Raw genomic sequence first — 72,089 nt, forward strand, 5'->3', positions numbered from 1 at the left:
CTGCCTTGATTGGCTTCTGTGCCGGTGGCACGTAAAAAGCACCCACTACACTCACGGAGTGGTTGGCGTTAGGAAGGGCATCCAGCCGTAGAAACACTGCCAGATCAGACTGGAGCCTGGTGCAGCCTTCTGGCTTCCCAGATCCCAGTCGAACCATCCAACCCATGCTAGCATGGAGAACGGACGTTAAACGATGATGATGATGATGATGATTATCATCCCTGCTCACACTGTTTCCACCAACTACCTCCTTGCTAAGTCTCCGTCCACTGATCTCTTTCCTTTTCCATAACACCATTCTCAACACTTAACTGCCCTTGCTCTCTCATCTACCACCTCTCATTACCACTTACCACAGCCCTCACCCCCAAACCACTCCTATATCTCTCACTACCACTCATTACATGCACTTCTGCCTCCAACTCCCTCCCTATCCCCCCCCATCATGTCTTAAGATGTTCCAGCATCCCACCTCTCCTGCTGCCTCTTTCTCATCTTTCCAACTCTTCAGCCTCATATCTCTATTACAAGCCATCATCTGAGCTTGGCTTCTTTCCATCACACCCTAGCATCTCACTGTCCCTTCCCCCTCTCCACCCCTTTTAGAGAAGGAGGCTTTATCCTTCTCTCCCTCTTTCTTTTTTTTCTTTCTTCTGTCCTCTTGTTCTTTTCTTTCCTTGCAAGGTACTTGGCACCCCTACTGGTGTTGGTGCCACATAAAAAGCACCCTTTGTACACTGTGTAAAGTGGTTGGCATTAGGAAGGGTGTCCAGCCATAGAAACCACACCAAAGCTGATACTGGAGCCTGATGCAGCCTTAGGGCTTGCCACTATTCTGTCAAACTGTCCAATCCATGCCAGCATGGAAAAGCAAACGTTAAATGAGGGCAAGGATTTTGATATATTTGTATAATGAATGCAGGTGTAGTTGTGTGATTTTGAGCTTGCTTCCCAACCACATGGTTCTGGGTTCAGTCCCACTGCATGACATCTTAGATAAGTGGGATCTTTTCCTTTTGAGTGGCAGACAATTTCTAGTTAACTAAACACTTTAAAACTTCGTATACTGGTAGAATGTGTCAAAATAAAACATTTTTTTCTCTTGGCTTTCTTGAGAAAATTGTAATTTGTTTGTTTAACGTAGTTTAATTTTTCGAATTTTAACCAATCCTATGCTCTCTTTTGAGCTAAAATCATAAAACTGAGACAACATCCTGTAACTAACCCTAAACCTCCGCCCTAACCTTAACCCTAAATTTTTTTTTCTTAATTGTTAAATTCATTTAATTGTTATGCATGTAAAAAAACTAAAGCAATGGAATTAAATTAATTTAACAATTAAGAAAAAAAATTTAGGGTTAGGGTTAGGGGAAAGGTTTAGGGTTAATTACAGGATGTTGTCTCAGTTTTAGACGCAGCAAATGATTTTAGTTGAATGGAGGTAATCGATTGGTTAAAATTGTCGAACAGCTCGGATTTTCAGACGAAATATCTTACAAACTATAGAATTTTCTCAATAAAACCAAGAGAAAATGATGTTTTATAAACATATTCTACCAGTTTACGAAGTTTAAAAGTGTTTAGTTAAAAGTGTTTAGTTAAAAGTGTTTAGTTAAAAGTGTTTAGTTAACTAGAAATTGTGTTGACATCTGCCGTTCAAAAGGAAAATATCCGACAAGTGTTTTCTACTATAAACCCAGGCTGACCAAAACCTTGTGAGTGGATCATGTAGATGTACTGAAAGAAACTGAAAGAAGCCTGTCATATGTACCAGTGCTGGTTTGTGTCTGTTCTCATAACTTAGTAGTTTAGCAAAAGAGACAGGCTTAAAGAAAAAAAGTAGAAAGGTCAATTTCTTTAACTAAGAACCCTTGCAGGTGGTGCCCCAGCATGGGCACAGTCCAGTGACTGAAACTAGTAAAAGAACAATAGATACACATTGCTCTTCCTACCAGTGTGTCTGCCATAATGCTTGTATCCTTCATTTCCAATTTGCTTCAGTGAATCCCGTCTGATCCATGCAGACCTGGAAAAACAGCTCTATTGGGGACAGCTAGGATTTTGAGTGCTTGGGTGCTGAGTATCTCCCACAATATCTAACATCCAAGTACCAAGTCTTATGAGTTGTGGGAAGAGACCCTGTGAGACAGGTGGCTCGCCTATCTCACAGAGTCAACTAGAGCAGGTACACTCACCTCCCTATGAGAGCTCAAAATCTCTCGTGGAAGCGTCATCCAACCAAAGTACAAATATATGGGAAACTACCACCTGTGTCATCTCTTGTGAAAGGTAGGAGAGTCCAGTTTGCTGGACATTGTTGTAGAGCTTAAAAAGAGGTAATTTCTACTCTTCTCCTCTGGAAGCCATCTATAGCAATACCAGAGGGCGCACACTCTCCTACCCTGATGTAATCTCCAGGGATACAGGCATCCAGCAATAGGACCTCCGTAATGCCATGATGGACCGTGAAGTCTGGCGTAGCATGGTAAATTCCATTGTCTCGACCACGGTCGAACAATGAGGATGAGAACCAGTAAGACCGAGAGCTCTGAGAAGTAAAATGATAAGAATAATAATAACCCTTTCTATTGTAGGCATAAGGCCTGAAATTTGGGGTTAGGGATTAAGTCAGTTACTTCAATCCCAGTGTATAACTGGTACTTATTTAATTGACCCGAAGAGGATGAAAGGCAAAGTTGTCCTTGGCAGAATTTGAACTCAGAATGTAGAAACAGACGAAATACTGCCAAGCATTTCGCCTAATAGAGAGGCTGGATTCTAACCAGAAACAAAGTTAGGCATAGGTTTATTTCATTCCCTGCATGTCCCCTGCTTTCAGAGCCAGTGTCTCACTATCATGGTGCAGAGCTTTTTGTGGCCAAGCATCAAAAGAGCTGTTCTTCACTCCTGCTCCAGAGCGTAGGCTGCGGGGTCATTGCGAAAAGCTCTATCTGCGATGATTTCATCTCAATCGAAGGAGAGGGGCTTTCTCCGTCCGGGTTGCGGATCCGTGGAATAAGCTTCCGGATGAGATAGTGAAGATGCCGATGACCGCTCGGTTCAAAGTCTCTCTTGATCAGAAATGGCCTGAACTCTTTGCATGAACACCTTCCCTGTACATAACTCCATGTCCCCCTACATGGCCTTGCTTTTTGCTTTTTGAGCCAAAAAATTAACTTAACTAAATTCATCACTATACTCAAGGTCGAATTTTATCCCACTGACACCAACCTTATACCTAACCTGTACAGATCTAAAAAGCCACTCATCTACTCCTAACCTGCTTGGAGACCACCAGGTAACAGAACAAGGGAGATTCTGTCTGAAGCTTCCTCCACGTTGAAGAAAGCCAAGTACAATAGTTTACATTTAGTTAAATATTTCTCCAGCAATTTAATATCTCCGTAATTATTTCTATCTAAACCATCTCCTTTACCTGGAAGCAGATAACTATAATGTTGGTACACCTGTCATTAGGGTTGATGCCTTCCTGGACAACCTCATTAAGCTCTAGAGATGAGTAGGCCGGATATTACTCCACCAGATATTCTAATCATCTCAGCAGTGATTCCTGATTATCCAGGGCCTTTCCCTGTCCTCATACCTATTTCTTTACTACCCACAAGGGGCTAAACACAGAGAGGACAAACAAGGACAGACAAACGGATTAAGTCGATTATATCGACCCCAGTGCGTAACTGGTACTTATTTAATCGACCCTGAAAGGATCAAAGGCAAAGTCAACCTCAGTGGATTTGAACCAAGAACGTAGCGGCAGACAAAATACCTATTTCTTTACTACCCACAAGGGGCTAAACACAGAGAGGACAAACAAGGACAGACAAACGGATTAAGTCGATTATATTGACCTCAGTGCGTAACTGGTACTTATTTAATCGACCCCGAAAGGATGAAAGGCAAAGTCAACCTCAGTGGATTTGAACCAAGAACGTAGCGGCAGACAAAATACCGTAAAGTATTTCACCCGGCGTGCTAACAATTCTGCCAGCTTGGCGTCCTCATATCTTTAATTACATAATCTGTCATATTGCTGTCAACTTTGGTCTCTCAGTTGGGTCCATATTAGAAGGCTCGGATCTTTTCCTTTTGAACGGCAGTTTTCAACACAATTTCTAGTTAACTAAACACTTTTAAACTTCGTATACTGCTAAAATGTGTTTATAAAACATCTTTTTCTCTTGGCTTTATTGAGAAAATTCTATAGTTTCTAAGATATTTCAACTTTAAAATCGAGCATTTCAGCAATTTTAACCAATCGCTCACCTCCATTTGGAGTGAAAAGATTCCGTGCTGTATGAATATGTCCCTCGTTTAAGAAACAGATTGGGTTTATTTACATTTGCGAAGAAAAAAAGATACCCCACTCCTAACCCTAACCCTAACCCCACCCCTAACCCTAACCCTAAAATAGATTGAAATGCAATAGATCGATACTAGGGTTATAATTATGGGTGACAATTTCATACGACACCACTACGGAAAATGGGATTTTTTTCTAGCAGTGTCATATGAAATTGTCACCCATAATTATAACCCTAGTATCGATCTATTGCATTTCAATCTATTTTAGGGTTAGGGTTAGGGGTGGAGGAAGGGTATCTTTTTTTTCTTCGCAAATGTAAATAAACCCAATCTGTTTCTTAAACGAGGGACATATTCATACAGCACGGAATGTTTTCACCCCAAATAGACTCCAGCGATTGCTTAAAATTGCCGAAATGCTTGAAATTTCAGACGAAATATCTTACAAACTATAGAATTTTCTCAATAAAGCCAAGAAAAAAATGATGTTTTATAAACACATTCTACCAGTATACGAAGTTTAAAAGTGTTTAGTTAACTAGAAATTGTGTTGAAAACTGCCGTTCAAATGGAAAAGATCCGAAGGCTCTTCTTCTGCCATGCGTACTTCACACTTTCATAGTGTCACTGTCATCCTTCTTTCTTCTCAGAATCACTAAGCGCAAGCATACCAATATCCATTCACACTCATTTCTCACCCATAACAACTCTATGCCCTCTCATCTACTGCTTTGCAATCTGGAACATGTCATGCTTCTGATAGATCTGTTGAAGAATATTGACAAATTTCCTTTGGATGGCCAGGATTCTGAGACTGGTCCTTGGGTGTTGAGTATCTTCCATGATACCTAACATCCAAGAACCAAGTCATGTAATTTGTGGGAAGAGACCCTGTGAGACAGGTTAACTGCCTACTCTCACAGTGGCACCTTGGGCAAGTAAGATCGAGAGATCTAAGAAGCAATAATAATAATAATAACAAGGAGTGGCTGTGTGGTAAGTAGCTTGCTTACCAACCACATGGTTCCGGGTTCAGTCCCACAGCATGGCACCTTAGGCAAGTGTCTTCTAATATAGCCTCGGGCCGACCAAAGCCCGAGTGGATTTGGTAGATGGAAACTGAATATATATATGTGTGTGTGTATATGTTTGTGTGTCTGTGTTTGCCCCCCTAGCATTGCTTGACAACTGATGCTGGTGTGTTTACGTCCCCGTCACTTAGCGGTTCGGCAAAAGAGACCGATAGAATAAGTACTGGGCTTACAAAGAATAAGTCCCGGGGTCGAGTTGCTTGATTAAAGGCGGTGCTCCAGCATGGCCGCAGTCAAATGACTGAAACAAGTAAAAGACTAATAATAATAATAATATTAATATAATGATAATAATTATTGAGAGGCTGGATTCTAAATTTTCTTTATGCTTTTAATGTTTCAATAAAAAAATTTATTTTTTTAGAAAAAATATCTGTAAACAGGCGTAGGAGTGGCTATGTGGTAAGTAGCTTGCTTACGAACCACGTGGTTCCGGGTTCAGTCCCACTGCATGGCACCTTAGGCAAGTGTCTTGTACTATAGCCTCGGGCCGACCAAAGCCTTGTGAGTGGATTTGGTAGATGGAAACTGAATATATATATGTGTGTGTGTATATGTTTGTGTGTCTGTGTTTGCCCCCCTAGCATTGCTTGACAACTGATGCTGGTGTGTTTACGTCCCCGTCACTTAGCGGTTCGGCAAAAGAGACCGATAGAATAAGTACTGGGCTTACAAAGAATAAGTCCCGGGGTCGAGTTGCTTGATTAAAGGCGGTGCTCCAGCATGGCCGCAGTCAAATGACTGAAACAAGTAAAAGACTAATAATAATAATAATAATATTAATATAATGATAATAATTATTGAGAGGCTGGATTCTAAATTTTCTTTATGCTTTTAATGTTTCAATAAAAAAATTTATTTTTTTAGAAAAAATATCTGTAAACAGGCGTAGGAGTGGCTATGTGGTAAGTAGCTTGCTTACGAACCACGTGGTTCCGGGTTCAGTCCCACTGCATGGCACCTTAGGCAAGTGTCTTGTACTATAGCCTTGGGCCGACCAAAGCCTTGTGAGTGGATTTGGTAGACGGAAACTGAAAGAAGCCCATCGTATATATATATAGATGCAGGAGTGGCTGTGTGGTAAGTAGCTTGCTTACGAACCACGTGGTTCCGGGTTCAGTCCCACTGCGTGGCACCTTGGGCAAGTGTCTTCTGCTATAGCCCCGGGCCGACCAAAGCCTTGTGAGTGGATTTGGTAGACGGAAACTGAAAGAAGCCCGCTGTATATATGTATGTATATGTGTGCATGTGTGTTTGTCCCCCTAGCATTGCTTGACAACCAATGCTGGTATATTTATGTCCCCGAAACTTAGCAGTTCAGCAAAAGAGACCGATAAAATAAGTACTAGGCTTACAAAGAATAAGTCCTGGGGTCGATTTGTTTGACTAAAGGTGGTGCTCCAGCATGGCCACAGTCAAATGACTGAAACAAGTAAATGAGTAAATATTCTCTCTTGTGAAAGGTAGGAGAGTCCAGTTTGCTGGACATTGTTGTAGAGCTGAAAAAGAGGTAATTTCTACTCTTCTCCTCTGGAAGCCATCTGCTCGCAATACCAGAGGGCGCACACTCTCCTACCCTGATGTAATCTCCAGGGATACAGGCATCCAGCAACAGGACCTCCGTAATGTTATGATGGACCGTGAAGTCTGGTGTAGCATGGTAAATTCCATTGTCTCGACCACGGTCGAATAATGACGAATGAGTTGATATTCTCTGAAAATGGTTGCATTCAAGATGTTTCACCGTGCCATACCAAGAATCTGTGTGTTGGTCCTCAGCTGCAGTTGGTCCTCAGTTCCATGTTGTGTGTCTCTAGCAAGAACACCAGGGCAGCTTGTGTGGTCTTTGTCCTTTGTTAAGATGTAGAATCTCCAAAAGGTAACATCAGGTATAGCCTGGTTTTCACCAGAATAGCAGCGGCCAGCAAAAGCCTTCGTTGCATTGAGACGGTGGAATGTGTTTCTGAATCTCTTCTCTGGTGTTGAGCCCTGATGAGAAAATCAAGAGGTCTGTACGATGAGGGCCATTCTCAGGCTCTTTCTCCATAACCCTGGTTTCAGTAAGAATGCTCAGTGCTGCTGCTCTGAAGAAGGCCAACCTTGTTTACTTGTTGTTATTACAGGTAATTATTAAGGAGGACTAATTGACTAATTAAGGAGGACTAATTGACTAATTAAGGAGGACTAATTGACTAATTAAGGAGGACTAATTGTCTAATTAAGGAGGACTAATTGTCTAATTAATGAGGACTAATTGTCTAATTAAGGAGGACTAATTGTCTAATTAAGGAGGACTAATTGTCTAATTAAGGAGGACTAATTGTCTAATTAAGGAGGACTAATTGTCTAATTGAGGAGGACTAATTGTCTAATTAAGGAGGACTAATTGTCTAATTAAGGAGGACTAATTGTCTAATTGAGGAGGACTAATTGTCTAATTAAGGAGGACTAATTGTCTAATTAAGGAGGACTAATTGTCTAATTAAGGAGGACTAATTGTCTAATTAAGGAGGACTAATTGTCTAATTAAGGAGGACTAATTGTCTAATTAAGGAGGACTAATTGTCTAATTGAGGAGGACTAATTGTCTAATTAAGGAGGACTAATTGTCTAATTAAGGAGGACTAATTAAAGAAGACTAATTGACTCAAGCATTATGTCCCGTCATTTATTTCCAAGTACTTTTGTTAATGGGAAAAGCCTTCCACTTTGTACATGGCAATGGTTGAAGTCTATTTCTTTCCTTCATCTTTTCTTCTTCCTTCCACAGATATGACAAGCGTGAAGGAGAGGAAGTATGAGTGCAGCCGTTGTAAAGAGAGGTTCTTCACACAACACTTCATGCAGTCACACATCCAGCGTGTCCATAAAGATATTCGGCAGTATCATTGTGAGGTTTGTGGCCAGCGTTTCAAACTGGTCAGCTCTCTCTCTGTTCACAAAGACATTGCTCACAAGAGCAACAAGAAAAGTAATCCAGGCACGACCACCACCACCACCAACAACAAGGACCATGGGGAATTGAGTGCTGCTTCTGAAGGCAATTCAGCCACATCATCGCAGAGTGACGGAACCAACAGTAATGACAATGGTGATGACGCAGAAAAACGGAAGAAGCTTATAATGGAATCTATATTTTCGAAACATATAGATGGAGTGAAGTACTGGATTTGTAAAGTGTGCAGCATTACGAGAGTGCAGCTGTCCTTACTGATACCCCATGTGGAAAAGCACTTGGGCCTCACTGAACGAAAGCACAAGTGCAGTGAATGCGAGAAGAAATTCCAAACAGTAAGATGTTTAAACTACCACATGTTGGTCCACAATGATACAGTGGAGCCTTTTAAATGTAAATACTGTTCAATGACTTTTCGTTTGCCAACGCAATTCGCGAGGCACATGGACAAACACTTTGGGCATAGTCGATGTTGTTGTCTCCAGTGTGGGTTGTTTATTAGCAACTTGTCACTGCTTAAGGAACACACGATTAGAGCTCATGCATTCTGATAATGATGATGATGATAATAACAACAATCCTTTCTTCAATAGGTTCAAGGCTTGAAACATTTTGGGGTTGAGGGTGAGTTGATTACATTGACCTCAGAGTTCAACTCTTTACTCTTTTACTTGTTTCACTCATTTGACTGCGGCCATGCTGAAGCACCGCCGCTAATCGACCAAATCGACCCCGGGACTTATTCTTTTGTAAGCCCAGTACTTATTCTATCGGTCTCTTTTGCCGAACCGCTAAGTAACGGGGACATAAACACACCAGCATCGGTTGTCAAGCAATGCTAGGGGGACAAACACAGACACACAAACATACACACGCATATATATATATATATACATATATACGACGGGCTTCTTTCAGTTTCCGTCTACCAAATCTACGCACAAGGCTATAGTAGAAGACACTTGCCCTAGGTGCCACACAGTGGGACTGAACCTGGAACCATGTGGTTGGTAAACAAGCTACTTACCACACAGCCACTCCTACGCCTGATACATATTTCATCAAACCCGAAAGGACGAAAAACACAGGGATCTTTTCCTTTTGAACGGATGACAATTTCTAATCAACTAAACACTTTAAAACTTTGTATACTGGTTGAATGTGTCAAAATAAAACATTTTTTTTCTCTTGGCTTTCTTGAGAAAATCGTAATTTGTTTGTTTAACGTAGTTTAATTTTTCGAATTTTAACCAATCCTATGCTCACTTTTGAGCTAAAATCATTTGCTGCGTCTAAAACAGAGACAACATCCTGTAACTAACCCTAAACCTCCCCCCTAACCTTAACCCTAAATTTTTTTTTCTTAATTGTTAAATTCATTTAATTGTTATGCGTGTAAAAAAAACTAAAGCAATGGAATTAAATTAATTTAACAATTAAGAAAAAAAAATTTAGGGTTAGGGTTAGGGGAAAGGTTTAGGGTTAGTTACAGGATGTTGTCTCAGTTTTAGACGCAGCAAATGATTTTAGTTGAATGGAGGTAATCGATTGGTTAAAATTGCAGAAATGCTCGGATTTTCAGACGAAATATCTTAGAAACTATAGAATTTTTTCAATAAAACCAAGAGAAAATGATGTTTTATAAACATATTCTACCAGTTTACGAAGTTTAAAAGTGTTTAGTTAAAAGTGTTTAGTTAACTAGAAATTGTGTTGACATCTGCCGTTCAAACGGAAAAGATCCAAACACAAATTTTGACTCAGAATGTAAAGCCAGCATACTAACAATTCTGCCATCTCGCTGTGTATCTAGGGTATTCGGGTATCCCTATGCATATAAAAGTTTGGCTGACTGAATTTTCGGAAGCATCCATGTGTAAACATTTCACTTTTAAAAAGTTTCAATTGTCTTGAACTTCTGTCAATAATTGGGCAACCCCAACTCCTTTCCTCCAACTCATTTGTCATCAACATTTCTTCTTTTACCTTTGAGGGGAGGGGGTGTACCAGTGGTTGAAATAGTTGTTCAGGAAGGTCACCTTGGGTGCTAAATATAATTCTTTCCCCAATGCCATCCAATTTAATGTGGATCTATTACAAGAGTGCTGTAAAACTGCCATATTCATTCCAAGAAAGCTCCTTGTATAGAAAGCATTGCAATATCAGTAGCAGATAAGACGTATCCAGCACCCATAATAGAATTACTGTATCCCCTGATTTCAGCATGTTTTGCCCCTCATCAGTAACAGGCCTCTGCTAACATCACCTGCTTGTCAAATTTTTCTTCCACCAATATAGAGAAAACCAGTGACTATTCGGGTATCTGTGTCAGGTGGAGGAAAAAGCAGATATCAATAATGGAGGCAGTGTGAATCTTAAATGAAACTTTTATTATGTGATTGATTATATTTAACTTAATGAACTACAGTGTTTAATGATGAGACAGTTTGGGTCTTTACACCAGAACTGCTAAATTTTTCCTAAATAAAACCCTTTTACAGATTTTTAACATTTTTTTTTATATAAGGATTTTTTGTGCTTTTCTTTTTTAAAAGGGAATCTTTCTTTTACAGAAGTGTCTTTTTTCTGTAAGTTTTTCCCAACTGACCAGTCAAGTTTAACCCTTTAGCATTTAAATTGGCCATATCGGACCCAAACATTCTACCTTTTAGGTTTAAACCAGCCTGATCCAACTGCTCATACCTGTCCTACAATGTTGTTCTAAAAATAAACAATCACTTCATTAAAACCTCCAAACTATGAGATAATCTAGGATTAATTCAAAATTGGCACTGCGTTGGTCACAACAATGAGGGTTCCAGTTAATCCAACCAATGAAACAGCCTGCTCGTGAAGTTAACATGCAAGTGGCTGAGTACTCCACAGACACACATTCTCTTAATGTAGTTCTCAGGGAGATTCAGTGTGAGAGAGAGAAAGGAAAAAAGCTAGCCCCTTTTGAATTACTGGTACAACTCCTTTTGGCCAGCTGATTGAACTGGAGCAACACAAAATAAAAGATGACATAGTGCACTGCCAGGAATTGAACTCCTGTCCCTACAACTGTTAGCCAAATACCCTAACCATTAAGCCATATGTCAGCATGGCTAATTCAAAACAATGTGAATAAGTATTACATTTGACAGAATAATTTGACAGAAATAATTTGACAGAATAAGCATTACATTTGACAAAACAATGTGAATAAATAAGCATTACATTTGAAAAAATAATTTGACAGAAATAATTTGACAATAATTTGACAATAATTTGACAATAATTTGACAATAATTTGACAAAACAATGTGAATAAATAAGCATTCCATTTGACAGAGTAATCTGAATGGTGACGGGTTAAAACAAGTGGATTTTACCTTGTGCAATAGAGGTGGATCCAGGATATCCAGAAAATGGCCAGAAGAGTAGTTCTCATTGGTCTAGTGAATATATGCATACTCTCTTTTACTCTCTTTCAGTCATTTGACTGCGGCCATCCTGGAGCACCGCCTTCTAGTCGAGTAAATCGACCTCAGGACTTATTCTTTGTAAGCCTAGTACTTATTCTATCAGTCCCTTTTGCTGAATCGCTAAGTTACGGGGACGTAAACACACCAGCATCGGTTGTCAAGCAATGATGGCGGGACAAACACAGACACACAAACATACACACACATACATATATATACATATATGCGACGGACTTCTTTCAGTTTCCGTCTACCAAATCCACTCACAAGGCTTTGGTCGGCCCGAGGCTATAGTAGAAGACACTTGCCCAAGGTGCCACGCAATGGGAATGAACCCAGAACCATGTGGTTCGTAAGCAAGCTACTCACCACACAGCCACTCCTGCACTTATGTATGTGATATGGGTCTGAAGTGTATGTACCTATCAATCAGAGTTAATGATGTAACTGAAAGTGAATTATGAAATTGCTGTACTTCTTACTGTATTTTTAATGATTGTATATATATATATTGTTGTATTTAGGAATGGTCATTTTGCCAGTTTAGCCAATAAAAACACGCGCACTATATATTTGGTGTTACTTTGCTTCAATGTTATTTATTTTTTAAATTAATCTTAATCTTATTTCGGCCAGAGTTTTTTCGTCACACTCCTGTGACCTCATCAGTGGTCCTTTGTTTTCTTCTTTCTTATTTGTGTGTCTCTCCTTACTAACCGTCAGCCACAGTACTTAACTGGTACTTATTTGCCGCAGGAGTGATGGATGAGGAAACATTACAAGAATTTACAGAGACGGCTGGGTTTATACAGAGAAACACAGCCATGGAAAATAGCAGAATGCAATGAGATGTCTCAACAGCAGTTCTGGTCGAAGTGAGGTCCAAGATCTGAGCACGTGGTACCCACTGAATCTAAATGTTCCACTGCCCTCTCAAGCAGCATTAATCCAAACAGTCCATTGCTGTATAACAACAAATATTTTGTTGTATTTAGGAATGGTCATTTTGCCAGTTTAGCCAATAAAAACACACACATTATATATTTGGTGTTACTTTGCTTCAGCATTATTTATTTTTTACATTAATCTTAATCTTATTTCGGCCAGAGTTCTTTCTTCACACTCCTGTGACCGCATCAGTGGTCCTTTGCTTTCTTCTTTCTTGTTTGTGTGTCTCTCCTTACTAACCATCAGCCGTTTTGTATTTCTATTGTATGTGTCTTCATTTGCGCATGCTTATACCTCTATGTGTGTCTATGTTTAGTTAGTGTGTGTGTGTGGGGGGGAAGTGCCTGTAATATTTGTATCTCCTGTTTATATACATTCGTGTAATTTGTTTTTGTTTATTGGCTAAACTGGCAAAATGACCATTCCTAAATACAACAATATCTGTTTCAACATACGATTTCACATCAAAAATCTTGCAAAACAAATATATAAGCATATATATGTATATATATATAAATGTTTGTTTTTATATTCAATTGTAAGAAAAACAATTTTACATTAAAAGATACAGATAAGGAAATTATTCTCAAACGCAGAATAATGCTAACAGAATAGCAGGAACAGGATAAACTAATCCTATTTTGTGAAAAACTTGCCAGCAGCCAGCCATGAGGGCTTATTCTATACTTTTGTAGAATATAAATTTGTTATTCTTAACCCTTTCGTTACTGTATTTCTGCTGAGAAGCTCTGTGTTTCTTTCAATTACTTTAAATATAAAAAAGAATTTAGTAAAATAACTTAGTTATCATTCAGCTAGTGTTAGGAACATAAATTGTGACTAAGGCTTGGTGGAATATTTTTATTCAAAACTTATGAAAACAAGACATTTTACCGCAGAGCCAGAGCCGGTTTTGGCCGGGTTAGTAACAAAAGGGTTAAACACTAATACTGTGTCGAGTCAACAGTTTTGCACCATTTTGCTACCTTGTTTGCTTTATTCCTCAGCTTACAACAAAAGCAGTCGAGCACTTCAGGCAGAAGGCATCGTGTTGCATTGTCAGAAGTTGCCATTCTGCCAGTTCTTTGATCCCACAATGGTACCAGTTCTAATTCTTCCAGGCAAAGAACTTCTTCAGTAAAGCTTTCACCTCCTCTTGCTCGATGGAGCATTCCAAGCACAGGAAGTAAGCCATGGGCCAGAACAATTAAGAATCTGCTTCCAGAACCAGTTGGTAAATATGGGATTTCCAACAGAAGGTGGAACTATGAGGAGATAATGGATCTTTTCCTTTTGAACGGCAGACAGTTTCTAGTTAACTAAACACTTTTAAACTTTGTATACTGATAGAATGTGTCAAAATAAAACATTTTTTTCTCTTGGCTTTCTTGAGAAAATTGTAATTTGTTTGTTAACGTAGTTTAATTTTTCGAATGTTAACCAATCCTATGTTCTCTTTTGAGCTAAAATCATTTGCTGCGTCTAAAACTGAGACAACATCCTGTAACTAACCCTAAACCTCCCCCCTAACCCTAAATTTTTTTTTCTTAATTGTTAAATTAATTTAATTGTTACGTGTGTAAAAAAAACTAAAGCAATGGAATTAAATTAATTTAACAATTAAGAAAAAAAAATTTAGGGTTAGGGTCAGGGGGGAGGTTTAGGGTTAGTTACAGGATGTTGTCTCAGTTTTAGACGCAGCAAATGATTTTAGTTGAATGGAGGTAATCGATTGGTTAAAATTGCCGAAATGCTCGGATTTTCAGACGAAATATCTTACAAACTATAGAATTTTCTCAATAAAGCCAAGAGAAAATGATGTTTTATAAACACATTCTACCAGTATACGAAGTTTAAAAGTGTTTAGTTAACTAGAAATTATGTTGACATCTGCCATTCAAATGGAAAAGATCCGAGATAACTGACTTTGAACCATTGATGCCAATCAGCCCTCGGAACAATTGGAGCAGATGTGTGTCATTCTACAACACAGATACCTGGTCTTAGTTAGCAAGACAATGCAAGACTTCATATTACTTGAATGATGTGGAATAAATTCTAGGATCTTGCTATGCCTAACATATAATCCAGATGTAGCTGCCTCAAATTATTACTTGTTCTGCTCCATGGCTCACTTGCTGCACTTGGGACATTTCATCAAACAGGGGTGGGGTGCAAGCTTCAGTTAAGGAGTTCTTTGCCGTGAAGGACAAGAACTGGCAGAAAGATGGCTTCAGACAGTGCAACACTATGAATGCCAGGCTACTTTTAGCTTGACAATGGCTTAGCTGGCCTATAATATTATTATTTCAGAATAATAGAATAATATGGATGTGGAGTCCCTTGCGAGGGATGTAGCCAGCCCACTTATGCATGCCTTTCTTTCCTTGCACACACAAAGACCTGTTGAGGCAAGCGAAGTCGAAATCGAATTCGAAATTGAACCAATCCTGACTGGCACCCGGCGGTTGCCAGGGCTGCTGGACTGTCTCCTGTGCAGGGGGCAAGTGAAGAAACTCTGTTTTGACCCTGTGCTTGAGGAGATCCATTGAGTCAAGTACACCAACAACAAAGATCAATGGAAACGCACGTTAAACAATGATGATGATATATAGATACATGCATGCACACACACATATCGAAGAAGGGGAAAAGAGAGAATGGAAAGTTTCGGACAATGTTGAAAGATTAATAAAACCTTTATATTTCAGGCACAAAGGCCCATCTCCAGAAGAGGAAAAAAAAGGTCTGAGGAAAGTTCAGTTATGTAGGTTCTGTTAACTCATTTAAATTCCATAACATGTTGCAGCAGCAGTCACTCCAAATTCTGGTGTAATCGGCATTAGTCATAGTAGTAGTGGCAGTCACTCTTTAAATGTTGACATCTATCCGAGTTGATGTAAACAAACCTACAGCTGTTGTAGGCCATTTACCATCTGCTGGATGTTGTCACAGGAGCCATCGGCTCAATTTAGATCAACTGTTAATTTTCAGGTTGAGGTGGTGGATCTCATATAAGTAAATTGCTGGTGTTCCTCTCCGAGGCTAATATGGAGCGTCTATCTCCTTGGTGGTGTTATCACATCTGGTCGGGTATTTGTGGAAGAAAGACACACTGGTGGTGAGATGCTGCTTGATTCAGATGTAGAGTAACTAGGGGTCGTGCTACCAATGTAGGGGTCGTGCTACCAATATAGAGGTCGTGCTACCAATGTAGGGGTCTTGCAACCAATGTAGAGGTCGTGCTACCAATGTAGGGGTCGTGCTACCAATGTAGAGGTCGTGCTACCAATGTAGGGGTCGTGCTACCAATATAGGGGTCATGCTACCAATGTAGGGGTCTTGCTACCAATGTTGGGGTTGTTGCATTTGGAGCGTCATATTTGCTATACCATGACATACATAAGCGCATGTTAGTGATGTGAATGGGGCAGTTTGTTAGTGTGCAGGGCTGTTGTACTGCAGGTGACCACCTCGTTGATTAGTGTTTGCATAGAGATGGTACCTGTACAAACATCTTATCAATGAACTGCACTCTCTTATCAAGAATGGAGTACACAAAATCAAGACATCAGACTATATTTGGATGAAAACGAGTTAACAAATAAGTGGAAATTTTACCGGTGAGTGTGTTAAATTATAAGGCACTAAAAGAGAATGACTCTCCCCAGACACAACAGAATATGCTTCAAGACACAAACTCACATAAAGAATCTTGCAAACCAAATCCAAAAACGAAATATATGTATATATATATGTAGGATGTATCATCATTTAATGTCCGTGTTTCATGCTAGCAGGGGTGGAATGGTACCACAAGAGCTGGCCAGGCTGAAGCCTGCACCAGACTTCTGTGACTGTTTTGGCAAGGTTTTTACAGCTGGATGCCCTTCCGAAAACCAACCACTTCACAGTGTGAACTGGATGCTTTTAAGTGGCCCCTGCACTGACAGGGTCACCAAATTCTTGCAAGGGATATCTTTAGAAACAACAGTCTCACAGATAGTGAAATAACCAGCAGAAAACGACCTAAATGTAAGACAAAGGAAAAGAAGAATCAAAAAGAGAAACCCTCCACAAGTCTAAATCAGCTTGTTTGCTACGGGGCCACATATTTTGTTCCCACTCACCAACCACATGTAAAAGGCACCATCCGATCGTGGCCATTTGCCAGCCCCGTCTGGCACATAAAAAGCACCCACTACACTCACAGAGTGGTTGGCATTAGGAAGGGCATCCAGTCGTAGAAACACTGCCAGATCAGACTGGGCCTGGTGCAGCCTTCTGGCTTCCCAGACCCCAGTTGAACCGTCCAACCCATGCCAGCATGGAAAGCGGACGTTAAACAATGCTGATTGATTCCACCTTCTTTGCAACCACAGTTGCCACACTTCCATCCTGCTGTTCAACCTGGATATTACGCACGAACTCAAAAGCAAATTTTTTGCTCTCCTTCGTGATAGAATGAAGCTTCTTGAAATTACATGAGAAATTCTGAAAATATCCACTAATTTCAAGTGCCATGAATGCGGTCGGTTGTCAAAGGCCTTTTTATAATCAATCCATGTAGAACTGAGATCTCTGTGTTTGTTATGATAGTTCTGAAGGTTTATACGATTGATTAGATCAATGCTTTTCAAACTTTTTGTTGGAGCGGAACCCCAAGGAAACATTTCACTGGCCAGAGGAACCCCTGTGCAATAATTTAATTGTTCTATGCACACATATCTGCACAGGAGAATTAAAAATTACTGTCGATTTTAGCAGTTTTGTAACTTCTTGCGGAACCCTGGTTGAAAACCACTGGATTAGATGATCTTTGCATCTGTATGAGCCTCGTTGGCACCCTTCTTGTTCAGTGGAGAAATATCAATCTGTTCCATAAATGCCTATATTTTCCGCATGTGGATGGACGTTAACATTTTATATTTGGTAGAGAGACAGGTTATGGGTTGACAGGTTTTTGGAAATTTGGTTTCATTATTGTTTTGAAGACAAGTAATACCTTTTGCTAATCAATCAGGTGTTTTCTTAGGATCTCTCATAATTCCATTGAACAGCTGAACTAACTTTATGTGTGTGCACAGGAGTGACGTGAGCCAGAAATTTGGCACCCTGTCCTTAGACTCATAAACCTTAATGAGTATCATCTTCGGGGTTGCTTTTCTGATGTCTTCTCAAGCTTGTCCTAATAAATTTTGGTAGGGTCCTTCTGTGTGTCTCATCTAATCTGCATTTTCATTGTCTTTTTATCACTTTAAATATTTTTCCAAAAGTCAATAGGTTTTTGGAAATTTGGTTCCATTATTCTTTTGAAGAAGGCCAGTAATATAAGGATGTCATCTTTCATTGGGTTGTGTCCCCTCAGCATCATTGTGGTTGTCATCCTTTAACGTTCGTGTTCCATGTTGTCATGGGTTGGAGGGTTCGACATGGCCTGTTGTGGCAATGTTTCTCCTGCTGAATGCCCTTCCTAACACCAACCACTTTACAAAGTGTGCTGGATGCTTTTCACGTGCCACCTGTACAGGTGTGTTTAGGCAGCACCAACTAGGGGGAATTTTATGTGGCACCGGTACCTGCAAAGGACAGGACTGTATGTACAAAGACAGAGATTTTACTTTGCTTGATGTGTCATTTCAAATCATCATCATCATCATCATCATCATCGTTTAACATCCGCTTTCCATGCTAGCATGGGTTGGACGGTTCGACCGGGGATCTGGGAAGCCAGAAGGCTTTACCAGGCTCCAGTCTGAGCTGGCAATGTTTCTACAGCTGGATGCCCTTCCTAAACGCAAACCACTCCGTGAGTGTAGTGGGTGCTTTTTACGTGCCAGGCGAGGCTGCCAATGGCCACGATTGGATTGGTGCATTTTACGTGCCACTGGCACGGAAGCCAGTCAAGGTGGCGCTGGCATTGGCCATGATCGGATGGTGCTTTTTACGTGCCACCGGCACAGAAGCCAGTCTAGGCACTGGCATCGGCCACGTTCGGATGAAGGCCACGTTCAGATGTCGGCCACAGCTGAACTCATCCATACGCATCACATGACCCAACGAGCACAGTCTCTTCTATTGCACACTGCATCTGATGCTGCATATACCCAGTTTTCCTCTTAAATCATTTACACTCGCTCGTGCATGTGCGCTGACATTATCCATCCAGTGGAGCATGTAACCTTCATTTCTTTCAAATCTTCACAAGTCCTCTGTAGTCAAAGCCCATGTTTCACTGCCATGTAACACAGCTGTACGTACACAGCCATCATAGCTGTACGTACACAGCCATCATAGCTGTACGTACACAGGCATCATAGCTGTACGTACACAGGCATCATACAATCTGCCTTTTACTCCGAGGGAGGGGCCCTCGCTTGCAAACAAAGGCAGAAACTCCCTGAACTTTGCCAAGCCCATTCTCCTTGTAGCAACTACACTTTCAGAAGTTCGTCTACCACTGCAAACTTGGTATGCTGGGTAACAGAAGCTATCTACTACTTCTAATGATCTCCCCAAACACTTGAGGGAGTCTATTGTCTGTGCATTTTTAGTACTCATTTTACCCACATATTTCACTCACACAAAGACCATTTTCTCCGTTAATCTTCCTGCGATAGCACTACACCTCTTATGTGTGCAAAGCTTGCACTGGGTGCAACGTATGGAGTTCCTACCAACACCCTTATTACATATCGAGCAGGTCACATATTCTTTAGTCAGAATATGTATAACTGTCTTAGGCTCAATATCTGAAGATCATTTCTCACCATTTCATCCCCATCTTCCTGGGGTTCTCCCTCCATTTAGCACCTCTTTATGCAGCTGCCCTCTCATTCACATACATCACATGTTCTTACCAGCACCATCCGATCATGGCCGTTTGCCAGCCTCATCTGGCACCTATGCAGGTGGCACATTAAAAAGCACCCACTACACTCACGGAGTGGTTGGTGTTAGGAAGGGCATCTAGCTGTAGAAACTCTGCCAGATCAGATTGGAGCCTGGTGCAGCCTCCTGGCTTCCCAGACCCCAGTTGTACCGTCCAACCCATGCCAGCATGGAAAATGGACACTACATCTGATGCCTCTTCTACCCAATGTTTCTCTTCTGTAATGGATCCAAGCCAGATCTTATTCTATGTCCTCACACTTGCTGGTAAATAAGTTTTCACCCTGTTGAGAGCCTCCACATTGATGGAGGGGACATCACAGAAAGGGTTGGAAACTTTAGTTGGATGCATTGATGAGGTTTGATAGCAATATGCTAAATTCCTGAGAACCAGTTTTTTCTTCTTTTTCTTTTTGTACCAATTCAGAGATGCAGCACGGATTTTTGTCAGTGAACAGGTCGCGGTCTTAACCCTTTCGTTACTGTATTTCTGTTGAGATGCTCTCTGTTTCTTTCAATTACTTTAAATATAACAAAGAATTTTAGTAAAATAATATCGTTATAATTAAGCTAGTGTTAGGAACATAAATTGTGACTAAGGTTAGGTGGAAGATTTTAATTCAGGACTTATGAAAACAAGACATTTGTATTACAAAGCCAGAGCCTGTTTCAGCTGGGTTGGTATCAAGAGGGTTAAAGCGACGAAAATATTTTGACAAATTAAACTTAAATGTTGAAGTGAATCGAACGGCTTTTGTGTGTTTCTTAAATGGCTTACAAACACCTTCCATGCTGCAATTGCTTTCGTTTCAGCACATGATCTCAGATCAAATCATTTGCTATGCGAGTACATCTCCGTAATTCAGATATTTTTATTTTGCAATAATGTGTAGATGAATCGTTATATGTAGTGAATGAAGTTTTGTGCAAGGTTACAGTGTTTTAGGGCCCCTGTTATCATTTTCTGTTTGGCCTGTGTAGAACTAATCATTGCTCATCTGGAAAGAAAGCTGCTTTATTAAGAAAGATGAATGACATTGGAAGGTCTTCAAATATTTCCTGAATCAGATAACATTCTGCTGAACTGCGATGTGGGGAGTTAGAATTAACGATTATCAGCAGAAACATTTAACAACGAGAGCAGGCATATGTTTTGGAATTAAGTAAAAGAGGAGACGGATGTTGGTTTGTGAGGTTGAGAGGTGAGAGGAGAATGACTTGTCAGATTTGGCACAAATATATGAAAGGAAAGCTTAAATTAATAGACCAAAGGCGTTCATCATCATCATCGTTTAACGTCCGCTTTCCATGCTGGCATGGGTTGGACGGTACAACTGGGGTCTGGGAAGCCAGATGGCTGCACCAGGCCCCAATCTGATCTGGCAGTATTTCTACAGCTGGATGCCCTTCCTAATGCCAACCACTCCATGAGTGTAGTGGGTGCTTTTTACGTGCCACCTGCACAGGTGCCAGCCAAGGCTGGCAAACGGCCATGATCGGATGGTGCTTTTTACGTGTCACCGGCACGGGGGCCAGACGAGGCTGGCAACGGCCACAATCAGATGGTGCTTTTTACGTGCCACCGGCACAGAGGCCAGTCGGGGCAGCGCTGGCAACAGCCACGTTCAGATGGTTCTCTTATGTGTCACCGGCACTGGTATCACAGCTACAATTTCCATTGATGTTGATCGATTTCGATTTTGATTTATTAATTGATAATTAAATGAGATAATAGGAACGTTGTTAGATTATGTAGGATATCTTACAAGAGAGAGGAGATGTAGGAGGGTCAGTCTATTTGGTTAAATATTGGGTTATTACATGGTACCAGTAGAGAAAGCAAAAAGATGTGGACCAAAAACATAGCAGTCACCAGTTGACCATTGATGAGAAGATTGTCTCACAATAATAAAATGTAAATTATTCATCATCGTCATCGTTTAATGTCCGTTTACCATGCTGGCATGGGTTGGATGGTTTGACTGGGGTCTGGGAAGCTAGGAGGCTGCACCAGGCCCCAATATGATCTGGCAGTGTTTCTACTGCTGGATGCCCTTCCTAATGCCAACTACTCCAAGAGTGTAGTGGGTGCTTTTTACGTGCCACCATCACAGGGACCAGAGGAGCTGGCATCAACCACAACTGGATGGTGCTTTTTACGTGCCACCAGCATGGAAGCCAGTCAAAGCAGCCCTGGCATTGGCCATGTTTGGATGGTGTTTTTTACGTGCTACCGGAAGCGGGGGCTCACAACTACAATTTCCATTTGATTTGATTTTGATATTGCTGATGTTGGTTAAAAAGAGACGATGAGTGATGGCTGGAAGTATATTGAGTTCTTCATAACCAGCTGATCTAGCAAGCGGGGCCTCATATCAGTGAGGGGGGCCGGTGCGCATTGATGCCGTCGAGAGGTAGGCCTCAAAACAGCGCGCATTCTCTCCTGATGACCCATACACTTGCTAGCTTCCGGTATACGGAGCTTTTAACTGGTAGCACTTGCATGTGCAAGTTGTTTGCAAGACATACATTGTAAAACTCGGAAATAGTTATTTCAGAGACCCCCAAGTCAGTGAACAAGTACTTCCAGACAGTGGCACCTACTTCAGAAAGTAAATCACAGCAAGTTGATGAGTGTTAAATAACTAATTGATTTCTATAAAGTTTATCTTCACCTGAACCATATTGTTTGTCAGAACGTCTGCGACCAGGTTCCATTCTTACATTTCAATTGAAACGTTTTGTGGTAAACTAATTCTGTTAAAGATATCGATATTACTGAAATTTCATAAATTATCCACTGAGGTTTGAATGGTGGGTAAAATGGATAAATTAGAAGAAACAATAGATTTGTAGTGGTTCAGGTGTATCCGAATGTGTTGAGGTAAACAAATGCGATAGGTATGTGGATACCTTCAAAGTGAATAATCGAATGACATTGATTTATAGTTTAAACAATTTATTTACTGGACTTGCAATTGCTGTTGGTGTACACAACTTTTGGATCTTTTCGGTTTGAATGGCAGTTTTTTCTAGCAGTGACATATGAAATTGTCACCCATAATTATGACCCTAGTATTGATCTATTGCATTTCAATCTGTTTTAAGGTTAGGGTTAGTTAGGTTTAGGGTTAGGGGAAGGGTATCTTTTTTTCTTCAGAAATGTAAATAAACCCAATCTGTTTCTTAAACGAGGGACATATTCATATGGCACAGAATGTTTTCACCTCGTTAGACGTCATTGATTGGTTGAAATTGCAGAAATTTAAGAAAAAAACAACAAATATCTTACAAACTATAGAATTTTCTCAATAAAGCCAAGAGAAAAAGGTGTTTTATAAACACATTCTACCAGTATACGAAGTTTAAAAGTGTTTAGTTACCTAGAAATTATGTTAAAAACTGCCGTTCAAACGGAAAAGATCCCAATTTTTCACTACATTAATTTGTTGTCAACTGCTGCAAGTTGAGAGGAATAAAAAGAGGGTCCATCTGTGGATGTGATATGGTAGAACTGAATGTTTTTTTGTCTGTGCGTCGTTCATCTGAGAAAGTAGTCAGTGATCTCGTGAGTTGTCTCTTTGTCCAGAGCCTTTCTGCCTGTCCCTTGGCTGACCACAGTGTTTATAACAGCCATGGCAGTTAGAAGGACAGACATACTGCAGGAGGGATTGTGTCTAATTAGGTCAGCTCCTCCTCATTAAGGAAAATTAACTGAGAAGATAGCTTTCGTGTGCAGCAGATGAACAGGGCAATAGATACCACAGATACTCAGAAAACAGATTGCATTACACTCCTGGGGGAGAAACTAGAAGTAGTTGATAGTTTCCGCTACCTGGGTGACCAAGTTAGTAGCAGGGGTGGATGTTCAGAGAGCGTTACCACTAGAATAAGAATAGCCTGGGCAAAGTTTAGAAAGCTTCTTCCCCTACTGGTGACAAAGGGTCTCTCACTCACAGTGAAAGGTAGATTGTAGGACACATGTGTGCAAACTGCCATGCTTCACGGCAGTGAAACACGGACCATGATTGCGGAGGACATGTGTAGGTTCGAAAGAAATGAAGCTAGCATGATCCGCTGGATGTGTAATGTCAGTGTGCACACATGACAGATTGTAAGCGCCCTGAGAGAAATGTTGGACATAAGAAGCATTGGATGTGGTGTGCAAGAGAGACATTTGCGCTGGTATGGTCATGTACTGTGGATGGATGAGGAGAGATGTGTGAAGAAGTGCCACTCCCAAACTGTTGAAGGAATCCTGGGTAGAGGTAGACCCAGGAAGACATGGGATGAGGTGGTCAAGCATGACCTTCGTACATTGGGCCTCACAGAGGCTATGACGAAAAACTGAGACCTCTGAGATATGCTGTGACTTTGAAGACCTGACAAATGAAGTGAGTTCATGGCTTGCAGGACTGCCTGCTGCGCTGACCTTGGATCGTAGAGTGACCCACTGTTCTTGAGGAGATCTATTGAGTCAAGTACATCAACACCAACATCAAAATGAAAATCGAATGGAAATTGTAGTTCAGATACCCGTGCCAGTGCCGCCTGACTGGCATCCGTGTCGGTGACACATAAAAGCACCAACCGATCATGGCCGTTTGCCAGCCTCTTCTGGCCCCTGTGCTGGTGGCACGTAAAAAGCTCCCACTACACATGAAACAATGATGATGATATACATACATATATGAAAATGTATATACACATGCATATATGGGCACAGGACACCACAGAACGTAAACAACATGAAATATGAAATACAAAAACATGGAATACAAACAAAAAACAAATGGAAAACCAGACAAGCAACATAAAATAAAACGACACTTCATCAGTTGTCGGCTGTTTTTCTACTTCGTACTTCAAGCAATTCACAAGATATGTTTTTGACAAAACAGTTGCTCCCGCAAAGCAAATCAAATTTGGGATTTTTGCGGAGGGTCAAAGTTGGTAACAAAAACAGATATATCCTCATCGCCGGGCAAAATGCTGTGCTTGAGGAGACCCATTAAGTCAAGTAAAATCTAAAATCAAAACCAAAATCACAATCAGAATCGAAATCAAAAATGGCAATTGTAGTTGTGGCCGATGCCAGTGCCACATGACTGGCTCCCATGCTGGTGGCATGCAATAAGCACCAGTGATGTGTGGGTCGTTGCCAGTGTCACCTCACTGGCTCCCCATGCTGATGGTATGTAGAAAGCACCATCTGAATGTGGCTAATGCCACTTCCGCCTGACTGGCTCCCATGCCGGTGGCACGTAAAAAAGCACCCACTACACTCTCAGAGTGGTTGGTGTTAGGAAGGGCATCCAGCTGTAGAAACTTTGCCAGATCAGACTGGAGCCTGGTGCAGCCTTCTGGCTTGCCAGACCGCAGTCGAACCGTCCAACTCATGCCAGCATGGAAAGCAGACATTAAATGATGATGATGCTGATGATGATGATCATCATTTAGCATCTCCCTTCCATGCTGACATGGGTGGGGTAGTTTGACAGAAGCTGGCCAGGCGGGAGCCTGCACCAGACTTCTGTGTCTGTTTTGGCAGGATTTTTATGGCTGGATGCCCTTCCTAACACCAACCTCTTTACAGTGTGGACTGAATGCTTTTTGTAAGTTTTGAACGATGCCCTCCCAAATGCCAACCATTTTACAGTGTGGACTGGGTGCTTTTTAAGTGACACCTTGCAAGACAAAAACATCTTTTGAGAGGGCGTTGGAGGAGTTGATCTTTTGTCAGTTGATGAAAGATTATAGTGAGACTGAGAGAGATGATGTTGACTGGATGTTTGATTTTTATTACTCAACCTGACACCCAAACACTTCGAAATGTTTGTATTGGAGCCTCCCATGTGAATGCCAAGCAGTACAGCATGTTGTTTTCAAATTTCTCACAGAGTGCTTTACGTCACGGTGCCCAACAGACCCTACTACACTGTGTAGTCGACAAAATAAAAAACAATGCACGTGCGCGATATTAAAAATATAAAATGGCGACAATTTACCCATCGCACCCTGTACCTATGTACATACATACAACTCGGTCGTTAATTGAACTCAGAACGCAAAGGGACGCAACTTAACAACGCAAAGCATTTGTACTGATTGCCCTCTCCCAGTTTCCGTTTCTATGGTTACGAGGTTAAACATTCTCATAGAATTTCAGTCGCATTAAAATTACTCCAGAAAGACGAAATGCAAGGTTGACGTCGGTTTTATGGGCATATATAAAATTTGTTGGGATCTTTTCGGTTTGACCGGCAGTTTTTTAAAATAATTTCTAGTTAACTAAACACTTTTAAACTTCGTATACTGGTAGAATGTGTTTATAAAACATCTTTTCTCTTGGCTTTATTGAGAAAATTCTATAGTTTGTAAGATATTTGTTGTTTATTTTCTTCAATTTCTGCAATTTCAACCAATCAATGACGTCTATTGAGGTAAAAAACATTCTGTGCCGTATGAATATGTCCCTCGTTTAAGAAACAGATTGGGTTTATTTACATTTCTGAAGAAAAAAAGTTACCCCTAACCCTAACCCTAAAACAGATTGAAATGCAATAGATCGATACTAGGGTCATAATTATGTGTAACAATTTCATATGACACCGCTAGAAAAACTGCCGGTCAAACCCGAAAAGATCCAAAATTTGTTGTCCCATACCAGTTTCCTCATACGATCTTTTGGTTACGCACATTTTTTAAATATGCAATTTGGCGGAAATGATTATGTAATGAGTGGCTGTGTGGTAAGAAGCTAGATTACCAACCACATGGTTCCAGGTTCAGTCCCACTGCGTGGCATCTTGGGCAAGTGTCTTCTGCTATAGCCTCAGGCCGACCAAAGCCTTGTGAGTGGATTTGGTAGACGGAAACTGAAAGAAGCCTGTCGTATATATGTATGTATATATGTATGTGTGTGTGTGTGTTTGTCCCCCTAGCATTGCTTGACAACCGATGCTGGTGTGTTTATGTCCCCGTTACTTAGCGGTTCGGCAAAAGAGACCGATAGAATAAGTACTGGGCTTACAAAGAATTAGTCCCGGAGTCGATTTGCTCGACTAAAGGCGGTGCTCCAGCATGGCCGCAGTCAAATGACTAAAACAAGTAAAAGAGTAAAGAATAAATATAAAAGCCTTCCCGCTATTTCGAAAAACTTTTATTGGAAGTTGCATCTTAAAATAATAGGATAGAGTCGTGACCAAGAGTTTGGAACATTTTCTTAAAAATTGAAATCGTTATTCCGAAGTACAATTCGACTCAAATATAACTTTGGGCATTACAATTCTAAATTTCACACCAATGTTCCAAACTTCTGGCCAATTAATAATATATTGCAAGTTATATATAACATGGGGCGTTTAGAATAAAGAACTCTAATCTTCGCACCCATGTTACAAACTGGTAACGACTTGTAAAGGAATAAACCCGGAGGGCAACGCATTAGGTGGATTCGAACTCAGAATGCTCGACAATTGGGCCAACGTTCTTAACGATTTGGCCAAATTACTCGCCTCGTTCAGTAATAAACTTGGAAGGAGGGATTTAATGACCGCAGGGCAGGAGGAAGATAAAACATGACCCTACACATGATTTTAATTAGAAATCTTGTTTTCTTTTTTTTTGTATATATATATTTCATAGTCTGTAATTTTTTTTGTTAACCACACTACCGGAAAAATCCGTAGATGGCCGATAATGACCGGTTGACAAACGGAAATGGCCGGAACGGTTTTACGCTTAAGAGCCTGACGCCAGCTTCACCGCAAAGGAGGATCACGGGAGCGAACGGCTGCTATTGTTTATTATTAGTTTAATAATATTTCAACAACAAACTCAATGCTTTGCGATGACGGCGAGGGATCGATTCCCGTTTTCTCCTCCACTCTGATTTTCCTTCTGTCTGTCTGTCTCCTGCCTTTACCTCACGTGCCCTTGCTCCCTCCCTCTCTTATTGTTGCCATCGCTTCCCCTTTTCTCTCTCCCTCTTTCTATTACCTTCTTGTTCTTGCTTTATCTCTCTTTTCCTTTCTCTTCTCTCTCTTTTCTTGTCTCCTCCTCCTCCACCTCTTTTTCATTGCTGTTGCTCTCTCTCTCTCTCTCCCTCATCTCTATTGTTTAACTGTTGCTTCTCTCTTTCTTTCCCTCCTTCCTCTCTCACTATTGCCAGGTAGCTGTTGCTCTCTCCCTCTCTCTCTCTCTTACCGTTTAGTCGTTGCTCTTTCCCTCTCTCTCACTCACTATTTTCCTCTCCCCCTCATCTCCTCCTCCACTGCTGGGAAGAGTACAACTCGTTTGTTAGCCAAGCACTCTCCCAATCGAAGGTATTTGTCATTCTCCTGTCACCCTCCCTCGCCCTCTCTCCCTTCCTCTCTCACTCGGCTGTGGAGTGCGAACTGACAGGTAAGTAAACAACTTGTTTACATTATATACACATAAATAAATAAATATATATATAGCTGGTTGTTTTGGGGGTGAATGTTGTATGCAAGGCACATATTTACATAAATATATGTGTGTGTCTGTGTATAAATATATATATGCATTAATATATACATACATACATTTTATTGTGTGTATATGTTACATGAATGCACAGATGTATGTTTATCAAAACGGTTCATACATTCATACGACTATACACATATGTTATATACACATGTATACCTCTCAAACCCATATCTATCTATCCATCCATCCATCCATCTGTCTGTCTGTCTATCTATATATCTACATATATTTATATCTATCTATATATATATGTATGTATATACATATCAACATCTATCTATCCATCCATCCATCTATCTATCTATATATGTTTATCTATCTATCTATCTATCTATCTATCTAACTATATATATATTTATGTCTATATATATATGTATGTATATATATATATATATTACATCTATCTATCTATCTATCTATCTATCTATTAACTATATATATATTTATATCTATATATGTATGTATATATATATATTTACATCTATCTATCTACTAACTATATATATATTTATATCTATATATGTATGTATGTATATATATTTACATCTATCTATCTACTAACTATATATATATTTATATCTATATATGTATGTATATATATATATTTACATCTATCTATCTACTAACTATATATATATTTATATCTATATATGTATGTATGTATATATACATCTACATCTATGTATCTATCTACCTCTCTATCCATCCATCCATCTATCTATCAATCTATCTACCTATCCATCTATCCATCCTACATGTATACATTAACAGTACGCTATACGCATGATATATATACATAACGTGGTATATGTCCATATACACATGTGTGCACCACATTTATGGATTCAGGCTGGTGCGAAAGTGCATATATATATATATATATATAATATATATATATATATATATATATGCAAACACACATACAGAGACTGTGTAATGTAGGGTGGAATCTCATTATAGTTAGAGGAAACTGGTTTCGTTGGAGTCCCTACTCGGAGTTTCTCTCCTTCATCATTCTGTCCCGCGAGCACCTTGGAACAGAACAGTAAATATATACACCAAAGACACACAAACATATGTTAGATGCCTGTCAGCATCACTTACATCGGGACATAGACGACAATTCAAGGCTGTGTATAATAAATGTGTGTATATACATATGTACACTATATATATAGGTTATCACATATATATATATTTTTGTTTTTCATGCCATACTATATATACATAATACACGCGCACACACCCTCTTACATACATCAATAAAATATATCTGAGGTTTTATCTTCCCGCTTATATATACACGCTTTCAAGTGTATGTATAACAAAACTTACTCACAGACAGATATATATATATATATATATACCTATTTGCATTAAGTAATTAGACAAATTTTATGTTCATTTCATATACACACACATGTATATTCATATCCGTAAACATACATACACACACAACACACACACACACACACATATATATATATATATATATACACACACGCACATGTATACGTTAATGCACATATAGACAGCGGCGCGTGTGCATTATTTATATTAATATATTTATATGTAGACAATGTTTATTTTATATACCTGCATATATATATTCCTGTAAGTTAGTGTAAAGACGCGCATTGTATACGTTGATTTATATATGCACAGGTGCGCGCGTTCATTTTTAATGTATGTATATACATATATATATACATACACACACACACGCACATCTAGCATATATTATAGGGAAATGACTGCTCCGTGTATAAGTCTGTGTGGCTAAACTAGAGATTGGTCCCGTCTTTGTTTCCTCATAACAAATCGATCCCAGTATTTTCAACCTGGTGCTTATTCCATAGGTCTCCTTTACCGAACCGCTAAGTTATGGGAACCTAAACACACCAACAGTCGTGGTGGACACACACACACGCGCGCACACATACAATTTCCTTCTCTCTTCATACACCTCTCAAATCTACTCCTAAGGCTTTGGTCGAACCAAAGCCTTAGTAGCAGACATTTGGCCAAGATGTCCTGCAGCGGGACTGAACCCACGACCACACGGTTGGGAAGCCACGCCTGCACCTCTCTCTCTCTCTCTCTCTCTCTCATTCTGTCTTTCTGGTGACAGTCCATATGCGAGGTGTCTCAAGCTAGTATCCACCAGAATTATTAATCTGTCTCCTCTTTGGTATGGTCAAGGTGGTGTTGCTGCGGTCATCGCTGACCAATCTCCTTTCATCTTACATCAAACCATATCTCCGTCTCTTCATCTTCCTCGGTCGGTCGTGAAAGGAATCTGTCACTATTTTCATCTTTATCGTTTGACAACTGTGAGTAGAAAGGCTTTGTACGTCTCTTGCTTTTTCGCATATATGTGTGTGTATATATTAGAAGGTTTGGAGATGATGTACAGGTATTTTATATTAGAAGAAATGAGGTACTCAGAAATTTGGATGGTTTTATATTTACAGATATTTCTTTGTACATTACATGTTTTTATACATCATATAACTTATATTAGCGCTTTCGTTCATTCTGGTGGAGTTTTCAAATTGAACTAGTATATCATATATGATGTATAAAAACATGTGATATACAAATAAATATTTGTAAATATAAAACCATCCGAATTTCTGAGTACCTCATTTCTTCTAATATATATATATATATATATATATATATATATTATATATATATATATATATATATATATATATATATATATATATATATATATACACGCTGTGTACATACATTGGACTGGGGTCAGGATGGGGCATCGTCTTTGACAGGATTTAGTTCAACAAATCGACACAAGCCCTTCTTTTTTAAGGTCTCATACTTATTCTGTCTCTTTTGCTGAGACCTCTAAGTTAGGTGGACGTTAACAGACCAACACCGGTAGTCGAGTAGTAGTAGACACACGCACACGCGATAGGCTTCTTTCAGTTTCCATCTACCAAATCCATTCACACGGCTTTGGTCGGTCCAGGTCTATAGCAGAAGATACTTGCTTAAGGTGTCACAAAGTGGGACTGAACCCAAGACCATGTTTCAGTCTTCAAACCGCGGCCATGCTGGGGCCCCGCTTTGAAGGAATTCTTTTCTTTTTTTTTCTTTTGTTGAACTAATCGACCCCAGTATTTATCATTTTTTAAAAAGTCTGAAACTTATTCTATCAGTTTCTTTTGCTGAACCGCTAAGTTACAGGAATGTAGACAAATCATATGTATGTATATATGCACGTGTCTATATGTATATATATATATATATACATACACACACACACACATGCGTGAATATGCCTTATGTGATGTGTCTATATAATCATTGTTTAACGTCTGTCTTCGATGCTAGCATGGGTGTGATTTTTTTACAAGAGCCAGGCAGGGAGATGCCTGCACCAGACTTCTGTGACTGTTTTGGCAGGATTTTGACAGCTGGATGCTCGTCTGAACACCAACCACCCAACAGAGTGGACTTAGTGCTTTCTATGTGGCACCAGCCTCACAATATATATGCATGCATGCATATGTGTGTATATGCCTTATGTGATGTATGTGTATATAGGCAAAGGCATGGCTGTGTGGTAAGAGGCTTGCTTTCCCACCACGTGGTTCTGGGTTCAGTCCCACTACATGGCACCTTGGGCAAGTGTCTTCAGCCATAGCCTCAGGCTGACCAAAGCCTTGTGAGTGGATTTAGTAGACTGAAACTGAAAGAAGCCCATCATATATATATATATATATATATATATATATATATATATATATATATATATATATATATATATATATAGTGATAGTTTACGAAAAAACAAACAAAAGACGATGACAGGTGGTGTACATAACAAACAGATGTATTAGTATAACGCTCAGGAATAGAAAAAGTCTTTTATGTTTCGAGCCTATGCTCTTCTACAGAAAAGGACAGAGAAAAAACAAGGAGAGAAAAATATATATATATACATACACATATATGTGTGTGTATACATATATATTTATGTGTGTATTTGTGTCTGTGTTTGTCCCCCCCAGCATCGCTTGACAACCAATGTTGGTGTGCTTATGTACCTGAAACTTAGCAGTTCAGCAAAAGAGACTGATAGAATAAGAGGCTTAGAGAGAATAATTCCTGGGGTCGATTTGTTTGATTAAAGGCAGTGGTCCAGCATAGCCGCGGTCAAATGACCGAAATGTGCAAAAGAATATATATGCACATATGTGTATATGCCTTATGTGATGTATATGCTATATATACATGTGTTTGTATGCTATATAAGTCTGTGAGACTGTATATACATGTAGAGACGACTGCTCTGGTATGGTCATGTGTTACGTATAGGTGAGGACAACTGTGTGAGGAAGTGCCACTCCCTAACTAGAAGCACCCACTACACTCTCGGAGTGGTTGGCGTTAGGAAGGGCATCCAGCTGTAGAAACCTTGCCAGATCAGACTGGAGCCTGGTGCAGCAGCTCTGGCTTACCAGTTCCAGTCAAACTGTCTGACCCATGCCAGCATGAAAAGCAGATACTAAGTGGTGATGATGATGATGGACTTGTTCTGCACTGTGGTTGTTTGGAACAAAACACCCATGATAATATGATAAACAAAGATACATACATGCATGCATACATACATGATGGCTGCCCCCTCGTTATCGAGTATGGCCATTGCACGCAGCCTAACTGTTACCGGTGCTGTGATTGAATGTGACTTTTTAGCCCAGCCAAAGATCTACAATGTCTTGTACAGAATTGGCAACTAAAACCTTTACCGGTAAAAGCCGGCTGTAGTTGTAACTGGGCTTCATGTACCTTTGCATGTCGTTTAAGTCCTCCTGCCGAATTACACACATACATACATACCCGACAGATATGATTAGTATGGTGTGTTACACCACCACCAGTGGCCAGGTTGTCACTCATCTGTCTCGTTTTATGACTACGAAGATGACTCATGAGTCCAGCTTTACTGAGGCTTTACATCCATACATATTCTGGGCATGGCTTTAAGCAGCATCCGGTGATGAGGCTCCAGTCTTGGTATTATGTGGAGTGTGAAGTAACCCCTCAATTACCATTACTCCCAAGTCTGTTCTGACCCAGATTGGTAGCACCTGTCAAAATCCTTCTGCAGGTTAAACAGATTCTCCAGGGGTTAAGGAGGCTCTTGTTATTTTTGACAAAGCTGTGAGGAAGGCAGTTCTTGCAGGAGAAAAATACTCTGACATTAAACTTTCAGTGAAAAAAGCCCCAGTCGTCTTGGAACAGATTGTCTCTGGACCCTACTAGGGTGACTGAGAGAATGGCAAAAGGGTTGCAGAAGCTTTTGTTACTTAAATCCCAAACTGTACAAATGCCTGACTATCATTTAATGTCTATCATCTGACAAGATGAGGCAATTGTGGGCCCTGAATGTGGAGGACATATGAAGGCTGGAGAGGAGGAACAGAGGTGGGATGCTCCACTGGATGTTTGGTGTCAGTGCACACATGAGACAGAGCACTGGTGTACTGAGAGAGAAGTTGGGCAAAAGGGGAATCATATGCATTGTGCAAAAGAGGAGGCTGCACTGGTTTGGTCATGGGATGCAGATGGATGAGGAGAGTTGCATAAAGAAATGGTGATCCTTTAAAGTGGAGAGATGTTGTGGAAGAGGGAAACTCAGGAAGACATGGAATGAAGTATTGAACACCGATCTCAAAACGCTGAACCTTATGAAGATGACAGAGGCCTGAGATATGTGGCATATTGCTGTACTCAAGAAAGACCTGCCCAACACAGAACTGGGATCCTTAAACCAAGGTGCCATGCAAAAAGCACAGCTGTCGGTGCCACGTAAAAACACACAGTACACTCTATGAAGTGATTGGAATTAGGAAGGGCATCAAGCTGTGGAAACCAAGCCAGCCAACCCATACAAGCTGGAAAACGGACATTAAATGATGATGATATGTGTGTGTGTGTGTGTGTGTGCTTGAGAGGACCCATCAAGCCAAGTGCACCCATACTGGTGGCATGTAAAGAACACCTTTCAAGCATTGAGCTTCATGGTGGCAAGGTGGCCAAGTTCCTTTTGCCAACAGGCACAGGAGTGGCTGTGTGGTAAGTAGCTTGCTTACCAACCACATGGTTCCGGGTTCAGTCCCACTGCGTGGCATCTTGGGCAAGTGTCTTCTGCTATAGCCCCGGGCCGACCAATGCTTTAAAGGATCACCATTTCTTTATGCAATTCTCCTCATCCATCTGCATCCCATGACCAAACCAGTGCAGCCTGTCGTATATATGTATATATATATATATATATGTATTTGTGTGTATGTTTGTGTGTCTGTTTGTGCCCCTAGCATTGTTTGACAACCGAAGCTGGTGTGTTTACATCCTCGTCACTTAGCGGTTCGGCAAAAAGAGACCAATAGAATAAGTACTGGGCTTACAAAGAATAAGTCCCGGGGTCGATTTTCTCGACTAAAGGCGGTGCTCCAGCATGGCCGCAGTCAAATGACTGAAACAAGTAAAAGAAAAGTGAGATATAGCCTCCCTGATTGTTTCCAACCACCACCATTGTCACCACAACTGCCATACACACACCATTCAGACTTCTGACACCACCACCATCAATACCTTTGACTTTGCTGCCTTCCTCTCTACCACCATCACCACTGTCTTTCACATCACTTACTATCACCGTCATCCCTGACTGCCTCACCTACCACCACCATCACCGTCGCCTTCACAACTATAGCTCATGCTATTACTATCACCCCGTTACCATCATAACCATACATCTACTACTGCCTTCACTGTCTGTATACCTATACTATTACTCTCACCCCATCATGAGGAATAGTAGAAGTGTCATTGAATAGTGAGAGAGAGGGTCAAAGTGTGACACACTGACACACAGAAATTGGTTTTTGCATTTATTATTATAGATGTCAAAATGCAGTGAGTAGCTTCTTCCCCAATTCAAACTTGCATCAAGCATATTTGGGCTGATAAAAACATTGCAATGTCACTTGTCACTGCTTAGCCCCTACCCCCCTCCCAACCACCGTTCCCTCCATAATTGAAGAAACTAATTTTCTATCAAGTTTTACCTAGTATTACACATTTATAATTACGATCACATCTGACCCACAAAATAGCAGCCTACACTCCCTACTCAGTTTTTCCAGTTCTACTGAGTAAGGAATCCTTATACTGAGTTACTGTTATTTGTGCTGCATACAACAATGAAGGAACATATTGTCCGGACTCCTTACCTATGACTCTTGAGTTTTTTTGGTTTACACTTCCTGATTTATATAATAGCGAATTATACTATCTAATCAAATAATATTAACAGCATTCTAAAAAGTTAATCAATAGATAACTGCTATCTACTGTCCTACTAAGACCTCTGATTTGGTGTACCCCCTTATTTCTGTATTAAGTGAGATTTATTAGTTATCCTTTTTTACTCCAAAATGGCTTTAAAACATCCCCCTGCGTTCAATGCACTCAATGTAGGCTCAGAACTCGCTCTTAACTATGTATGTTTACAAAATGTGTGCTGCCATCTATTGGTGAACAATCGCCTAAGGTATGTTTATATTGTAAGTGGATGGGGAAGGAATTACAACCGTGTTTCGTGGTCTGCTACCACAACAGCTCCTTTATAGGATCCAGTTAGCTCAAGACAACATCAGGAGGAAGCACGTCTGGTTTCGGCCCCTACTCGTCTACCGTTTTTACATGGTGGGGCCCCCCCTTTCGGAGGTGTCTTCAGCTCTGGTGTTGGGTGCATGTCCTCTTTCTTCTGTTCCTTGGCATCTTCCAGAGATGCTCTTCTGCTTTTGAAGCACCCATGCCCGAAGCATTGTGCCCAACCCACTGCATTGTCGCCGTAAGCTCGACAAAGCATGCCTTAATGTCTCCGTAGCAGATTTCCCAAGTTTAGCACAAAATTTCACCTTGGCCCTTTGTTCCTGTCCATGACAAAATCAGAGAAGCACAACATTTCGAACAATGTCACTTGGCACACAGACTCATGAAGGTCACTGCTAGCTATCCCCGTGCATGCAGCTGTGTACTGCCATCTGTTGGTGGGCTACAGAACTAATCCAGGAGCTTTTTGATATCACCTCATATATATATGTATACCATATGATCAGCCAGACTATTGGATATCGTTATACATCGCTGGTCACAATGCGCTTTGCAATGTTTTTAGCTTTCGAATGATGCCACCCCACTGTTTTGGATCATAAAAGAAATGACTAAAATTTGTGAGTTAAGGTCCCCATTAGGGTGTCTTAGAATCCTCACGAGAAGTGGAAACTTTGAGAATAGTTCTTGATGTGTGCCAATTACCCATTGTTGAAATTTCTTCAATATCAAAAATTTATGATTTTTCATGGGGGTTCTGCCCCCTTTAGGCCATCTGAAATTCAAACCAAACATATTGCATTATACCCGCCCTTATGCATTGAATCTAAGTTCCAAATATCATAAGGATCCATTCAGTAATTTTGGTCCATGAAATTGTATGAAACACACAGCATTGCCCTTCTCCCTAGGCTTAGAACAATAAATTGAACAACAAAATTTTTATTGTTCAAATTATACTTTATTTGATTTTAGATTAATATTTTTATGAATGTTTCTGTGTATGGTATTCTCTGTGATTTTAAAAGTATTTGCTCTTATATATTTATGACTGTAATAATCTTACTGTTCAATATTATAGATTATTAACATTTTAGATTAGTATTTTGTATGGTATATGTCCCACAGGATGGTCTTGGACGGATTCTTCATTGACTGAGTGGTGGAATGGTGGTTCGTCTCTAAATTAGTTATATACATATATTATATATTATGAAATTCGATATAATATTATTATACTGAATTTTACCTGTAAGGTTGGAATAATTTATTCCCTATTATTATTATTATTATTATATATATATATATATATATATATATATATATATATATATATATATATATATACACATGCATATATGGGCAAAAAACATCACCAATGGTGCAAATAACATGAAATACGTAAACAAGAAGAAAAAATTGGTAAACAGGACAGGTAAACAGAGAAAGGGCCCTTCATTGGTTGTCAGCTGTCTATCTACTCCTCATTTCGAGCATTTAACGACAATATGAGTCTTCAAGACAGTTGCTCCCATAAGGTCTAAAATAAAATTTAAGGTTTATGGAGGGTCAAAGTTGGGAACAAAAACATGAGAGTCTCATACGAGGAAACTTAATGAAAACAAGCCTGGAGAGTCGTTAGACCAGAATGAGAGGAATATATATATTTGAGCGTGATCGTTACCAAAGTCACCTTCTGGCACCTGTGCTCGTGGCATGTATAAAAGGATTCGAGCAAAGTCGTTGCCAGTACTGCCTGACTGGCGCCCATGCCGGTGGCACGTAAAAAGCACCCACTACACTCTCAGAGTGGTTGGCATTAGGAAGGGCATCCAGCTGTAGAAACTCTCTTAAAATCGTCCAACCCATGCTAGCATGGAAAGCGGACGTTAAATGATGATGATGATGATGATGATTTGTGTGTGTTTGTGTTTTGTTGTCTTGACGACATTGTGCAACAGTTGTAAATGAGTGTCACTACTTTACAAGCAATATCGTTAATTTCCAGTATTCTATGAGACATACCTGGTTGTGGATGAATATTTACCTTGATTGGAAACAGGTTAAGAGTTGGTGACAGGAAGGTGACACCCAACCACAGAAATACATCTGCTCTGACTAATTCTGTCCGATCATTGCCAGCATGGGAAAGTAGACCTTGAAATGATTGTGTGTATATTTATTTATTTCTCCTGCTAAACTTGTAGTTACCCTTTTTCTTTTCCTTTCTTTTCAGATATCCAGAGTTTTGAGTGAAGAATTTACCATTTCCAGCCAGCAATGCAGGAGTCTTTTACTCCGAACTTATTACCACCAGAATCGGACGTCTGCGTCCTATCAGACGACAACAACTACAGCAAATGTTTCTACTGCCAGGAAAGATTCGGCAACACAGCTGAACAGATTTGGCCAAACCCAAACACAAAACCATTCCACTGTCACGAGTGCGACATCAAATTCTACAAACTCGACCACTTTGTTGACCATTTCACTACCCACAAAGTCCATGGCGAAGTCAGGCAGCCGTTCTTGTGTCCCACATGTAACAAAGGGTTTGAAAATATCATTGCATTTTCACAGCACGTTGCATCCCACATGGAAGGTAAACTGTACGCCTGTCCTCACTGCGATGAATCGTTTGAATTCGAGAGCAACTTGATTGGTCACCAGGTGTTACATAACAAGAAGATTGATGGCCTCATGAAGTGCGAATCATGTGAGGCTCTCTTTCCAATTGAGAACTTTGTCGCTGACCGGCTGAATTCCAAGGAGTTGTACAGCTGTGAGATCTGTTTGCTGGACAACTTCTCTGACCTGCTGGAGTTGTGTTTGCACAGAGCAGTGCTTCATCCAAGCTATACGTACAGGTGTGCGCAGTGCAGGAAAATGAGTGTTAGCTCTCAGAAGCAAAATCCTGGGGGAAATGGCGGGACCCTATGTGAAGGGGACGTCGAGAGCCTATGCAATGGGGAAGACAACAGCGAGGTTAAGAACTCCGAGGAACCGGGTGACTTGAGTGATAATGAAAACCTTTCACAAGCATTGAGCATTCTCGGTCAGCAGGCAGGTCATGAAAACGGGCGAGGGGCCATGCTGGACTTGGGGGTTGTCTGTGAGAACACCACTAGTCATAGTAATAAAAATAACAAGAAGAAAAGAAAGCCCTCCGTTAGTAGTAACAGTAACACTACAGCTGCTACTGTCATCACAAATAACAGCAGTGGTGGTGGTCATGTGGAGAGTCGTATGACGACAACAGTTGTTGATAAAGTTCTTGAAGAAGATGACGACGACGACGATGAGAATAATGACAATCATAATAATAGCAATGATGACAACAACAACATCATTGGTTGTGGGTCTCCGGAGGATGTCAAACCAAACATTGTTGAACTGAATAGGACCTGGAGATCTATGCAACCAACAACAGCAGCAACAACAACAGTGTTGCAGCTGCTTGCATGGATATTGTGCAACATTTCAGCGCATCGGACAAAGTTAATGGTGATGGCTTAATGTCGCCGGGATCGGGTGGAGGTGAGCTGGACGGGTGCGTGACGGTGAATATGAACCTAGGGGGCAGCATTAGTAGTATTGTTGAAATGAATCAATTCTCTGAGTTGTTTGGGGGTCAATCGAGCGAAGACAAGGCAACCCGAGGGTCGTCAAGCAACAACAACAACATCATTAGCAGCATTAATTCCTCTTCAGTTTCTACCTCGTCTTCCTCCATCATCACTATCGCCACCGGACACAATCACACATCAAACGAACGGCAATCGGGCTCAGGGGTCTACAGGAAAAAATCTACCCTCGGCCCCGGTGGTGCAACCCTGGCATCGTCAACTTCCTTGACGAAGGGCGTGGCCACCAAGCGCAATGCCAGCACGCTTCCTCACATCATGGATGGTCCACTACACAACACAATGTATACAACAGACTCGCAACAGCAGCAGCAGTCATCTGTGGTGGACGGAACTGAAGACAACCGTCCTTTTCCTGTACTCTGTATGAGAGTACCACCCACGGTCAGCAATGACCAGTCGTCAGAGCTTGGGTCCAGTATATTGGTCAGTGACAGCCAGTGTACATATAAGATTGGTTCCATGGCAACAGAGTCCAGATCTGTCAATAAGGTGTGTACAAAGTACAAGCACACACACACACACACACACACATGTACACCTGTACTTAATGTTGTGAATATACACACACGCATACACCATCCTCGTCACTCAACGTCCGTTCTCCCTGCTGGCATGGGTTGGATGATTTGATTGGAGTTTGTAAAGCCAGGAACTGTCACCAGGTTCCTTTGTTTGTTCTGCCAGGGTTTCTACAGCTGGATGCCTTTCCCAATGCCACCCACTTAACAGAGTGTGCTGGGTGCTATCTATGTGGCACCATCACCAGCATCAATTCTGCAGTCGGGGGAGACAGGTCTTCTTGGGTGTAGGAAGGCACCAGGGATCTCGGTCTTTCTCCTCTCCTTAAATGCCTTCCCAGTGTTTTAAGATTCACTTTCAACACTTCATCTAATGCCTTCTTGGGTTTTCCTCTCCCACATTTTCCATCCACCCTAAGTGATCAGCCCCTTCTTTACCCAGCTGTCCCCACCCATCCACATCACATGACCAAACCAGCACATACTTCTCTTTTGCACACTGCATCTAATTCCTCTTATGCCCAGCTTTTCCCTCAATATACCCCAGCGTTGTCACACATGTACACTGACACGGTACACCCAGCAGAGCATACTAGCTTTCTTCCAGCTCAAAGGCTGGAAGTCTTCGACAATGACTGCCTCCAGAGCATTCTTCGCTGCCGTCGGGTGGATCAAGTTCCCACCGCCAATCTCTGACTTCGCCTGTCTCTGCGGCCCCTTCCATCTGTCCTTCTACAACGCCGCTTGCGGTGGTTTGGCCATGCATGTAGGTGTCCGGTGGGTGAACTGAGCCGTGATGTCCTTCTCCCGACTGGCGGAAATGCGCGGGTGGGCAGCTGAAGACCTGGGTTACGACGATCAAGGAGGACCTCTCTGTGCTCATGGGTCGCAGGTTGTCGGCCTGCGGCGATGGAACCGTGACTGGCTCGCTATCTCCAGTGAACTGGGGCAGGACCGTCGTGCGTGGGCTGCCATGGTTCGAGATGCCTCGAGGGTGGTAAAAGAAGCCGACTCAACCCACCGAGGGTGAATGTCGCCACAAGTAAAAGTATACTAGCTTCATTCCTCTCTAACTTTCACATGTGTTTTGCATTCATTGCCCATGTTTCACAACCATGTAGCATTGCTGTTTGTCTACATGTATCATACAATTTCCCTTTCACTCCAAGAAAGAGACCTTTGGTTGCCAACAGAGGGAAAAGCTCTCTGAATTTTCTCCATCCTGTTCGTATTCTAGTGACACACACACACACACACATATATAATCACATACACATGTGTACACAATATGCTGCAGGTGTTGTAAGAAGTTTGTGATTCCAGGTTCAATCCCACTGAGTGGCACCTGGGGTGTCTTCTTAGCCCCAGACTGATCCAGAGATAGCAAGTGGATTTTGTAGATGAAAACTGAAAGAAGAAGCCCATCATGTGTGTGTATGATATAAACACACGTTTATGTCCCTTCACTTATATACACCTCGTATGTGGCCATGCTGGGGCACCACCTTGAGGAACCTTTAGTTGAATGAATTCACTGCATCATCATCATCATCATCATCATTGTTTAACATTCGTTTTCTATGTTGGCATGGGTTGGACGGTTTGACAGGAGCTGTCCAGACCCCAGTTGTTTGATGTAGCAAGGTTTTTATGGCTGGATGCCCTTCCTAACGCCAACCAATTTACAGATTTTGCTGGGTGCTTTTTTACGTGGATTCGAGCGAGGTCATTGCCAGTACCGCCTGACTACACTCTCGGAGTGGTTGGCATTAGGAAGGGCATCCAGCTGTAGAAACTCTGCCAGATCAAGATTGGGGCCTGGTGCAGTCGTCTGGTTCGCCAGCCCTCAGTCAAAATCGTCCAACTCATGCTAGCATGGAAAGCGGACGTTAAACGATGATGATGATGATGATGATGATTGGCCTGGGTGAATATATGCAGCAGTGACACAAGTGCATCTTATGTGGCACCTGTGCCTCTATGTGTGGATGACAGCGATTTTACTCAGCTTGGCTCATCTTCTCAAGTACAGCAAATAAACACAACCCCTGACCCCTTGTTATTTCCTCAGCGTGGCCCAGCATCTGAAAATCCTTTCTCACCACTTCATCCCACCTCTTTTCAGGTTTACTCTTTCCACAACTTCCCTCCACAATTGAAACCTGGCACTTCTTTATGCAGCTATCCTCATTAATATGCATATTCTCCTTATTTTTTTAAAAAGTCTGGTGCTAATTCTATTGGTCCCTTTTGCTGAACCACTAAGTTATGGGGATGTAAACACACATACCCCCACAAACAAACACATTTATGCACAACAGGCTTCTTTCAGTTTCCGTCTACTAAATCCACTCACAAGAGTTTGGTTGGCCTGAGGCTATAGTAGAAGATATTTGCCTGAAGTGCCATGCAATGGGACTGAACCCAGAGTCATGTGCTTTGGAAGCAAACTTCTTACCACACAGCCACAACCACAAAAAAATATGTAAAAATACTTTGACCACAAAATCCACTTACAAATAAATAAATCCATCCATCCGTCCATCTGTCCGTTTGTCTGTCTGTCTATCTGTCCATTTCTATCTATCTATCTGTCTGTCTGTCTGTCTCTCTCTCTATCTATCTATCTATCTCTCTATCTATCTATCTGTCTGTCTGTCTCTCTGTCTGTCTGTCTGTCTCTCTCTCTCTCTATCTATCCTTCCATCTATTTATCTGTCTGTCTGTCTCTCTCTCTCTCTCTATCACTCTCTCTACCCCTCTCTCCTGTTGACATAAGAAATTTATAAACTTTTGAGAGATCATCATTTCTTGTTTTGGAATAGTGGATCTTGAAACACACACATAAAGCTACAAGTGAAACATGCAAAATATATTGGGCTGGAAAACCCATTTTTGATAGAAAAACTTAAAGGCTGCCCTCAACTTGTTTACCAAAGAATTTTCCAACCTAATATTTTCCTGTTATTATTTATAGCTTTTGGTGTTGTTCCTAAACACATTATTTCCAAAGTATATCTGTGTGCGTGTGCACATATATATTTGTATGTTTGTGGTGCTGTGTTTATATGTGTGTGTGTATATATATATAGTGGAAGAAATAGCTAAATTCTTTGGCTGCTATTTCTAAAAGTTCAGTATGTGGTAAAGCAAATTTTTTTGCTGAACCCTAATTATATAAAGTAATGTTTAAGTTTACCATAAATGGTCCTTTTAACATACTGAACACTGCTTGGTAAAATTATTAATTACTAATTAATTAATTAATTTTACCCTTTATTATTATTGATATATATGTATATATATATATATACACACACACACACACACTCCTGTTTTATGTGTGTGTGTACTTAGATATATTTGCATATGTGTACCTATCTGCATCATGTGTGTATGTGTGTAATGTTCTCAGGGTGTAGGTCTCCAAACTGAACCTGTTTAATATCCTTACAGAATTCCTCAAGGTCTTCAGGGCCCAGTTCCGAGAAGCGGTCACGCACCTCTGCAAGATTGTCGTCCAACAGCCACCATGACTACCAGCTAGTGTCCAGCACTGCTGGTAACCCCACCTACACATCTGGCCAGACATCAGTGCGGAACGGGCGTGGCCCAGCATCAGCAAACACACAACGCCGGTGCCATGAGTGTGACATTTGGAAGAAGATGACAACAGAGACAGTGAGTCGGTTGGCGACGAAGGAGGCTGACTGCGAGATGCACGTCAACCGCATCCTACAGCTGGAACAACAACTGAAGGAATCAGGTGAGTGGGAGGGGACAAAGCCATTCCACTTGTGACCATCACATATATGGCTGCTATTTCTACCAGGTCTAGCTACCATGTAGAGGTCTTCCTCATTGGCTCATACATACATATATACATACATAAGAGAGTAGGGTGTGATTTGAGGGAGATTTGGCTGCTATTTCTACCAGGTCTAGCTACCATGTAGAGGTCTCCCTCATTGGCTCATACATACATATATACATACATAAGAGAGTAGGGTGTGATTTGAGGGAGATTTGGCTGCTATTTCTAGCAGGTCTAGCTACCATGTAGAGGTCTCCCTCATTGGCTCATACATACATATATACATACATAAGAGAGTAGGGTGTGATTTGAGGGAGATTTGGCTACTATTTCTAGCAGGTCTAGCTACCATGTAGAGGTCTCCCTCATTGGCTCATACATACATAAGAGAGTAGGGTGTGATTTGAGGGAGATTTGGCTGCTATTTCTACCAGGTCTAGCTACCATGTAGAGGTCTCCCTCATTGGCTCATACATACATATATACATACATAAGAGAGTAGGGTGTGATTTGAGGGAGATTTGGCTGCTATTTCTACCAGGTCTAGCTACCATGTAGAGGTCTCCCTCATTGGCTCATACATACATATATACATACATAAGAGAGTAGGGTGTGATTTGAGGGAGATTTGGCTGCTATTTCTAGCAGGTCTAGCTACCATGTAGAGGTCTCCCTCATTGGCTCATACATACATATATACATACATAAGAGAGTAGGGTGTTGTTTGAGGGAGATTTGGCTGCTATTTCTAGCAGGTCTAGCTACCATGTAGAGGTCTCCCTCATTGGCTCATACTTACATATATACATACATAAGAGAGTAGGGTGTGATTTGAGGGAGATTTGGCTGCTATTTCTAGCAGGTCTAGCTACCATGTAGAGGTCTCCCTCATTGGCTCATACATACATATATACATACATAAGAGAGTAGGGTGTGATTTGAGGGAGATTTGGCTGCTATTTCTAGCAGGTCTAGCTACCATGTAGAGGTCTCACTCATTGGCTCATACATACATATATATATACATAAGAGAGTAGGGTGTGATTTGAGGGAGATTTGGCTGCTATTTCTAGCAGGTCTAGCTACCATGTAGAGGTCTCCCTCATTGGCTCATACATACATATATACATACATAAGAGAGTAGGGTGTGATTTGAGGGAGATTTGGCTACTATTTCTAGCAGGTCTAGCTACCATGTAGAGGTCTCCCTCATTGGCTCATACATACATATATACATACATAAGAGAGTAGGGTGTGATTTGAGGGAGATTTGGCTGCTATTTCTACCAGGTCTAGCTACCATGTAGAGGTCTCCCTCATTGGCTCATACATACATATATACATACATAAGAGAGTAGGGTGTTGTTTGAGGGAGATTTGGCTGTTATTTCTAGCAGGTCTAGCTACCATGTAGAGGTCTCCCTCATTGGCTCATACATACATATATACATACATAAGAGAGTAGGGTGTTGTTTGAGGGAGATTTGGCTGTTATTTCTAGCAGGTCTAGCTACCATGTAGAGGTCTCCCTCATTGGCTCATACATACATATATACATACATACATAAGAGAGTAGGGTGTGATTTGAGGGAGATTTGGCTGCTATTTCTACCAGGTCTAATAAGTTGATCTTCAATTTTGATGGTGTTTTTGTCTCTAATAAGGGTCTACTCCTGCTCTTTCTGTTGCCCTTTTTCCGTCTCAGAATTGGCAGATGGCTTGAAGGTTAAAAACTGGTTGAATTAGGTTCTCAACTCTACAACTGTTGAGGAATATTAAATTGTTCAACAGCACCTTCCTTTATTATCATTATATTGTCATTGGCTGCTATTTCTATCTTTGTATCTCCACCATCAGCATCATTGTCATCATTATCATCATCAACCTCTACCTCTACCCCACACCACTGCCTTGTATCACTTCAGCCTTCAAAGCTTCCATTCTTCTTGAAATCTGCCAAAAAAACAAATCATGCTCCACCATTTATTCTTCTTCCTTCTTTTTCTCTAAGACTTATTCACTGTTCACTCTCTGTTCATTATTCACTCCCCATTCATTGTTCTAATCACTGTTCACTCTCTGTTCATTATTCACTCCCCGTTCATTGTTCTAATCACTGTTCACTCTCTGTTCATTATTCACTCCCCATTCATTGTTCTAATCACTGTTCACTCTCTGTTCATTATTCACTCCCCGTTCATTGTTCGAATCACTGTTCACTCTCTGTTCATTATTCACTCCCCGTTCATTGTTCGAATCACTGTTCACTCTCTGTTCATTGTTCTATTCACTGTTCCCCCCTGTACATTATTCTGTCCTCTGTTCACTTCCTGTGCCTGATTCTATTCTCTGTTCACTGTTCACCCCTGTGCCTAATCTGTTCACTGTTCACGTCATGTGCCTTATTCTGTTCACTGTTCACCCCTGTACATTATTCTGTTCACTGTTCACCCCTGTGCCTTATTCTGCCCTCTGTTCACCCCCTGTGCCTTATTCTGCCCTCTGTTCACCCCCTGTGCCTTATTCTGTCCTCTGTTCACCCCCTGTGCCTTATTCTGCCCTCTGTTCACCCCCTGTGCCTTATTCTGTCCTCTGTTCACCCCCTGTGCCTTATTCTGTCCTCTGTTCACCCCCTGTGCCTTATTCTGCCCTCTGTTCACCCCCTGTGCCTTATTCTGCCCTCTGTTCACCCCCTGTGCCTTATTCTGCCCTCTGTTCACCCCCTGTGCCTTATTCTGCCCTCTGTTCACCCCCTGTGCCTTATTCTGTCCTCTGTTCACCCCCTGTGCCTTATTCTGCCCTCTGTTCACCCCCTGTGCCTTATTCTGCCCTCTGTTCACCCCCTGTGCCTTATTCTGCCCTCTGTTCACCCCCTGTGCCTTATTCTGCCCTCTGTTCACCCCCTGTGCCTTATTCTGCCCTCTGTGCCTTATTCTGCCCTCTGTTCACCCCCTGTGCCTTATTCTGTCCTCTGTTCACCCCCTGTGCCTTATTCTGTCCTCTGTTCACCCCCTGTGCCTTATTCTGTCCTCTGTTCACCCCCTGTGCCTTATTCTGCCCTCTGTTCACCCCCTTTACCTTATTCTGTCCTCTGTTCCACCCCTGTGCCTTATTCTGCCCTCTGTTAACCCCCTGTGCCTTATTCTGCCCTCTGTTCACCCCCCTGTGCCTTATTCTGCCCTCTGTTCACCCCCCTGTGCCTTATTCTGCTTGCTGTTCCAACAGTTTTGGTTGCTTTTTTCTGATGACTTCTAGTGTACCCAACCGCTGTATACAGTAAGTTCATTATATATCTCACCTGTATTCACACCTGCTTCCACTGTTCCTTGAGGGGATGTCCTGATACATCTCCACCACCATCTCTCTCTCTCTCTCCATCCCTTTCTCACTAAATCTCTCTTTCTCTCCTTCTCCAACCCAGCGTATCTTTCTATCTCTTCTACAGCTAGACTCCCATCTCTGTCCCTCTGTTATTCTTTTAATCTCTCATCAACTGGCACACGACCCTCAATCCTCCTCTCCCCCTCGAGGGGGACTGTGTCTTGTCTTGCAAGGGACATGGTGACCCTACTGGTGCTGGTGCTATGCACGCTATTAAGAGGTTGGCATTAGGAAGAGCATCCAGCTTTGAAAGCAACAGAGCTGGGCACAGCCCTCTTGCTTTGCAGTTCATCATACCATCCAACCCATGCCAACGGACATTAAGTAATCATCACCACTATCATCATCATCATCACCATCATCTTTGTCGTCATCATCATCACTATCATCATCATCATTGTTTGTAATATATTAATTTTTATTGGTTATGTGTTTTTTTTTTGGTTTATTTTGTTTGTAGCGTCGCAGGTGTCATCGTTGACGGAGGCGGTGCACACTCGGTCGAGCGACTGCCAACAGTACATGCAGCGGATCAAACAGCTGGAGCAGCAACTGCTGCACCTGCTGCAGCAAGACAATCCACAGCAGAATCAACAGAAAATACTGCAACAGATACAGCACCAAGTGCAGCAGCAACAACAACAACAACAACAACAGCAGCAGCAACAGCAACAACACAACTCCCTGTTACGCCAGACTGCACCTGATGTCACCATTGCAAGTCACTCAGGTGCGAAATCTGCTTTCGGATCTCCGGTCCGATTAATCCCTTTTCTTACCAAATTTTTATCGAAATGCTTTGCCTTTTGTTTCATTAATTCAGAATAATAATAATAATAATAATAATGAAATTATTGTATACAGTGCTCAGGTGCACCACAACTTGTCAAAAAGTGTGTATAAAGTATATGCAGTAATGTAGAAATGTCTGGAAAGCGAACAGTGTATGAGTCAGGTACATGCTTGCTTGTGTGTATGGAGGGGAGAAAGATCAGGTGTAGTGTTGGCGAATCTCTCAGGAAGCATGGAAGTTTTGAAGGATGCAGTGCTCCGACAACCAACAACTGATGCCGGCAGTTTGTTCCATGCTTCAGCGTGTGTATGGAGGGGAGAAAGATCAGGTGTAGTGTTGGCGAATCTCTCAGGAAGCATGGAAGTTTTGAAGGATGCAGTGCTCCGACAACCAACAACTGATGCCGGCAGTTTGTTCCATGCTTCAGCGTGTGTATGGAGGGGAGAAAGATCAGGTGTAGTGTTGGCGAATCTCTCAGGAAGCATGGAAGTTTTGAAGGATGCAGTGCTCCGACAACCAACAACTGATGCCGGCAGTTTGTTCCATGCTTCAGCGTGTGTATGGAGGGGAGAAAGATCAGGTGTAGTGTTGGCGAATCTCTCAGGAAGCATGGAAGTTTTGAAGGATGCAGTGCTCCGACAACTAACAACTGATGCCAGAGTTTGTTCCTTGCTTCAGCAATTCTTAGCGTGAAAAAATGTTTCCTAAAGTCATGGGAGCTGTGCTGTTTTCTGACTTTGTAAATATGTCCACGGGTGTTAGACGGGTGGTGTTTGAAAAGGTGCTCAGAGTTATTATTTGTAAGATGAAGAAACTGCTAATTGGTAGTATGGCTGTTGGGTAGGAAGCTTGGTTTCAGGTTTAGTTTCTCTGTGTGGCACTTTGGGCCGACCAAAGCCTTGTGGGTGGATTTGGTAGACAAAAACTGAAAGAAGCCCATGGTATGTGTGTGTTTGTGTTTGTGCTTGTGTTTGTCCCCCACCACTGCTTGACAACCGGTGTTGGTACATTTATATCCCTGTAACTTAGTGGTTCAGCAAAAAAGACTGATAGAATAAGAGCCAGGCTTAAAAAAGAAATAAGTCCGGGAATCAATTCACTCGACTAAAAATGCCAGAAAGCGGTGCCCCAGCATGGCCGCAGTCCAGTGACTGAAACAAGTTGAAAATAAGAAATCAGAGAAAATGCTCAACAGCATTTGTTTTGGCTGTCTATGTTCTGAGTTCAAATCCCACCGAGGTCAACTTTGCCTTTCATCTTTTTTGAGGTTAATGGAATAAGAACAAGTTGAGCATTTGGGGGTCAATATAATGAAAACCCCCAACTCCTCCAATATTTCAAGCCTTGTACCTATAGTAAATTATTATTATTATTATTATTATTATTAAGGTGGTGAGCTAGCAGACTTGTTAGCATGCTGGATGAAAGGGTTAGTGGTATTTTGTCTCTCCTGATGTTCTGAGTTCAAATTCTGCCAAGCTCGACTTTGCCTTTCACTCTTTCGGGGGCCAAAAAAATTAAGTACTAATCGACTATCGCTCCCCCAAATTTCAGGCCTTGTGCCTATAGTAGAAAGGATTATTATTATTATTATTATTATTATTATTATTATTATTATTATTATTGAGTGAGAGAGCAGTGCATGCCATCAAAGTGACACTGGGGAAAAAAAAGGCCAGTATACCCACAATGACTACCCGTCTGATAAGGGTACACCAGGCATATGCATCACAACCATATGTGCGCGACATGGTGATCTCATATCAAGATAAACAGTGCATGACCTTGCAGGTGGGGCCCAGTTAGAATTTTCTTCTGGTTGAGTAACCCATCCTGCTCAAAAGGTTCCCTGAATAAGGGTTGTTTAAGGATGTTGAACGAAACACCTATGTTTCCAGAGGTGAATTATCCAAACCCCAAAGAATCCCTCTCAACACATGGCTATGATGCTCCCCCACTACTTCTCCTCGTGATCAGAGATGCACATATCGTCAGCCACTAAGGGACATGCTCAACTGGTTATGGTCAAACAACTGACAAGCAAATCTGTGGTATTGAGCTGAATATTTGCTGTAGCCCATCTTTTATACCAAGACAAAACAATGTACATGATAACAATTATTATTATTATTATTATTATTGTTATTATTATTATTATTAAGGCAGTGAGGTGGCAAACTCGTTAGCATGCTTTGATGAAAGGGTTAGTGGTATTTCGTCCATCCTGACATTTCAAGTTCAAATTCCGCTGAGGTCAACTTTGCCTTTCTTCCTTTTGAGGGGTCAATGAATTAGCATGTCGGAGAAAATACTTGTTGGTGTATCATCTGGCTCTTTGTGTTTTGAGTTCAAATCCCATCAAGATCAGCTTTGCATTTTATTCTTTCAGGGTTCTCGTTAATAATGCCCTGGACTTGCTGAACAAACTCGGGATTTTTTCGGTTTGAACGGCAGTTTTTTCTAGCAGTGTCATATGAAATTGTCACCCATAATTATGACCCTAGTATCAATCTATTGCATTTCAATCTGATTTAGGGTTAGGGTTATGGGTGGGGGAAGGGTATCTTTTTTTCTTCACAAATGTAAATAAACCCAATCTGTTTCTTAAACGGGGGACATATTCATACGGCACAGAATGTTTTTTACCTCAATAGACGTCATTGATTGGTTGAAATTGCAGAAATTACAGAAAAAAATCAACAAATATCTTACAAACTATAGAATTTTCTCAATAAAGCCGAGAGAAAAAGATGTTTTATAAACACATTCTACCAGTATACGAAGTTTAAAAGTGTTTAGTTACGTGGAAATTATTTAAAAAAAACTGCCGTTCAAACTGAAAAGATCCCAAACTCGACTTTTCTGACTGTCAAGAAAGTCTTATCTTTCAGCCACGGAAGACATATTCTTGCCAGAGTCCAGGAGCTCTTTTCTGGTCTTAAACACGAGGGACCTGGTGACATTTAAGATGATTAAAACCTCAGAATCCCAGTGGTTGATGGTTAAGGTGACAAGAGTAGCGTCCCTTCTCATCGCCTGCATCGGATGAGAAGCTGACACGTTGAGGGCTGAGAAAGAGAGGGAAGACATTTAGGTTGTTAAGACATTTATGGGTGTTAAAAGTTTTGTTTGCTTTGCTGACACACCTTGCATGGCTGTGTGTGCATATCGGGACCCCCTTCGGTCACGACACTGACCATGGGATTGCACCTAGAAAGTTACCCTCCTAGTCCCAAGTCCGGGCAAGGTTGTTTATGGAGACCAGCAGTCGCCCATGCATACCGGCCTCCCCTCTCTACGTCACCAGTGTTATCCAAGGGAAAGACAAAGGCCGATACAGCTTGGCACCTGTGACGTCGCAACTCATTTCTACAGCTGAGTGAACTGGAGCAACGTGAAATAAAGTGCCTTGCTCGAGAACACAACACGCAGCCCGGTCCGGGATTCGAGCTCACAACCTCACGATCGTAAGCTCGACGATCTAACCACTGAGCCATGCGTCTTCACTGTGTGTGCATATATATATATATATATATATATATATATATATATATATAATATATATATATATATAATATATATATATATATATATATCTATTATATAAAATCCGTTCTGTCTCAGGCATCCTCCATCCGATTGCTCTCAATTTTGATATGTAGATACCGATGGTATCAGGGCGTGTATAAGTCTTGAAAAAATTACAAAAATCGATTCCAGATGAGAATGCGATCGATAAAGCCGTGGGAACGTGCATTTGTAAAATCGTTTTTCTTAGAACAGACAAAAAGTCTATCTTTATTTCTTCTTTTGCTGGTGTCTCAAATTTAAGTTAAATCAGTGTTTCTCAAAGGGGTGGCCTATGGGACGGTTGGACAAGTTGTTTTGAGAAAATTTGGTCTAAATGTTTGACAACTCAGCACCGTCCATTGGACGTGGGGGGGGGGGGCTTTTGCTCTTATATATATATATATATATATATATAATAAATTAATAAATAAAACACATGCATTTATACATACATATATGTACGTACCTACCTCTACATGTATATATACATGCATATATGGGTACAGGACACCAAAAAAACGTCGAACACAATGAGAAACGAAAACATAAACACAAAACCAAGGAACTGGACATTTTTCTTAAACAACGAAAAAATAGAGTATAGGACAAATAACACAAGGAAAATTCCCCTTCTTCAGTCGCCATGGTTTCATCGAAGGCGATACGCATCTTCGATTGAAACTTTCCTTCCCGCGAAAAGCAAATTAAATAAAATTTGAGATCTTTTTGCGGAGGGGTAAAAATGGTAACAGAAACAGGACAGTAACGACAGTACAAAATATAAACAGTAAAAGACAGGGCAAGGAGAACATATATATGTTTATATAAAATTGCTCCATCTTCACAGATGATTACTCTCCCCTTGCACATCCTCCTCGTCAATATAATTTCTCACTTTCCATCCATGACCTCTCGAGTGACTTTTCAGTCCCACTGCATGATTTGGAGCATAGGCGACCAACAAAAGTTGTAACTTATTCTACACCTCCAAATGGTTAGGTTTGACACAAAGCCACAGGACTTTCAGTCGATGGAATGGCAAATAACAGGTGAGGTCACCATAAAGAAACGTCTTATGTTGTTGGATTATAGTGATAGACCCTTGTAGAACACGAGTACCACTCTCTAAGTCTCCATGGGTTTTACATCAGCATCTCCCTTTCCAAGAAGGATACTGTGACAACAGCTAGGAGTCCATCGCTGCTTGTGCTTTTACTCTGTTCCCTGACACCAACCAGAGGTATTTCTGCGTCTCTGTGCTCAGATGGGGTGTCATCACATATGCTAGTAAGTCTGTAGCTGACACCCTGAGAGGTGCTGCTACTCTGGGTTAGGCTGGGAACAATAGGGGTTCCACATTTTTCAAAAACCCTGAAATTCCCAGATCAGACAAACCAGAGACCCACTACCGGATGCATGCCTACACACACACACACACATGTGATGGACTTCATTCAGTTTTTTGTTTACCAGATCTACTCACCATTGTTTGGTCAGCATGGGGCTAGAGTAGAAAACACTTGCCCAAAGTACCACGTGGTGGGATTGAACCAGCAACCTTGAGGTCATGAAGAAAACTTCTTTCTTTGTAATTCTTATTCAGATCCAGCTATGAGAACTGTGTCATCAGCATAGAAGTGTTCCCATTGATGGCCAGTCTGAAACCTGTCTGTTGTAGCCTTGGGTGTGGGGGGGTGTCTACATGGAAGAGGAGGGCAGGGGCTGAGAAATAAATATTTTTTTTGTTTACTTGTGTTTATTAACGACTTGACTTTCTTTCTGTTGCAGACACATCCCAGTACACCTCTCCGATCACCTATGAGTTTGGTCGGCCCCGTGCGGGGTTCGGCATCAGCAAGACTGTTGTTGACAAATATAAGGTAATTTTAATTAATATGTAATTAAGACTTTTTTTGTTTTTGTTCTTTTGTTACAAGTTACTCCTTAGATCTGTGAAGGCGCATGGCTCAGTGGTTAGAGCATCGAGCTTATGATCTTGAGGTTGTGAGCTCGAATCCCGGACCGGGCTGCATGTTGTCTTCTTGAGCAAGGCACTTTATTTCACATTGCTCCAGTTCACTCAGCTGGCAAAAATGAGTTGTGACGTCACAGGTGCCAAGCTGTATCAGCCCCTTTGTCTTTCCCTTGGATAACACTGGTGGCGTGGAGAGGGGAGGACGGTATGCATGGGCGACTGCTGGCCTTCCATAAAACAACCTTGCCCAGACTTGTGCCTGAGTGGGTAACTTTCTAGGTGCAATCCCACGGTCAGTCATGACCGAAGGGGATCTCAATCAATCTCAATCAACCCCTTAGATCTGGCAGATCTATTAAGAACTAAAAGGGTCCAACTGGTTGGGGGGAGATTTGGCTGCTATTTACGGTGGGTCTAGCTATCATATAGAGGTTTCCCTCATGGGATGATATAAACATAAAACAGTAAGGTATGATTTGAGGGAGATTTGGCTGCTATTTCTACCAAATAAACACCTATATCAATTCTTTGCAGCACTGTCTCTGTCCAACAATATAACCTTAACTGGCCCTTGTCACCCTCTCTCTCTATTCTTAAGGGACAAGACACCCCTATTTTAGTCCACTTGATCTGTTATCATCCTGCCTTTTATTCAGACATGGTGTATCTAGGACTACATTATCTAATGTGCTTTCCTTGTTGCTTAGCCCCAGGTCAGACCTATGATCAAAGACATTCCATTTGTGACCATCCTGTCTTTTATTGAGCCATAATGTCTCTAGGATTACATTATCAAAGAATTCATTTTTTAAAAAAAAAACATTGAGAGTGATTTAAGGAATACTTGTCAGCTATTTTCAGGGGCCATGTAACGGCTTCCTTTCTGATCAACAGGGGTCCAGTGAAAATGGTCAGTAATTTTGAATGGTCCTTGTTGGTGTTTATGCTGAGATGGCCATTGTTGGACAAACATGTATGTGGGTATAATTTTATGAGAAGACACACAGCATCCATTCACAAACACAGGAAAATTGTTTACTTCACATAGACATCAGTTTGGTTCAGTGACCAGGTTACCGGATGTGTGAGGAAAATTTTGACAGCAGCTCATAAATGCTTACCCCTTTGGCATTCAGGTTATTCTGTCAAATGTAATTCTTATTCATACTTGGGAAATTTTCAAAAGGATTTTCAGAGTGAATTATTATTTTTATTTTTATTATTATTATTATTGATTGAGAGAGCAGTACATGCATCCAAGTGACACTGGGGTAAAATATACGAAGCCCAATATACCCATCATGACTACCCGTCTGATAAGGGTACACCAGGCACATGCATCACAACCATATGTGCGCAACATGGTGATCTCATAACAAGATAAACAGCGCATGACCTTGCAGGTGGGGCCCAGTTAGAATTTTCTTCAGGTTGAGTAGCCCATCCTGCTCAAGATGTCCTTGAATAAGGATTGTTTCAGGGTGTTGAATGAAACACCCATGTTTCCAGAGGTGAATTATCCAAACCCCAAAGAATCCCTCTCAACACATGGCTATGATGCTCCCCCACTACTTCTGCTCGTGATCAGAGATGCACATCGTCAGCCACTAAGGGACATGCTCAACTGGTTAAGATCAAACAACTGACAAGCAAATCTGTGGTATTGAGCAGAATATTTGCTGTAGCCCATCTTTTATACCAAGACAAAACAATGTACATGATAACACTTCCAATCAGTTAAGATCAGAAGCCATGGGAGCCACTGCCTGGGACTGCATCAGGGCATTACTATTATTATATGCCTGACCTTTGCTTTGTATTTGTACAAGTTGGCTCCAAGTCTCACCCAGAGACTTCAAGAGACAAGTTGGAAGCTCGAGTTGGTGTTAGGCTTAGGGTGCCATATATTTGGTTTTGCACAAAGTATTGTTCTAGAGAATGTTTAAGAAACCATAAGTTTGTTTTAAAATTTGAGATTACATAGACAGTATTTTACGTAGGATATGGGCAGTTCCCATGAGTTCCACTGACAACAGGTATTGTTTTAGTCTTGAGGTTCCACATTTTACCAATTTCTGTTTCAAGATCTTTATACTTGCTCAGTTTTTGGTAGGTTCCAATTCTAATCTTCTTCAGTCTTTGAGACAGCATTTTTATCTGCTGTGCCAAGTGCACCAATTACCAAAGAAATAATTATTGACTTGGTCTTCCAGTCTCCTCACTTCTTTGGCTAAATTCTGATATTTCTCCATTTTATCAATTTCCTTGACATCAACTTTGCTATTATTATTATTATTATTATTCTTCCTGTAACATATGATGTGTGTAGCACTTACCTCTTCTCTCCTCTCTGGCAGATGATAGACATCGGTCAAGGTTTGTACGTCCACCCAGATGACCTGGCCGTTGTCCTGAGCAAAGCTGATGGACAGAAAATGGTTCGTAAGCTGATGAATATTGTATTCAAGAAGGAAGACCTTGAACAAGGGGCTACGCTGTCTCCAACTGGCAAAGGGAAGCTTCTAGATCAAAGAATTGTGGATGTCATGTTGGGTGAGTATATAAACAAGGCAGTGATTGTGGTGTGTGTATAGAACGGGTTGTGTGTGGGTATATATGGATGTGCACGCATATATATGTCACTCTCTCTGGCCAGGTAACCTTGTATTTATATGTATATCATCATCGTTTAACATCCGTTTTCCACGCTAGCACGGGTTGGACGGTTCGACCGGGGTCTGGGAAGCCAGGAGGCTGCACCAGTCTCCAGTCTGATCTGGCAGTGTTTCTCCAGCTGGAAGCCCTTCCTAATGCCAACCACTCCGTGAGTGTAGTGGGTGCTTTTTACGTGCCACCTGCACAGGTGCCAGGGGAGTCTGGCATCGGCCAAGATCGGTTGGTGCTTTTAACGTACCACCGGCACGGAAGCCAGCCAAGGCGGCGCTGGCATCGGCCACGTTCGGATGGTGCTTTTTATGTGCCACCGGCAGAGGTATCACAACTACTATTTCCATTGATATTTGTTTCGATGTTCATGTACATGCACTTGACTCAACAGGTCTCCTCAAGCACAGCGAGATGTTCTGGGATCCAAGGTACTTTGAATGGGCAGGGGCTATGCGGAACTGGTGCCGGAAGCATCCCGGGTCTTTGCAGTCACAGCACATCTCCAGAGATCTCGGTCCTTCGCCATTGCCTCAGTGAGGCCCAACGCTCTGAGGTCATGCTTGACAACCTCATCCCATGTCTTCCTGGGTCTACCTATCCCCCTGATTCCTTCAACTGTTTGGGAGCGGCACTTCTTCACACATCTCTCCTCATCCATCCGCAGTACATGACCATACCATCGCAAGCGTCGCTCTTATATAAGGCAGTGAGCTGCACTACTCTTGGCCCTTATGCTTTTTTGCCAACACCCTGCCACTTATATTATGATCTCCGTTCCTCAAGGGTACACCCTGCCACTTTCCACCATCTTCTTTTGCTCAACCGTGCCCTTTATATCCTAATACCCATTCCTTGTGAGTATGCCCCATCACTTCACCACCATCTCTCTCCTCCCTCAGCCTGGATAGCCGTCCGTCTCCTCTACAGCAACACACCTGTTTCTGTCCTCATTCTTGATCACTCTCTCTGGCCAGGTAACCTTGTACCTCCTCACTTTAACCTTTCATCATCTGACCCAAGGTCGCCTATAACCACCCCACTCTCAAAAGATTCTTTGTCATGCAGGTTACTTGGTGACCCTGTCAGTGCTGGTGCCATGTGAAAAGCACTCAGTCCACACTGTAAAGTGGTTGGCATTTGGAAGGGCATCCAGCTCTAAAAACCATGCCAAAACTGATCTCTCCTGTGCTTGAGCCATCTACCAAATCTACTCACAAGAGACTATAGTAGGGATTGAACCTGGAACCATGTGATTGGGAAGCAAACTTCTTACCACTCAGCCACACCTTTGCCTTTATGATGTTTGTGCCTGTCAATGTGTTTCTCCCCAACCACTACTTAACCACTGTTGGTTTGTTTCTGTTCCTATAACTTTTCAGTTTAGCAAGAGATCAATAGAATAAAATACCATCCATAAAAAAAAAATCCTTAAGTATTGGAGTGGATTTGTTTGATTAAACCATTCAAAGTGGTGCTCCAGCATGGCCTCAGTGCAATGACTGAAACCAGTAAAAGTTGCATGTATGTTTTGTAAAGAATGTAGATAAACCTCATTGCCATTTGTGAGTTTTTCCCAGCTTTTCTCTCAAGCCATTTTCATCATGATTGTTTTAATGTCTAATTTACCTATATATATGTATGTATGTATGGTGCGGCCTCCTGGCTTGCTAGTCCCTAGTCAAACTGTCCAACCCATGCCAGCATGGAAAACGGACGTTAATTAGCGCCATATAACGAGCTGTTCTCTTGTTCACCAGCAGAAGTCTTGTGTTGATTAAGCCATAAGTTCTCCAGCTTCCTGGCCCCTCTTGTCCAATCATTTCTTGATATTATCTCTACACTGCCCTCTCCCCTTCCCAGGCTTCTAGACATGTCATTGTACGTCTCCAGCACATTGAGGAGACTACACCAAAAGTGCCCCACCGGCCAACACACACCTTCTCCACTCTTGTCCAACCAGCTCGACATTCTCCATTCATTCCGTCCTTTGCCTCTTCATCTATTTTAGCTCCTACGCTTCCTTCCATGACAATGTCTTCCAAACCTCTTCTTCTTCTTCAAATGTGGCCATAATAGATAAGCTTTCATTTCTTCAGAATGTTCGCTTGTCGTCGTCCACATGTTACAACGACCATCCACTTATCTGATAACCCTTGGAAGGGACTCGTAACATTCTCCTATAAACCCACATTTCAAATGCATTGATCATGTTCCCTTCAAATTTCTTTGGACCCCATGCTTCACAACCATAAATGTCTGTTGGCCAAACAAGTGTTTGTATCAGCCCTGTTTTTTGGGGATGGTTTTGCTTTTCTGGAAATCTGGAAAATACTTTTCAAATACTGCAGAATGAACCTTTAAGAAAGCTGACCCTTTTAAAGCAAGATGACAAAGGAGTGAGCTACCTAGCATCAGGCTGTATCCAAGAAGTTCCCTAGCCTGTAGCAGAAGTGTTCAGACCTCGATCCTGCTGGTGGTGTAAAGCACTCATGGTGGGGGCCATGTAAAAGCATCCAGCACACTCTGTAAAGTGGTTGGCATTAATAAGGACATCCAACCGGAGAAGCCATGCCAAACCAGACTGGACTCTTGGCATCTTGGGTGAGTGTCTTCTACTATAGCCTCGGGCCAACCAAAGCCTTGTGAGTGGATTTGGTAGACGGAAACTGAAAGAAGCCTGTCGTATATATGTATGTGTGTGTGTCCCCCTAGCATTGCTTGACAACCGATGCTGGTGTGTTTACATCCCCATTACTTAGCGGTTCGGCAAAAGAGACCAATAGAATAAGTATTGGGCTTACAAAAGAATAAGTCCCGGGGTTGAGTTGCTCGATTAAAGGCAGTGCTCCAGTCAAATGACTGAAACAAGTAAAAGAGTAAAAGAGTATGAGGTGGTACTGAAAAGCTCCTGGCTTTGGATAAAAGAAAATACAGAAGGCTCACTTAATTATGATTTTATTCAGCATATTCCCCTCTTAAATTCACGCACTCATTGCAACGGCCTTTCAGTTTTTCTAAGCCCTGTAAAAGAACTCATGAGGTTGGACCTTCAACCAGGAATTTTTCAGCATCCCCTCATATATATATATATGTGTGGTGTATGTATGTACTACTTTCTCTTTTTACATATGTGTATATGTATATTTGTGTGTGTGCATGTGTATATACACTCTTTGATTCATATTTCGGCTTTTTTGCAGCCTGGGTTCTGATGAACCAGTCGACCATGTGGAGTAGAGGAAGTCTGCGACAGGCAATCAATCGGAAACTCACAAGTTACCGATGTCGGAGTTTAAAGAAGAAACATGAAGCCAACTAACAAATTTCACTGGTAACACCCCGCCACCCCCAATAGCTTTTTTTTTTTTTGTAAAAAGAACAAAACTTACCACATTTACACACAAACAGCTTAAAATATTTTATTTTTAAATCGGGTCTTTTGTGTTCTTTTCTTGTTTCCTTTTGATCCTGTTATTTTCTATTAATTCTATACCCAGGTATGTGAAAGCATCTGGCTCAGTGGTTTAGAGCATCCGGCTTACAGTTGCGATTTCCATCCCTGGATTGACCTGTGTTGTGTTCTTAAGCAAGGCACTTTATTTCACGTTGCTCCAGTTCACTCAGCTGAAGAAATGAGTTGTGATGTCACTGGTGCCAAGCTGTATCGGTCCCTTTGCCTTGGATGACATCAGTGGTGTGGAGAAGGGCGGCTGATCTTCCACAAAACAACCACCCCGGTTGGTCAAAATAATCATCACTGGCAGATTGGATGATGTCATCACAGAGACTGGTTCCCAGCCAAGTGTTTCTTCATGTTGGGGAACACAATTGTGAGGAGAATGAGGAGGAGGCTGATCAACCAAAAACTTGTGTGCTGGGACATTGTCCTACTGAAACAAGACCCCTTTCATCAGTTTTCTTGGGCATTTGGTCTTGATAGCCTTTTGTAACAGCCTCAGCACATTGGCATTTGATGGTTTGGCCCATTTGAAGGTAGTCAATAAGCACAATGTCCTTTGTATCACCTTTCCTATAGATGAAGAGACCATGGCCTTCTTTGAGAGCAGGTGAAGAGTGTCTCTGGCTCAAAGTGATGAACCCAACACTCATCCTGGCTTAGGAGACCAGCTGGATCTGCCTCAAAACAAGTGTCAGATTTTCTGTGATGTACATATATGTGTGTGTATGTATATGTATGTATGTATGTATATATATATATATGTATGTATGTATGTATGTATATATATATGTGTATGTATGTATATATATATGTGTATGTATGTATATATATATGTGTATGTATGTATATATATATGTGTGTATATATGTGTATGTATATATATGTATGTATGTATATATGCATATGTCTGTATGTATGTATATATGTATGTATATGTGTATGTATATATGTATGTATATGTGTATGTATATATATATATGTATGTGTATATATATATATATGTACATATGTATGCATGTATATGTATATATATATGTATGTATGTATATATATATGTGTATATATATATGTATATATATGTGTATATATATATGTATATATATATGTATATATGTATGTATATATATATATGTATGGATGGTGTGGCCTCCTGGCTTGCTAGTCCCTAGTCAAACTGTCCAACCCATGCCAGCATGGAAAACGGACGTTAAATGTTGATGAAGGAAGGAGTCATGCAAAAACTCGGTTCAGGAGAAGAAACCTTGAAGATGAGATTCCTGGAAACAAGGGAATACAGATTAACCTCCGACCTGGGAAGCATGTTAACAACAACAACACAGAGCCCAGAAATGAAATGGAATTTTAATATTCAAATATAAATACATACATACATAATTTATATACACTAAAGCATACATACAGTAGGAGTGAAATTAGGTAGACGGAAACTGTGAAGAAGCCCGTCAAGAACTGTACATGGAATTCAAACACAGTATTATGTTATAACACGAGTACGATGTCTGTGGGATACTCATCCACTTTTATTATGATTTAACAAAAAGTTCCTTATATAAAGGACTGTAACTGGAATTGAAAGGTCTGATCTGAAGAATAGAAGTACATATATCTGGTCCTGGTAAAAAGTGACAAAGATCCTTCATACATACATATATATATATATATATTCAAACAAACACACATAGGTGTATATATTTGAAGGGCTGGTTATGAACACGAAACCAATCAGAAATAAAGGCCTCAAGATGGTGTCATGTGCCAGGAATAAATATTGTCAAAATGATTCATGACAAATGGCCAGATGTTTCACTGCTCCACTTATTTGCAAACTCACAGAAGCAATGCATTTGGCTGCCTGTTATAAATTATATATGATAGATAAGATAGGATCCTCTCTCTCTCTCGTCCATCTCAAGATGTTCAGACAAAACAAAGCAAAATTTAAAAATTCAATCACAAAAAGCAACAACAAATAACACAAACAACTGCTTGCCTGTTGAGAATGTTGAAGATGTTCGTTTTACATTTCAATTAAAGAATTTAAATCTGAGACTAAGTATTTATAACTAGTCTCGAACTATGGAGCAAAACTGTTTGGGGAAAAGCAACAGAAATATATATATAGTTAACGATTCCATTAAAGTTAAGATCAACAAAAAAAGACAAACTCCATCCAGTGAGACACAAATACCAGTTAATGCACAGAGTAGAAAATACAAGCTGCTAATAACTGCTTGCACTGGAAACACAGGTTTGTATAACACACGTCTCCAAGCAATCTCAGGCTCTGAACACATGATTTGTTCTATTTGTATAACATACGTCTCCAAGCAATCTACAGGCTCTGAGCACATGATTTATTCTATTTGAAACCAGCACACTGATTTGAATAAAAGAGACCATGTGCTCAGAGCCCGGAGATTGCTTTGAGACAAGATGTGTTATAAAAACCTGCCTCGACCCATGCCTCCCAGCAAGAAACTATTAGTAACCCATCTTTTTATACAATGCACACCACACTGAATAATATACATCATTATATATATATATATGAATGAAATGGTTATGGTTGTGTATATAAGAGAATATTTGGAATAAAAGGAAGGAAGGTTAGAATCATTATTTCGTTAATTATTTATACAGGTACAGGATGTCTTGAAATTTTCCAAGGAAATAAAATGGAACAGAATATTTACATTATTACATCAAAGAATTTTCCCCGTAGCTCTAAGGTTTCTCCCTCAGTTCTACAAGCGCTCAAGCGACACAAATTTTTAAAGCTCTGACTGGGTTTGGGGTTATTAGTGCAGCAAAGAAGGACCAAAGCTGCAGAAGGGGCCCACTAGGCAGCTTTGGATAAAGGGGTTATACAAATAGTTTGCTGCTATTGGGATGCATATTGGGATCTGATGCTGAAAGACCCCCAAAAAGCTCCTGAGACCCCAGAAATATCACTGATGATGCATCTCAGAGCATCTTAAAACTCGTGATCCCTGTGCTGGTAGCATGTAAAAAGCACCATCCAAACATGGCCGATGCCAGCACCGCCTTGACTGGCTTCGGTGCTGGTGGCACGTAAAAAGCACCAACCGATTGTGGTCGCTGCCAGTGCCGCCTTGACAGGCTTCTGTGCCGGTGGCACGTAAAAAGCACCATCCGAACATGGCCGATGCCAGCACCGCCTTGACTGGCTTCGGTGCTGGTGGCATGTAAAAGGCACCAACTAATCATGGTCGCTGCCAGCTTCCCCTGGCATGTGTGTCGGTGGCATATAAGAAGCACCCACTACACTCACAGAGTGGTTGGCGTTAGGAAGGACATCCAGCTGTAGAAACTCTGCCAGATCAGACTGGAGCCTGGTGCAGCCTCCTGGCTTCCCAAACCCCAGTCGAACTGTCCAACCCATGCCAGCACGGAAAACGGATGTTAAACGATGATGATAATTCTCAAGAGAGACATTTTTAAATGTTGTCACGTGAATATTTTATATTTCATTTCCTTTGAAAATTTGAAGACTTCTACCTGTATAATTAATTAATGAAGTAAATAGTCCAGCCTGTATTTCCGACTAACCTTATTACCTGTGCGTGTGTGTGTAGCCCCACCCCTCAAGAATGACCAGTGAGTTGCAGTAAAGGAGTCACTGCCGGTCAGAGAGGCTTTCATCCGAGTTTGGCTGGATGAGGGCCTCCATCCTGACCTGGTGGACAACAACTTGTATTATCCTATCAACATAAATGGCATTGAACAAGAAGACACAGAAGAATCCCAAACTAAAAATAAATAAATGAGATTACAATAATAATCACACAAAAAAAACCCCCCAAAAAACATTCAATAAAAAAAAGCGGAAGAATAAGAGTTGGGATGAAAGAATGAGTTACGAGGATGGAACCACTGGAAGATCAGGAAAAAAAAATAATGCCTTTTGGGGTTAGTTCTTACCCCCTTACTTGCTGGGTTCACATCCCACTGAGGCCAATGCTGCCTTTTGTCCCTTTAGGGTCAATAAAACACCAGTCAGGTATTGAGGGAGGGGGAAGTGTCATCAGTATTATTGAGCACCCCCCCTCCCAAATGCTAGAAATATTATTATTATTCTTCTTCTTCAGGTGGTGAGCTGGCAGAACGGTTAGCACACTGGCTGAAGTGCTTACTGGGATTCGCCTGCCACTATGTTCTGAGTTCAATTTCTACCAAGGTTGACTTTGCTCTTTTCAACCTTTCAGGGTTGATAAAATAAATACCAGCAAAACACTGGGGTGGAAGGGCGTTCAATGTAATTGGCTAGTCTCCTCCCCAACAATTTCAGGCCTTGTGCCCTTAGTTGAAAGGATTATGACAGGGAGCTGGCAGAATCATTAGCATTCAAGGCCAAAATGCTACTCCGAGTATTTTTGGTTGGTCATTTTGCCTTCCTCAACAATAATTTAATACGGACAGCAACACATTCCATCTGGCTGACCACAGTCCCTGTCTAACCGATGAATGGTATCCAAAAGCAGCCGTGATTTGGGTATCACCTGTCGGCAGGTATGGACTTCAATCTTTGTTTAATCCATCTTTTATGTTCCAAGTTCAAATTCCATCGAGGTTGACTTTGCCTTTCATTCTTTTGGGGCTCGATGAAATAAGTACCGGTTGCATACTGGGTTGGTGTAATCAACCATACCCCTACCCCGGAATTTCAGGCCTTGTGCCAATAGTAGAAAGGATTACCATTATCATCACCCTTAAAGGCAGAAAACTAACAGACTTGTCAGTGTGTCAGACAAAATGCCACAAAGGATGTGAAGGTGGACGAAAAATGTTGAGTTCAAATCTCCCCTCTGACCCAGTCAACTTTGACTTTCATCCTTTTGGGGGTCAATAGAATAAGTCGAGCTGGTCAAGTACTAGGATCAATGCAATCAACTCGTTCCCTTCCACAAATTTCCAGGCGTTGCACCTTTAGGAAGAAAGGAGATTATAATCACTTTGACTTGGTTGAGTACTTTAGTTGTTAGTTTGTGCCCTTTGCAGCAAAGTAATGTGGCTCACACCCCAGACCACATCTCTGTCATTAATAAGTAGTAGATCTGGAAGGAATCAGCCAAAGTCAGAGAGGGAAGGACCCCCACCAGGCCTGACAATGTCTGAGACAAGCCCTATTTCACAGTAGTGCAAAGGACAACCCCACCACCGAGTTGTGGGCACAAAGGCAAGACAAGGCATAGAAGGTTCATCTTTTTTGATTTCGCTCCAGTCATTGGGTTGTGGCCATGCTGGGGTATCACCGTTAAGAATTTAGTCAAAGAGATCAACACCAGCACATTTTTTTAAGTCTGGTATTTATTTTGTCAATCTCTTTTGCTAAACTGCTAATTCACTGGAACACAAACAAACCAACATTGGAGGACAAACACAAACATATACAATGTTTGGTTCCCACCCAGTCTCTGTCTACCAAATTCACTGAGCCCTAGGGATATAATAGAACGCACTTGCCCATGGTTTTCTGCAGTGGAATCGAACTAGAAATCCTGTGGTTGCAAAGCAAGCTTCTTGACCACCCATCCATGCCAGCCTCTACTTATGTAGTGGAAGTTGAGACTTACCTCTGTTGCTACTCCGAGTATTTTTGCTTGGTTGTCTCACTTTCCTCTACAACCAATTTACTGGAGTCTGGAATGGGACACGGATGGCAATGCGTTGCACCTGGCTGACCACGGTAGCCAAAAGCAGCCGTGATTTGGGTATCACCTGTCAGCAGGTTTGGACTTGGTAGCAAAGCACCTGTAGCAGGTACATCGAGTCATTCCGGTTGGCCACAGTCCCTGTCTAGCTGATCAGTGACACCTGAAACACAGCCATGTAGTTTCTATTGGCAGCAAAGCACCAATTCCACTTGGCTGGCCACATTTGCTGCCTGGTCAGTGAACAGTACCAGGTGTAAAGAGACGGTAGCAGAGCACCAATTCTTCCAGGCTGGCCACAATCTCTGTCAATCCAATAGACAGCATTTCAAAACAGTCACGGCTAGGATACCCCCAGCAGACATGTCATGATGACCTGAAGATGGTCAGCATTCCATGGAATGGAATGGTAGAAGAATAGTGACCAGTTGAAAGAAGCTGATGAAGAAAACTTGCCAAAGAGAAACCAAAGTGAAAAAGGAGTTTATTACAATGGAATCGCTCTGAGTTTCTCTGGTTTGGGATCTTTCAGGCGACCTCTGAACATGAAAACTCTGCCACATACATTAAATACTCCCTTTCTTACACCTGTCTCCACCTATTTATTGCTTTATTAATTAAAAGCCGCAATTAAAATACATCACCCTGCCATACAACCATTAACACCTGATCCCAAATTAAGAGAAAACAAAAGTGAGGTCCACAAGGTTCCAAAAATTAAGAGCGAAGGAAGGCAGGAGGGAGTACAGTTGATGGAATGGACAAAGTCTGGTGGAGCTGGCATGGTTGGAAGAGAAGATGTAGGTGACGAAAACGAGGAGACAAACTGATAGGCAGCTCCCTGGGTGCTCCACTAATCCAGCTTAACCCCAAGCCCCACCAACCCATACTTGCTGCCCCTTCTACTCATGAAATGGACCTTTATGAACGCATTCGGGACTTGCCCCACACACAAAAGACAACTGCCACAACTGGATGGTTTCAAATTTTAGCACAAAGCCAGCAATTTTAGGGGAAGCAGGTAGGTCGATATCATTGATCTCCCAGTGATCAACTGATACTGATTTTATTGACCCCCTGAAAGGAAGAAAGGCAAAGTTGACCTGGGTGGAATTTGAACTCGGAATATAAAAACCAAAAGGAATTCTGCTAAACATTTTCACTGGAACATTAACAATTCTGCCAGCTTGCTGCCTTAATAATAATAATAATCCTTTCTGTTATAGGTAAAAGGCCTGAAATTTTGGGGGAAGGGGATCGGTCGATTACATCGGCCCTGAAAGGATGAAAGGCAAAGTTGACCCCAGCAGCATTTGAACTCAGAACGTGAAGACAGCCGAGATATTGCTAAGCATTTCACCCAGCTTGCGACCTATGAATAATAACCCTTTCTATTCGAAGCAAAAGGGCTGCAATTTTGGGGGAGGGAGTTAGATTATGACATCAACCCCCAGCACATGACTGATATTTAATTCATTGCACCCTGAAAGAATGAAAGGCAAAGTCCACCTTGGCAGAATATATTTAATAATAATAATGATGACGGTTTCAAATTTTGGCACAAGGCCAGCAATTTCGGGATGGGGTGGGGGAGGGGAACTCAGTACGTGAAGACTGACTGCTGCTAAGCATTTTGCCCTAAATTTCGGCAGAGGCCCTAACAATTTTGAAGGTGCTCAGCTGGTACTTTATTTCATAAACAGCAAAAGAACGAGAGGAAAAGCTGATCTGAGTGGGATTTGAACTCAGAATTTTGGTTGAGAAGATCCAGGAAGAAAGAGCAGAAAACATTTTGTGCAGCAAGCGGATGGTTTTATAAAATAACAACAACAATAGCAACAAGAACAACATAATGCTTCGTTTCATAAACTGAGAGAGAAGAGATGGGGAGAGAGAATCCAAAATCATAGGATAAGATTTGAACCCTTACCGCAAAGGACTGTAAAGGGTGCCTTTTAGATACAAAGAAAAGAAAAAAAAAGGAAAAAAAGGAGACACCCTCCACCGTACCAGCAACTATAAGTCATAATGATGGTGATGATTATGATGATGATTGTGGTGGTGATGATATTGATGATGATGATGTGTCCACTTCAGTGCAACTGGGATAGGACACTAGAGATGCTAGGGTTTACTTTGCTGTCTGGAAATTTGTGTCACAGTTGGTCAGCTGCAATGGCTTACTGAGCCATATGTGTATATATATATATATATATATATATATATATATATATACACACACACGTGTGTGTATATATGAATATACATATATTCATATATACTCACACCCATGAATATATATATACACATATACAAATGTGTGTGTATCCACATATGGCAATCCACGACTGAGAGTAAATGTCTTCATTTCGCTAAGAGAAAGTCAGTGGGGGTGGGTGGGTGCTGGGAGTCCCAGGGTAGTTCTGTTGATTGGGGTGTCCAGGGTATCTTCTCTTTACACAGTTCATATAGTAGTAGTGGTGGTAGTAGTATTTCACTGGGCCACTCCCCAGACCATACTGCAGCAACCTTTCACACACACACACACACACACACACATACATATACTCATACCAACATACACCCGTGTCAGAAATTTATCATATACCGACCCTCCCCCCCAACGCACACGTGTATATATGTCTGTGTGTGTGTATATAGGGGTGTGTCCATGTCCCCATATAGAGAACCCGGCATCGTCCATCAACGAAGATGTGTTGTTGGTTATGATTTCCCATCGACTTCAAAATGTTTGTAAATTGCTGTTACGTAAGCTATCACAGCTTGCCAGTCGGGACGTTCCATAGCGACCATGTCGTTGATATTCTGCAAAGAGAAAACAGCATTCATTACACACACACACACACAAATATCGTCCACAGACGAGATCCAGACATTCTCCGTAGAGAAGATTCAGGCTTAGACTCCGATGTCTTTACAGGGGATCATTCCACAAGGTAAAGAAATGCAATAAGAGGGGCCAGGTTGAGCAGGCATACAGGTAATATGTTCTCCTCTTGTAAACAAGACCCCCAAAAACATCTGTTTTATATAAATGAACAAGCTGTTGGTACGTTCACAAAATTCTAATCAACAAATTCAAGAAACAAATGAAACTGCGAATAATAATGAATGTGGGTAGGAAAAATTGGATACATCAAGTATATTAAACATAAAAAATTATATTTAATGTATTTAATTTGTTTATCCTCATAACTGTGCTCTAATTGAGCTAAGTTCCAATTTATAATTTCAGTGGAGGCAATACCAGCAGAAAACTAGAGGAACATGACCTATTATCCAGTAGAACATTCAATATATATGTGTGCAATTTCATTGGGCATTAATAAATCAATATAAAGTTCCTGATAACACAGCACGAAAACACACAAGTATATGAACTTACAAATATTCAATATTTAAAATACGTTGGCATTATAAATATATGTTTCTTTATTACCCACAAGGGGCTAAACACAGAAGGGATAAACAAGGACAGACATAGGTATTAAGTTGATTACATCGACCCCAGTGCGTAACTGGTACTTAATTTATCGACCCCAAAAGGATGAAAGGCAAAGTTGACCTCGGCGGAATTTGAACTCAGAACGTAATGGCAGATGAAATACGGCTACGCATTTCACCCGGCGTGCTAACGTTTCTGCCAGCTCGCCACCTTTTCGTTTACAGCACCAAGGTTTCCCAAGCGGTCACCCATCTAAGCTGTAACTAGGCTTGACTTTGCTTAACTTCAGTGATCGGACGAGAACCGGTGTTTTCAAAGTGATATGGCCGTAAGCTATGTTGGCATTATAAATATATAAATAGATATACAAATAGATATAAAATGTCGATATGATATAAAAACTTGTAGTTATTTAAAAATATTCAAAAATGCTCGATACAAGGTAATAAAGATTCACAAGTAACAACACAGAGTCCAGTGGAAAATTTGAGACTATACAACATTAACAGGACATACTAATATACGAAAATATGTTCCATCTTAAATATTAAATATATATATGTTCATATACTTGTTGGGGGGTCGGTTTTAATACTGTATTATCTGGAACTTTATATGTCCAATGAAAGTACACATATATATTGAGTATTCTATTCCGCTGGTATTGCCTCCATTGAAATTTTTTTGGGGGTTCAGTCCCACTGCGTGGCACTTTGGGTACGTGTCTTCTGCTATAGCCCCGAGCCGACCGGAGCTTTGTCATTGAATTCGGTAGGTGGAAGTTACTGCCATGTGTGTATGTGTGCGTATAGCTGCTCAGTGCCTCTCCAAAAGAGAGAGAGGGATATATGTATATAAATTAGAAAAAAACCCCACCTTTTATCAATTCAAAATGAACAATTAAATTACACCATCTAGAAAATTACATATAATAGAAATATTAAAAATAAAATAACAATAATACACCAAATACATACGTTTTTATTATTATTTTGCAATTTACTTAATCATAGGTATATTATTGTTATTTTAATTTTAATATTTCTATTATATGTAATTTTCTAGATTGTGTAATTTAATTGTCCATTTTGAATTGATAAAAGGTGTTTTTTTCTAATATTTTATATATATATTATATTTTGTGAAATTTGATTTAGTATTTCTAAATTGAATTTTTCCCTGTAAGTTAGGAATAATATTCCCTCAAATAATAATTATATATATATATACACACACACACATACATACATACACAGAATCCATAGAGGAGATCCAGACATTTTCCATATACAAGGCAGTCGTGCTCAAAAGACACAAACTTAGATTCTGTCTTTACAAGGGATTGATTCCATGGGGTAAAGAAGAACTATAAGAGGGATCAAATGGAGTCAGTGTAGAGGTAATTATGCAGATAAACAGATATGTTAAATATATTAAATTCTGACAAGTAGGTTGGTATGGGTCAGCCTCGTCTGGCACCTGTGTCGGTGGCACATAAAAAACACCATCCGAGCGTGGCCGTTCGCCAGCCTCGTCTGGCACCTGTGTCGGTGGCACATAAAAAACACCATCCGAGCGTGGCCGTCTGCCAGCATCGTCTGGCACCTGTGTCGGTGGCACATAAAAAACACCATTCGAGCGTGACCATCTGCCAGCCTCGTCTGGCACCTGTGTCGGTGGCACATAAAATCACCCACTACACTCTCGGAGTGGTTGGCGTTAGGAAGGGCATCCAGCTGTAGAAACACTGCCAGATCCGACTGGCCTGGTGCAGCCTTCGGGCTCCCCAGACCCCAGTTGAACCGTCCAACCCATGCTAGCATGGAAAACGGACGCTAAATGAATGAATGAATGATATCTAATTTGTTTATCCACATAATTACCTCTATATAAACATATATATGAATCGAACGGCTTTTGTGTGTTTCTTAAATGGCTTATAAACACCTTCCACGCTGCAATTGTTTTCGTTTCAGCACACGATCTCAGATCAAATTACTTGCTATGTGAGTACATCTTCGTAATATATTTATATATATGTATAACTAATGTAGGATAAAATTTTTTTCGAAAAAAAAATTTTTCTCAAAATACCTTTAAACGTTAAATTTATAAATAATTTACAAAATAAGGGCAAAAAAAAAATTCTAATGCCAAATATGCCGAAAAAAGACAAAATTGTCAATAACATTATAATTATAATGGTTATTGACAATTTTGTCTTTTTTCGGCATATTTGGCATTAGAATTTTTTTTTTTTCCCCTTATTTTGTAAGTTATATATATGTATGTATGTGTATATATATATATGTATGTATGTGTGTATATATATATATATATATATATATATATATATATATGTGTTTTTAAGTTATAGTAAAAACAATTTTTACATTAATCTGATGGGTTACTCTGTACTTTTGTAGAGGACGAATTTATTATTCTCCTACAAGAACATTGTTGACAGTGATTTCAGAGTTTCGGCCAGTTAAGCCATCATCAGATGATGGCTTAGCTGGTAGAAACTTCGAAGTCACCGTCAACAGCATTCTTGTTTAGGAATAATACATAAACATTTGTATAAGTGCATGTATGGCTTTGTGGTGAGAAATCTGCTTGCCAAAGATATCGTTCCGGGTTCAGTCCCATTACATCAACCAAAGCCTTGTGAAAGAAGGCCATCATTGTGTGCATGTGTGCAAGTGTCTATGTTTACCCAGTGTGGCGTCCCTTATGTAAAAATACAAAAAATGTAGATCAGTAATTATAAAAACCAGATGGAAATATCTAGTGAGGTGGGTGAGGACTAAAAGCCTTCGTGGCAGTGCTCCAGCTTGGCCACAGTTCACTGACTGAAATCAATAAAAGAGAGTATAGAAGTGCATTGTGTTAAGGTATTGAGTCCAGTGTCTCAGAGAAGAAGAACAACATTGTGAAGACGTAGAGGAGGTGGGTGAGAGTTTGAAGGTAGAGAGTTGCAGATACTCACAAGATTTGATGTAATCCCAACAGACTCGGCCGCAGCAAAGGACAACGTGAAGTTTCTCCGCTGAAAGATAGAAATTGCTTTTAGAATTGAATACATCCATCCACCTCATCATCATTTAATGTTCATTTTCCATACTGGCAGGGGTCAGACTCACGATACCAGAGGGCGGACACTCTCCTATCCTGATGTAATCTCCAGGGATACAGGCATCCAGCAACAGGACCTCTGTAATGCTATAGTAAATTCCATTGTCTCGACCACGGTTGAACA

General features: G+C 41.0%; 4 protein-coding genes and 1 pseudogene across 8 annotated transcripts in view; 3 read left to right on the top strand and 2 right to left on the bottom strand.

Moving 5' to 3' along the window:
- LOC115226208 (zinc finger protein 502) overlaps positions 1-9,112 on the top strand; it is a 12,257-nt gene extending 3,145 nt beyond the window's left edge. The window contains exon 2 of the mRNA XM_029797227.2: positions 8,185-9,112. Within this exon, the coding sequence (XP_029653087.1) occupies positions 8,187-8,921 (735 nt within the window). The 5' untranslated portion in view covers positions 8,185-8,186 and the 3' untranslated portion in view covers positions 8,922-9,112. The remainder of the gene's footprint in view (positions 1-8,184) is intronic.
- Positions 9,113-27,886: 18,774 nt separating this feature from the next.
- LOC115226187 (putative uncharacterized protein DDB_G0277255) lies at positions 27,887-59,600 on the top strand. 2 transcript variants are annotated; one of them, XM_029797195.2, is made up of 7 exons: positions 27,887-28,082; positions 38,083-39,982; positions 43,468-43,777; positions 47,667-47,936; positions 53,358-53,449; positions 55,902-56,097; positions 59,412-59,600. In XM_029797195.2, the coding sequence occupies exons 2-7, from the start codon at positions 39,308-39,310 to the stop codon at positions 59,528-59,530; spliced, it is 1,662 nt and encodes a 553-aa protein (XP_029653055.1). In that variant the 5' UTR covers positions 27,887-28,082; positions 38,083-39,307; the 3' UTR covers positions 59,531-59,600. The 2 variants fall into 2 exon arrangements, with proteins under 2 accessions (XP_029653055.1, XP_036370674.1); XM_036514781.1 differs by lacking the exon at positions 27,887-28,082 and adding an exon at positions 30,354-30,523.
- On the top strand, positions 38,127-39,238 carry LOC115226050 (zinc finger and SCAN domain-containing protein 2-like). The gene is made up of 2 exons (XM_029797022.1): positions 38,127-39,090; positions 39,216-39,238. Exons 1-2 carry the CDS (start codon positions 38,127-38,129, stop codon positions 39,236-39,238), a joined length of 987 nt encoding a protein of 328 aa, XP_029652882.1.
- Positions 59,601-66,667: 7,067 nt separating the features above from the next.
- The window catches only part of LOC115226186 (cytospin-A), a 193,900-nt gene continuing 188,478 nt past the window's right edge, over positions 66,668-72,089 (bottom strand). For all 4 annotated transcript variants that reach the window (XM_036514995.1, XM_029797190.2, XM_029797192.2 and 1 more), the window contains 2 exons: positions 71,820-71,879; positions 66,668-68,190 (listed from right to left, as the gene is read on the bottom strand). In XM_036514995.1, the coding sequence (XP_036370888.1) occupies positions 68,089-68,190; positions 71,820-71,879 (162 nt within the window). In that variant the 3' untranslated portion in view covers positions 66,668-68,088. The remainder of the gene's footprint in view (positions 68,191-71,819; positions 71,880-72,089) is intronic.
- Positions 69,046-69,164, bottom strand: LOC115226262 (annotated as a pseudogene).

Source organism: Octopus sinensis, linkage group LG29 (genome assembly GCF_006345805.1).
Source record: "Octopus sinensis linkage group LG29, ASM634580v1, whole genome shotgun sequence".
Lineage (NCBI taxonomy): Eukaryota > Metazoa > Mollusca > Cephalopoda > Octopoda > Octopodidae > Octopus > Octopus sinensis.

Excerpts from the sequence above, each read along its gene's own strand:
- LOC115226050 (XM_029797022.1), top strand. The coding sequence starts at position 38,127 with ATGCAGGAGTCTTTTACTCCGAACTTATTACCACCAGAATCGGACGTC. Across the intron at positions 39,091-39,215 it reads TGGTGGTCATGTGGAGAGTC|GATGTCAAACCAAACATTGT; the intron begins GTATGACGACAA and ends GGGTCTCCGGAG.
- LOC115226187 (XM_029797195.2), top strand. The coding sequence starts at position 39,308 with ATGGATATTGTGCAACATTTCAGCGCATCGGACAAAGTTAATGGTGAT. Across the intron at positions 43,778-47,666 it reads ACAACAACTGAAGGAATCAG|CGTCGCAGGTGTCATCGTTG; the intron begins GTGAGTGGGAGG and ends TTTTGTTTGTAG. Across the intron at positions 56,098-59,411 it reads AATTGTGGATGTCATGTTGG|CCTGGGTTCTGATGAACCAG; the intron begins GTGAGTATATAA and ends GCTTTTTTGCAG.